We start from the raw sequence: 72,089 nt of genomic DNA, 5'->3' as shown, positions 1-72,089 counted from the left end.
GGACTCCAATTTCATGAAAAGAAAAGCTATAATGATGAGATCATGTCAGGCCCAAGGAAGAGAGAACTGACTCAGAAGGGACTTGATAACATAGGGCATGAAATTAGCAGGGACAAAACTCCATGACAACCATGACTCTAGAGAGCAAGTACTTGGAGTTTTTGAGCCCTGATTATCTTCCCTCCCACCCCGCTCTGCCCTTAGTAACACATTTAAGAGGATTTTCAGCATGGGCATCTCTCTGGCTGTGAGTGTATAATGGTTTAAAGGTTCCCATCTCAGAGAGCAATAGGACCCACCTGGACAATTCCTTTGGAAAAGAAATAGAAAATTTCAACCTTTGGCAAGAACTCTGTCTTTCTGGGTATCTGGGTGAAGGTGAGAGGGCAAAATTTAGAGAGGCTAGTAGACTGTGTGATGTCTCTATAGCCATGTGAAGCATCCAGTAGGACCTTTGCAGAAGAACTTTCATAGCCCCCAGAAGATCCTATCTTTCTACTCTTCCCCCTTCTCAAGTCCATACCTTCCCCTTATGGCCCTTCCTCCAGGTTTCTTTCTCCTTTATACCAGTTCTCTAACCTTCAGTGGAAAGATTAACCTGTCGTGTAAACATCAGGTATTGCTCTGGGGTGGCCTATGGATGTTGAGTTACAGTTCTGCAATATCTTAAGGATGGGATCTTGAACTTTGTTACCTTATGATTTTTTTTTTCCACCTGGAAAATGAGGGTAAAGGATCATCTAGAATAAAACGAGATAATGTCTATTAAACCTACTACCTTGTAAAAGTGAATTGTGTTGAATCAAAAATAATCATTTACTGAACTTCATGGGAATTAACTATGGTCTAAACACGTCTGACTTATTCTTGCCAAGAGCACTTCTAATTTAATTTGTTCCCTTGAGGATGTTCTCATACAATAATAATTGATTTGATATCCGCTTCAATATATCGCTTTGAATCATTACTTTCTGTACAGGAAAGCCAAACTAGTTACTCCATAATAATATGTCAGAACTACTCATGTATAATTCCATGGCCTTTTGAATTATACATCACTAATTTTCCATTGTCATCTTTGGAGATCCTGGGGTTCTGAGGATGCTAGAGTGGGTGACACAGATATGAGAGGTGCCCCTCTCCAAGCACATGTGTGTGTTAGTCACTCAGTCGTGTCTGACTCTTTAAGACCTCCATGGACTAGAGCCCCCGAGGCTCCTCCGTCTGTGGAATTCTCCAGACAAGAATACTGGAGTGGGTTGCCATTTCCTTCTCCACCAAACAGACGTAGTGGTTGTTTCACTGCCTCCTTTGAACCTTCTTACATCGTTCTTTATCCGGTGACGTTCTTGGCTTTCTTAACCTGCACAAACTCGCAAGTGACCATGTCCTTAGTAGATCAGATTTGAAAAAGATTTTGATACATATGTATGCCCACCCCTTATTGGCTTATGCTTTTTATGTTACAGGCCTTACCACATTGCCTCTTAAAAATATTTTGCAATTATATTTGCCACTTTATCAAGTGTATTTCAAAATTATCTTAGGTAAGTGGAATTTTCAGTCATAATCAACTTTCAGATTGTTATACTTTTATTCGTATAGTTTCTGGTTGATTGTTCTACTTCAGAAATTTCTTTTTCATCCCAAGATTTTATGAAATCATATTATTAATTTTGCTAATCCTTTTAAAAAACTTCAATATAATTGTTTTACAATATTGTATTAGTTTCAGATATACAGCAAGGTGGTTCTGCTGTACACATATGTGTAAATATATACATATTCACCTTCAGATTCTTTTCATTATAGATTATTACAAGATATTGAAGATATTTCCCTGTGCTGTACAGTAAGTTCTTGTCACTTATCTATTTTTTATATAGCACTGTATAGACATTAGTCCTAAACTCCTAATTTACGTCTCCCCTGTTACCCTGCTATCCCCCTGTTTGTATTCTATGAGTCTATTTCTCTTTTGTAGAGAAGTTCGTTTGTATCATTTTTTTTAGTTTCCACATATAAGTGATATCACATGATATCTGTCTTTCTCTCTCTGACTTATTTCATTTCATATGATAATCTCTAGGTCTATCTATGTTGCTACAAATGGCATTATTTCATTCTTTTTAATGGCTGGGCAATATTTCATCATATATGTGTACCACGTCTACTTTTTCTTTCTTTAAAAAAGTTTAGCTTCTTTGTATTATTTTCTTTTCACCCCTGACGCTCCCATGTCACTTTTGCACTGAGTAATGATTTATGTTCACATATTTTTAAAAGAAAATAATGGGAAGTTGTGTTTTATTTTATTTAAGATTTAGTTTCCAACCACTAAAACATTTCTCATTCTCTGATTTCATTTGCATAGTTTAAGATTTTTTTTTCATTTTGTTTTTAATTGGAGGATAACTATTTTACAATGTTGTGTTGATTTGTCCCATACATCAACATCAATCAGCCACAGGTAGACATATGTCCCCTTGTTCTTAAACATCCCTCCCACCTCCCTCCCATCCCACCCCTCTAAGTTGACACAGAGCACCAGTTTTGGGTTTCCTGTGTCATACAGCAAATTCCCACTGGCTATCTGTTTTGTATATGGTAATGTACACGTTTCAATGCTACTCTCTCAAATGATTCCACCTTCTCCCTCCCCAACTGTGTAATATGTCACTGTATTTATGTACCACATCTTCTTCATCCATTCCTCTATTAATGGACCTTTACACTGCTTCCATATCTTGGCTATTGTAACTGGTGCTGCTATGAACATTGGAGTGTGTGTATCTTTTTGAATTAGAGTCTTCTCTGAATATATGGCCAGGAATGGGATTGTAAAACCATATATTGGCTGCAGCAATTTACAGTCCTACCCAGCAATGTGGGACGGTTCCCTTTTCTTCACATCGGTTCCAGCACTTATTATTTTAAAATGTTCTGATGATGGCCATTCTGACTGAACAACAACAGCAACAACATTCTGACCAGTGTGAGATGATTGTTCTGCAAAATATTTTACTTTTGCTTTAGGGTCAAAGGATTCATTAATAGAAGAAGCCACTTGTTACATACAAATAGATAATTTCAATTTTTATAGATTATCTGACTTAATGTCAATATACAGTCATTAAAAGAAAGGAAATAGAAACAATAGAGAGAAGTAACAGCGTCAGATCAGATCAGATCAGATCAGTCGCTCAGTCATGTCCGACTCTTTGCGACCCCATGAATCGCAGCACGCCAGGCCTCCCTGTCCATCACCAACTCCTGGAGTTCACTCAGACTCACGTCCATTGAGTCAGTGATGCCATCCAGCCATCTCATTCTCTGTTGTCCCCTTCTCCTCCTGCCCACAATCCCTCCAACATCAGAGCCTTTTCCAATGAGTCAACTCTTCGCATGAGGTGGCCAAAGTACTGGAGTTTCAGCTTTAGCATCATTCCTTCCAAAGAAATCCCAGGGCTGATCTCCTTCAGAATGGACTGGTTGGATGTCCTTGCAGTGCAAGCGACTCTCAAGAGTCTTCTCCAACACCACAGTTCAAAAGCATCAATTCTTTGGCGCTCAGCCTTCTTCACAGTCCAACTCTCACATCCATACATGACCACAGGAGAAACCATAGCCTTGACTAGACGAACCTTACATCACCAAATTGGGCCAGCAACCTACATCCAGACTTGAACAGTGCTAGGAAGTCCCAAGTAATAGCAATCTGGAGTCTCTATTGGGAAAGGGTCCCAGGTGGTGCATCCACCCCAAGGTGACTTCCAATTTCAGTTTGGGGGGCTCCTGTTTGCAATCCAAGGCTGCAAACTTATATCATCATCAGTTTGTGTGCAAAAATGCAGCTTTGATTTCACTTTAACTTTTACAATGCTGTTTGTTTCACCTTGGGAAGTGTAAGACTTCTTGGACCCTGGGGGACTGGCCAGACCTCCAGGGGCTCAAGAATTCCAAGACTCACTCCCTTTTTTTATCTAAAGTGCTACCTGACTTGCTATGCTTGCAAGTGGGCACAGAATCCAGGCAGTGTCCAGGCAGGTCAGAAGCAGGTGAGAGGCCTGCTTCTGAAGTCTGAACAAGACTTCCTCCACCTAATTTCCCTAACAGGTGATACATCATTTCACTTTTATCTGCATGTTCTAATAAATAGCAATATGGAAAACCATTTCATGTGCCTGTTGGCCATCAGTGTGTCTTCTTTGGAAAACTGTTTATTTGGGTCTTCTGCTCATTTTTTGATTCAGTTATTTGGTCTTTTTGCTATTGAGTTTTATGAGCTGTTTTTATGCTTTGGAAATTAAGCTTTCATTGGTTCCATCATTTGCAAATATTTTCTCTCAGTCTGTTGGCTGTCTTTTTGTTTTGTTTATGGTTTCCTTTGCTGTGCAAACACTTTTATGTGTCATTTATTTATTTTTGCTTTTGTTTCTTTTACTTTGGGAGACTGTTACTACCATTTATCAGTGAATGTTTGCCTCTGTTCTCTTGTAGGTGTTTTGTGGTGTCCTGTCTTATGTTTAATCACCAAGGTAGTTTTGTTTATTCTTATGTGTGGTATGAGAGTATGGTCTAACTTTATTGATTTACATGTGGCTGTCCAGCTTTCCAAACACCACTTGCTAAAGAGGCTGTCTTTTCTCCATTGTGCATCCTTGCCTCCTCTGTTGCAAACTAATTGACTGTGAGTGGATGGATTTATTTCAGGGCTGTTGATTCTGTTCCATTGATCCATGTGACTGTTTTTTGCCAAAACCAGTGTATTTTGATTGACGTAACTTCACAGTATTGTCTGAAGTCTGGGAGGGTTTTATGTTTCCAATTTTGCTCTTTTCCCTTAGAACTACTCTGGCAATTCTGGGTCTTTTTTAGTTGCATATTAACTTTAGGATTATTTGTTTTAATTCTTTGAAAAAAGTCACAAGTATTTTGATAGAGATCACATTAAATGTGTAGCTTGCTTTGGGTAGAATGGCTATTTTAATGATATTAATTCTTCCAATTCAATAGCAAGGGATATCTTTATATCATTTTCAACTTCCTTTAAATTATTTTCAGTTTCTTTCATTATTTTTTTATAGTTTTCTGTGTGTATGTCTTTCACATCCTTGGTTAGGTATATCATTTTTTTTTGACATGGTGTAAATGGAATTGTTTCTTTTTTACTTTCTCTTTATTATATTTCATTTTTTGTTTAAATAAATGTAAAGATATTTGTATATGGTCTTGTATCCTGCTACCTTCAGTTCAGTTCAGTTCAGTCACTCAGTGGTGTCTGACTCTTTGTGACCCATTTCATTAGTTTTATTAAGTTTTTGTGTAAGGTCTTTAGGGGTTTCTGTATAGAGTTTTAACTTATTTGCATACAAAGAAAATTTTACCTGTTCCTTTCCAACTTGGGTACGTTTTATTTCTTTTCATTGTCTGACTTCTGTGGTAGGACTTCCAATACTGTATTGAATAGTCTTGGTGAGAGTGGCCCTTCTTGTCTTGTTCCAGAATTTAGCAGAAAGGGTTTCAGTTTTTCACTGTTATGTGTTATATTGGCTGTGGATTTGTCATAAGTGGTATTATGCTGAAATATGCTCCCTCTATATCCATTTTTGTGAGAGTTTTTTTAATCATGTGGAACGGTGTTTATGATGTTGAATTTTGTCAAATGCTTTTTCTGCATCTATAGACACTGTGGTTTTTGTCTTTTCTTTTTTTAAATTTAATTGAATTTTATAACTTTACAATATTGTATTGGTTTTGCCATATATCAAAATGAATCCGCCACAGGTATACATGTGTTCCCCATCCTGAACCCTCCTCCCTCCTCCGTCCCCATACCATCCCTCTGGGTCGTTCCAGTGCACCAGCCTAGAGCATCCAATATCGTGCATCGAACCTGGACTGGTGACTCGTTTCATATATGATATTATATATATTTCAATGCCATTCTCCCAAATCATCCCACCCTCTCCCTCTCCCACAGAGTCCAAAAGACTGTTCTATACATCAGTGTCTCTCTTGCTGTCTCATATACAAGGTTATTGTTACCATCTTCCTAAATTCCATATATATGTATTAGTATACTGTATTGGTGTTTTTCTTTCTGGCTTACTTCACTCTGTATAATAGGCTCCAGTTTCATCCACCTCATTAGAACTGATTCAAATGTATTAATTTTAATGGCTGAGTAATACTCCATTGTGTATATGTACCATAGCTTTCTTATCTATTCATCTGCTGATGGACATCTAGGTTGCTTCCATGTCCTGGCTATTATAAACAGTGCTGCGATGAACACTGGGGTACATGTGTCTCTTTCAATTCTGGTTTCCTCGGTGTGTATGCCCAGCAGTGGGATTGCTGGATCATAAGGCAGTTCTATTTCCAGTTTTTTAAGGAATCTCCACACTGTTCTCCATAGTGGCTGTACTAGTTCGCATTCCCACCAACAGTGTAAGAGGGTTCCCTTTTCTCCACATCCTCTCCAGCATTTATTGCTTGTAGACTTTTGGATCGCAGCCATTCTGACTGGTGTGAAATGGTACCTCATAGTGGTTTTGATATGCATTTCTCTGATAATGAGTGATGCTGAGCATCTTTTCATGTGTTTGTTAGCCATCTGTGTGTCTTCTTTGGAGAAATGTCTATTTAGTTCTTTGGCCCATTTTTTGATTGGGTCATTTATTTTTCTGGAGTTGAGCTGTAGGAGTTGCTTGTATATTTTTGAAATTAGTTGTTTGTCTGTTGCTTCATTTGCTATTATTTTCTCCCATTCTGAAGGCTGTCTTTTCACTTGCTTATAGTTTCCTTTGTTGTGCAGAAGCTTTTAATTTTAATTAGGTCCCATTTGTTTATTTTTGCTTTTATTTCCAATATTCTTGGAGGTGGGTCATAGAGGATCCTGCTGTGATGTATGTCGGAGAGTGTTTTGCCTATGTTCTCCTCTAAGAGTTTTATAGTTTCTGGTCTTACGTTTAGATCTTTAATCCATTTTGAGTTTATTTTTGTGTATGGTGTTAGAAAGTGGTCTAGTTTCATTCTTTTACAAGTGGTTGACCAGTTTTCCCAGCACCACTTGTTAAAGAGATTGTCTTTTCTCCATTGTATATTCTTGCCTCCTTTGTGAAAGATAAGGTGATCATATGTGTGTGGATTTATCGCTGGGCTTTCTATTTGGTTCCATTGATCTATATTTCTGTCTTTGTGCCAGTACCATACTGTCTTGATGACTGTGGCTTTGTAGTAGAGCCTGAAGTCAGGCAGGTTCATTCCTCTAGTTCCATTCTTCTTTCTCAAGATAGCTTTGGCTATTCGAGGTTTTTTGTATTTCCATACAAATTGTGGAATTACTTGTTCTAGCTCTGTGAAGAATACTGTTGGTAGCTTGATAGGGGTTGCATTGAATCTATAAATTGCTTTGGGTAGTGTACTCATTTTCACTATATTGATTCTTCCAATCCATGAACATGGTATATTTTTCCATCTATTGGTGTCCTCTTTGATTTCTTTCACCAGTGTTTTATAGTTTTCTATATATAGGTCTTTAGTTTCTTTAGGTAGATATATTCCTAAGTATTTTATTTTTTTCATTGCAATGGTGAATGGAATTGTTTCCTTATTTTCTCTTTCTGTTTTCTCATTATTAGTGTATAGGAATGCAAGGGATTTCTGTGTGTTGATTTTATATCCTGCAAATTACTATATTCATTGATTAGTTCTAGTAATTTTCTGGTGGAGTCTTTAGGGTTTTCTATGTAGAGGATCATGTCATCTGCAAACAGTGAGAGTTTTACTTCTTCTTTTCCAATTTGGATTCCTTTTATTTCTTTTTCTGCTCTGATTGCTGTGGCCAAAACTTCCAAAACTATGTTGAATAGTAATGGTGAAAGTGGGCACCCTTGTCTTGTTCCTGACTTTAGAGGAAAGGCTTTCCATTTTTCACCATGGAGGATAATGTTTGCTGTGGGTTTGTCATATATAGCTTTTATTATGTTGAGGTATGTTCCTTCTATTCCTGCTTTCTGGAGAGTTTTTATCATAATGGATGTTGAATTTTGTCAAAGGCTTTCTCTGCATCTATTGAGATAATCATATGGTTTTTATTTTTCAATTTGTTAATGTGGTGTATTACATTGATTGATTTGTGGATATTGAAGAATCCTTGCATCCCTGGGATAAAGCCCACTTGATCATGGTGTATGATCTTTTTAATGAGTTGTTGGATTCTGATTGCTAGAATTTTGTTAAGGATTTTTGCGTCTATGTTCATCAGTGATATTGGCCTGTAGTTTTCTTTTTTTGTGGGATCTTTGTCAGGTTTTGGTATTAGGGTGATGGTGGCCTCATAGAATGAGTTTGGAAGTTTACCTTCCTCTGCAATTTTCTGGCAGAGTTTGAGTAGGATAGGTGTTAGCTCTTCTCTAAATTTTTGGTAGAATTCAGCTGTGAAGCCGTCTGGACCTGGGCTTTTGTTTGCTGGAAGATTTTTGATTACAGTTTCAATTTCCGTGCTTGTGATGGGTCTGTTAAGAATTACTATTTCTTCCTGGTTCAGTTTTGGAAAGTTGTACTTTTCTAAGAATTTGTCCATTTCTTCCACGTTGTCCATTTTATTGGCATATAATTGCTGATAGTAGTCTCTTATGATCCTTTGTATTTCTGTGCTGTCTGTTGTGATCTCTCCATTTTCATTTCTAATGTTATTGATTTGATTTTTCTCCCTTTGTTTCTTGATGAGTCTGGCTAATGTCAATTTTATTTATCCTTTCAAAGAACCAGCTTTGGGCTTTGTTGATTTTTGCCATGGTCTCTTTTGTTTCTTTTGCATTTATTTCTGCCCTAATTTTTAAGATTTCTTTCCTTCTACTAACCCTGGGGTTCTTCATTTCTTCCTTTTCTAGTTGCTTTAGGTGTAGAGTTAGGTTATTTATTTGACTTTTTTCTTGTTTCTTGAGGTATGCCTGTCTTGCTATGAACTTTCCCCTTAGGACTGCTTTTACAGTGTCCCACAGGTTTTGTGTTGTTGTGTTTTCATTTTCATTCATTTATATGCAAATTTTGATTTCTTTTTAGATTTCTTCTGTGATTTGTTGGTTATTCAGCAGTGTGTTTCAGCCTCCATATGTTGGAATTTTTAATAGTTTTTCTTCTGTAATTGAGATCTAATCTTACTGCATTGTGGTCAGAAAAGATGCTTGGAATGATTTCAGTTTTTTTGAATTTACCAAGGCTAGATTTATGACACAGGATGTGATCTATCCTGGAGAAGGTTCCATGTGCACTTGAGAAAAAGGTGAAATTCATTGTTTTGGGATGAAATGTCCTATAGATATCAATTAGGTCTAACTGGTCTATTGTATCATTTAAAGTTTGTGTTTCCTTGTTAATTTTCTGTTTAGTTGATCTATCCATAGGTGTGAGTGGGTATTAAAGTCTCCCACTATAATTGTGTTATTGTTAATTTCTCCTTCATACTTGTTAGCATTTGTCTGACATATTGTGGTGCTCCCGTGTTGGGTGCATATATATTTATAATTGTTATATCTTCTTCTTGGATTGATCCTTTGATCATTATGTAGTGACCATCTTTGTCTCTTTTCACAGCCTTTGTTTTAAAGTCTATTTTATCTGATATGAGTATTGCTACTCCTGCTTTCTTTTGGTCCTTATTTGCATGGAAAATCTTTGTCCAGCCCTTCACTTTCAGTCTGTATGTGTCCCCTGTTTTGAGTTGGGTGTCTTGTAGACAGCATATGTAGGGGTCTTGTTTTTGTATCCATTCAGCCAGTCTTTGGCTTTTGGTTGGGGCATTCAACCCATTTACATTTAAGGTAATTATTGATAAGTATGATCCCACTGCCATTTACTTTATTGTTTTAGGTTCAAATTTATACACCATTTTTGTGTTTCCTGTCTAGAGAATATCCTTTAGTATTTGTTGGAGAGCTGGTTTGGTGGTGCTGAATTCTCTCAGCTTTTGCTTGTCTGAGAAGCTTTTGATTTCTCCTTCATATTTGAATGAGATCCTTGCTGGGTACAATAATCTGGGCTGTAGGTTATTTTCTTTCATCGCTTTAAGTATGTCTTGCCATTCCCTCCTGGCTTGAAAAGTTTCTATTGAAGATCAGCTGTTATCCTTATGGGAATTCCCTTGTGTGTTATTTGTTGTTTTTCCCTTGCTGCTTTTAATATTTGTTCTTTGTGTTTGATCTTTGTTAATTTGATTAATATGTGTCTTGGGGTGTTTCGCCTTGGGTTTATCCTGTTTGGGACTCTCTGGGTTTCTTGGACTTGAGTGATTATTTCCTTCCTCATTTTAGGGAAGTTTTCAGCTATTATCTCCTCAAGTATTTTCTCATGGTCTTTCTTTTTGTCTTCTTCTTCTGGGACCCCTTTGATTCGAATGTTGTAGCATTTAATATTGTCCTGGAGGTCTCTGAGATTGTCCTCATTTCTTTTAATTTGTTTTTCTTTTTTCTTCTCTGATTCATTTAATTATACCATTCTGTCTTCTAATTCACTAATCCTATCTTCTGCCTCTGTTATTCTACTATTTGTTGCCTCCAGAGTGTTTTTGATGTCCTTTATTGCATTATTCATTATATATTGACTCTTTTTTATTTCTTCTAGGTCCTTGTTAAACCTTTCTTGCATCTTCTCAGTCCTTGTCTCCAGGCTATTAACCTGTGATTCCATTTTGATTTCAAGATTTTGGATCAATTTCACTATCATTATTTGGAATTCTTTATCAGGTAGATTCCCTATCTCTTCCTCTTTTGTTTGGTTTGGTGGGCATTTATCCTGTTCCTTTACCTGCTGGGTATTCCTCTGTCTCTTCATCTTGTTTAAATTGCTGAGTTTGGGTGTCCTTTCTGTATTCTGGCAGTTTGTGGAGTTCTCTTTATTGTGGCATTTCCTCACTGTGTGTGGGTTTGTACAGGTGGCTTGTCAAGGTTTCTTGGTTAGGGAAGCTTGTGTCGGTGTTCTGGTGGGTGGAGCTGTATTTCTTCTCTCTGGAGTGCAATAAAGTGTCCAGTAATGACTTATGAGATGTCTATGGTTTTGGGGTGACTTTGGGCAGCCTGTATATTGAAGCTCAGGGCTGTGTTCCTGTGTTGCTGGAGAATTTTCTTGGTATGTCTTGCCCTGGAACTTGTTGGCCCTTGTGTGGTGCTTGGTTTCAGTGTAGGTATGGAGGCATTTGATGAGCTTCTGTCAATTAATATTCCCTGGAGTCAGGAGTTCCCTGGAGTCAGGGTTTGGACTTAAGCCTCCTGCTTCCAGTTGTCGGTCTTATTTTTACAGTAGTTTCAAAACTTCTCCTTCTATACAGCACCATTGATAAAACATCTATGTTAAAGATGAAAAGTTTCTCCACTGTGAGGGCCACCCAGAGAGGTTCACAGCATTACATGGAGAAGAGAAGAGGGAGGACGGAGTTAGAGCTGACCTGAATGAGATAAGGTGGAATCAATAGAGGAGAGAGCAGGCTAGCCAGTAATCACTTCCTTATGTGCACTCCACAATTGGACCGCTCAGGATGTTCATGGAATTATACAGAGAAGACAAGAAGGAGGAAGGAGACAGCAATGGTCAGGAGGATAAAAGGGGGAATGAAAAGGAGGGAGACAGATCCAGCCAGTAATCAGTTCCCTAAGTGTTCTCCACCGTCTGGAACACACAGAAATTCACAGAGTTGGGTAGAGTAGAGGGGAGTTAGGGAGGAGGCACAGGTGACCTGCTGGAGAAAAATGAGAATCCAAAGAGGGAGAGAGCAGTCAAGCCAGTAATCTCGCTCCCTAGTGAAAAAAGGGTACTGAAGATTGGGTTCTTAAAGGTACAAAATTGGTAACAAACACCTAAAAGCAAAAATTAAAAATCTAGAGTAGAGTTTGGAATTTCAAAAATATAATGTTAAAGAAAAGAATAAGGAAAAGAAAGAGAGAGAGAGAAAAAAAAAACAAAGTCGCAAAAATTATAAAGAAAATATAGGTACAAAATTGATAACAAATACCAAAAAGCAAAAGTTAAAAATCTAGTGTCTGGAATTTCAAAAATACAATGTTAAAAAAAAAGGAGAAGAAAAAGAAAGAGAGAAAAAAACAAACAAAAACAAACGAAGTCGCAAAAATTATAAAGAAAATATAGGTATAAAATTGATAACAAATACCAAAAAGCATAAATTAAAAATCCAGAGTAGAGTTTGGAATTTCAAATATACAATGTTATATAAAAGAAGAAGAGAAAGAAAGAGAGAGAAAAAAAAGTCACAAAAATTATAAACATGTATATATATATGTGTATATATATATATATATATATAGGTATAAAATTGATAACAAATACCAAAAAGCTAAAATTAAAAATCTAGAGTAGAGTTTGGAATTTCAAAAATACAATGTTAAAGAAAAGAAGAAAAAAATAAACAAGGTCACAAAAATTATAAAAATATATATATGAAGTTTGCTTTAAAAAAAATAGGGTCTTTTTTTTTTTTTTTTGCAAAGTAATAGTAGGTTATAAAAGTGAAAATTAAAGGAATAATAGAGGACTTAAATTTTTTTTAAAAATTAAAAAAAAAGAAAGAATGATCATAAAAATAGTAAAAATATATCTAGGACTTTCTCTGGTTTTGCTTTGGGTATTGTGGGGTCAGTTCATTTTCGGCTAGTTCCTTGGTCCGACTTATATTTCTCAAGATCTATAGGCCCCTTCCTATGTATTCAGTTCTAACCACAGGGTTTTAATCTATTGCCTGTAGCTTCCAAGGCGGTTCCCTCTGTTATAGCTTCTTCTGTTTGCTGGTCTCTTCAGTGTGTGGTTTCCGCCCTGACACAAAGGGGACGGTGGTGGATACTTTTTTTTTTTTTTTAGGCTCACTTGTTCAGTTGCGCTGTGGGGAGGGAGGGACGCTGCAAACAAATAACACTGGCGTGTGCTCACAGTGCCTCAGCCACACTGGGCCTGCCCCCACTCACGGCGCGTGTAGCCTCCCTGCCCACACTGCTCAGGCTCTAGGTTGCTCCACCAGGAACCATCCGTGGCCCGCCCTGGGCTGCTTGCACCTCCCAGGTCTAAGCCACTCAGGTTCAGGCACTCGGGTAGTCCTCAGAGGCACAGACTTGGTTGGGCCTGCATTTTGTGCCCTTCTCAGGTCCGAGCAGCTCAGGTGATGAGATGTTTGGCGAGCGCGATTGCTGCGACTTATCGCCTCCCCGCTGCTGGGTTATCTGGGTGTACAACTGGTGCACCTTCTCAGGCGGATGTTGACCATCCAGACCCCCAAGAAGTTTTAGTTAGCAAAGAAGCCTGCTTACAGTTTTGTAGATAATGTCTCTCTGGGGCTGCAATTGCCCCCTTCTGGCTCTGGCTGCCTGTCACCAGAGGGGGACGGTCTGCAGCTGGCTATCTCTGTACAATCCTTTGTTCCGAGCACGGGCCTAGTGGTGTCTTAGGTTAGGGCTGGCTTTTTGCATGGTAGATATCCCACAGACTGGTTTGCTAGCCCAAATTATTTCACTCAGATAGCGCTCGGGGTATTCAGGCCAGATCCTTACTCTAAGTGGTACAGCCCGCGCTGCGCCTCCCTGCCCAGCCCCGGCTTGCTAATGGTGGATGCAGGCGTCTGCGCTGCTTCTCCACTGGGGGAGTTACCGTAGAGTTCGTAATCTGTGGGTTTTAATTATTTATTTATTTTCCCTCCCTGTTATGTTGCCCTCTGTGCTTCCTAGGCTCAGCACAGGTTCGGCAGTGAGAAGGTTTCCTGGTGTTTGGAAACTTCTCTCTTTATAAGACTCCTTTCCTGGGACGGAGCTTCGTCCCTCCCTCTTTTGTCTCTTTTTTTGTCTTATATATTTTTTCCTACCTCCTTTTGAAGACATGGGTTGCTTTTCTGGGTGCCTGATGTCCTCTGTCGGCATTCAGAAGTTGTTTTGTGGAATTTAGTTGGCGTTTAAATGTTCTTTTGATGAATTTGTGGGGAGAAAGTGTTCTCCCCGTCCTACTCCTCTGCCATCTTAGCTCCTCCTCCGATCTTAGTTTTTTGAATGCTGAGTTTCATGCCAGCTTTTTCACTCTCCTCTTTCACTTTCATCAAGAGGCTCTTCAGTTCCTCTTAGCTTTCTGCCATAAGGGTGGTGTCATATGCATAACTGAGGTTATTGATATTTCTCCCAGCAATCTTGATTTCAGCTTATGCTTCATCCAACCTGGCATTTTGCATGATGTATTCTGCATATAAATTAAATAAGCAGGGTAACAATATACAGCCTTGACGTACTTCTTTTTAATTTTGAACGAGCCCATATTCCTGTCCAGTTCTAACTATTTCTTCTTGACCTGCATACAGGTTTCTCAGGTAGCAGGTAAGGTGGTCTGGTATTCCCATCTCTAAGAATTTTCCACAGTTTGTTGTGCTTTACACAGTCAAAGGCTTTAGTGTAGTCAGTGAAACAGAAGTAGATGTTTTTCTGGAATTCTCTTGCTTTTTCTGTGATCCAGTGGATGCTGGCAGTTTGATCTCTGTTTGATGAGTATTTTAAAAATCATGAATAGATGCTATATTTTGTCAAATGCTTTTTCTGCATCTGTTGAGAGGATCACATGATTTTTATCCGTTCTTTTGTTAATATTGTGTATTACATTGATTGACTTGTGTGTGTTAAACTATTCTTGTGACCCTGTAGTAAATCCAACTTGATCATGGTGTTTGATTCTTTCATAAATTGTTGGGGTCAGTTTGTCAATATTTGTTGAGAATTTTTCATCCTTGTTTATCAAAGGTATTAGCCTGTATTTTTATTTTTATTTTTTTTTGTAGTGTCTTTGCCTGATTTTGGCTTCAGGGTAATAGTGACCTTATAGAATGAATTTGAGAGTGTTCTCCTCAATTCAGTTATTTGTAATAGCTTAGGAAGGATTGTTATTAGTTTTTCTTTACATGTTTGATAGAATTCCCCTCTGATGCTCTCTGGTCTGGGACTTTGGTGGGAGTTTTCTTACAAATTCGATGTCACTACTAGTAATCAGTTTGCTCAAATTGTCTATTTCTTTTTGACTCAGTCTTCCAGGTTATACGTTTCTCAAAATTTTAATTTCTTCTAGGCTGTCCAATTTGTTGGTGTATAACTTCACAGTATTTGCTTATGATTTTTTTTATATCTCTGAGAGATTGGTTTTTATTGCTAGTCCCCAAGATATGACTGAGTTACTGGACAACAAACATACGAATGAGTTCCACACCAAGAGGGCATTGCAAGTTCAATTTGCTTATAAATCTAGCAAAATTAGCCTAGTACTCAACACAATCAGCTATGTAGTATGGTACTTTTAGAAGTTTATAACACTTTTCACAGAAATAATACATAGAGGACAAACACATACACAAAAAAGCATTTTTAATCTTACGATATAGTAACTTGAAAAGTACCATAGTCTACCAGCTACATCACTGCTGGCTCTATGCTTGCTTTCAGACACTGTGGGCTTAAAATAAAGATATTATACTACTGTACCCTATACAGTATTGTATCGTAAAGTACACAGAAGCCCACTTGTAGAAGATGGAAGCATGTGACAGTGTATGCCAGATACGTGAACTAACTTACCTGATTAGACATGCAAATGAATGTTTGCACCTTTGAAGGTTTGCAACTTGGAAGTTTATATATAAGGGATTTACTTTATTTCTCCTCTTTCATTTGCTATTTTGTTTAGTTGGGTCCTCTCTCTTTTCTTCTTGGTGATCCAGTTAAATGTTTGTCAATTTTGTTATCTATCCAAAAACAGGTTCTTGGTTTTATTGGTCTTTCTTACTTTTTTTCTACTATTTCTTATGTGATCTTTATTATTTCATTCCTTCTGCTGACTTTAGGCTTTATTCTTCTATTTCTAATTCTTTTAGGTGGTACATTAGGTTTTTCCTTTTTCCTAAAGAAGGCCTATATCTCTATGAAGTTCCCACTTAAAAATGCTTTTGGTGCATCCCATAGATTTAGAAAAGCTATACTGCCATTTTCATTTGTCTTGAGGTATTTTCTGGCTTCCTGTCAGATTTTGTGACTGACCCATTTTTTATTGAGGTATAGTTGATGTACAATATTATATAAACTTCAAGTGTACAATGTGGTGATTCACAATTTTTGAAGGTTATAGTCAGTCCATAATCATTATAGAATATGGGTTATACTCTATGTATCCCTGTGGCTTGTTCGTTTTATGAACTGCGGTCTGTGCCTCTTCACTCCGCCCCTTGGCCTTGCCCCCACTCGCTTCCCTCTCCCAGCCAGCAACTCTCAGCTTGTTCTCTATAACTGTTATTCTGTCTTTTTATTATTTTCATTCGTTTGCTTTATTTTTTAGATTCCACATGTTAGTGATATCATATAGTATTTGTCTTTCTCTCTCTGGCTTATTTCACTAAGTGTAATACTCTCCAAGTTCATTTACATTTTTGAAAATAAGCATATCTTCTAGGTCCCACCAAAATATCCAATTTATAAATCGTGATATAATTTTACAGCTATTTAGGAGCTGCTGTGTTAAATATACTTTTAAAAGTTTTACAAGTTATTTTGTGAGTAAAAGAAGAAAGTTTAAAAAATCTCTCCAGATGGCCATCTGGGAGAGAATAGCTATTTAGAACTTATGCTGAATGAGGCATTTATGCTTTGTTATTATAAAGCAGCAGTTATACATTGAATTATCAGAGGTCTCTTAAAAACCCGGTATTTTAATCAATGATCTCTTATTTATATATAGCAATCACAGAATTTCTGTTGCTTTATTTCAAAGTTTTTTTATTTGCATTTTATAAAATTAATCTATTTAAATTGGAGGCTAAATACTTTACAATATTGTAGTGGCTTTTCAGCTATTTAAATATGTCTTTTAATGTTCATGAGATCTACCTCATGAGATAATTGAGAACCTGAAACACCGAGACGTTACTTCTGGACAAGATGAAAGGCTGACCTCTTTCCAAGGACAGTAAAGCATTTCCCCTTTTCCAGGGATCAAAGGGGGGAAATATGAGATTTGTGATACTACCATCTCACCCGACTCAGCAATGCATCCTCTCTTCTCTCTTCGAATTTTAAGAGCATCAAACCAATGATTAGAAGAGAAAATATCACAGAGATCACTCATTTTATCCTGTTGGGATTCTCAGATTTTCCCAGAATCATAGTAGTGCTCTTTGTCGTGTTCCTGGTGATATACATTTTGACCCTGACTTGGAACCTGTCGCTTCTCATCTTAATAAGAATGGACTCCCACCTCCACACCCCCATGTACTTCTTTCTCAGTAACCTGTCCTTCATAGACATCTGCTACGTGACCTCCACAGCCCCCAAGATGCTCCACGACTTCTTCCAGGAGCAGCAAACTATCACCTATGCAGATTGTGTTATTCAGAATTTCGTATTCTCCACCATGGGGCTGAGTGAGTCTTGCCTCATGACCACCATGGCTTATGACCGATATGCCGCCATTTGTAACCCACTCCTCTATTCGTCAGACATGTCGCCCGCTCTCTGTGGTCGGATGGTGCTGGGATCTTACTTGGCTGGACTCTCTGCTTCTGTATTCCAATTGTGTTTCATACTCCAGCTGCACTTCTGTGGGCCTAATGTCATCAACCACTTCTTCTGTGACATGCCACAGCTGTTAGTTCTATCCTGCACTGACACTTTCTTTTTACATCTCTTAACTGTTATATTAACAATGATCTTTGGGATAGTAAATGTTTCAGTTATCATGATATCCTATGTCTACATTGTCATCTCCATTATGAAGATCACGACAGCAAGCGGCAGGTCCAAGGCTTTCAGTACCTGTGCTTCCCACCTGACAGCAGTCACTCTCTTCTATACCTCAAGTATCTTTGTCTATTTAAGTTCCAGCTCTGGTGGTTCCTCCAGCTTTGACAGATTTGCATCAGTCTTCTATACGGTGGTGATTCCCATGTTGAATCCTTTGATTTACAGTCTGAGGAACAAAGAAATCAAAGATGCCTTGAAGAGGTTGCAAAAGAAGAGATGGTGTTGCTGAGGCCACAGACTGAGATTTCTGATGGATTTGTCTTGTTAGAATGACCTACTTTAACCCTCAATAATATTTATATGAATGGACTACAGCAAAGTTCATTCTGCCTTTGACAAAGCAGACTTAATTTGACCCAGATAATATGCCAAAATGGACCAACAACTGAATCAAACTACACAGACACAGTATCTTTAAGTCCTAGAGACCCATTGTTTTATCCTCCATGTGGAGTGGCCTCATTGTTTATTAATCTATTAACAATTATTCATGAAACATCAAGGTTTAGAACCTGTTGCTTCTTTTCTACTTCTGAGATGGAACAGAGTTCCATCTAACCCTAGAGGAGAGACACCTGGCTGAAGCCCCAGGAGCGGGTAAACCTTGTCCCCCAAATATTCTGACGCAGCACAATCCAGACGTGGTGGTCATCGACGTCCATTCTGTGTTTCTGGCCGGAATGAGAACGAACACACAGAGAGGGTGTGTCTTTAGACAGAAACAAGGTATACAGTTGGCCTAGTTGTGCCTTCCCGGAAGACTTGTCCGATACAACTAAGGTTTGAGTAATACCTCTTTCAGTGCTTTTTATCTGATAAGTTGTTGATCAGATTCTAGTTCTACAGTTGTAGTCTAAATAGGAGGACATGATTTGAACAATAAAGAGAGGTGGAATGAAGTGTGCGGCCCCTTCAGGGCTGTTAACTTATGATTCTGATGATGTAACATTTTGCTTCTAGCGTCCAGTGGGAATTTCTGATGGGGATGATGTTCAAAATCCATGTCACAGTCAGTAGCAATTTCTGACATTATGGAAGTCAAGCCCCTCTTTCCCTCCCTCAGTAGGTCTGGAAAATTTACCCCTGGTTGACATAGCTAGTGGGATCATCCGGTCAAAACAATTCCTGCTATTTCAAGCATCCGAACATATTTGAGGTGATGAGAATTGTGTGAGAATTCATGGCAATAATAAAGTCACCAAATATTCAATGTTGCAGAGTAAGAGCCAATATGGAAAAACCAATATACATTCCTTTCTATTATCTGTGCAACATGTCACATCTGAGACCTTTATGGTTGTATGCAGGCAATATAATCACCAAGATGGAATGGCTAGAAGTACTTTAATGCTGATATTTTCCTGCAAACCTCAAACCTCAAGGGGCAAGAAAGGAAATAGTTTGTGGGATAAGCAGGGTTATCAGCTGTAGCCAATTTTTGTCTTCAGAAGCAGGATGTACATTTGTGGTCCCATGGTCTGGTTAAAAAGAAAAACAAGGTGCTATCCTGACTGTTGACTTTCCAGATCTCCCAGACTTGAACCAACTACTTAAATTGTATCATTAATTTATATTTTATCCTTAGAGAGTCATTGGATTCTTTTCTTGTTGTTGTTGTTTTGTTTATATTTATTTATTTTAACTGGAGGCTAATTATTTTACAATATTGTAGTGGTTTTGCCATACGTTGACTTGAATCAGCCATGGGTGTACATGTGTCCCCTCCCTGAACCCCCCTCCACCCTCCCCTTCCCATCCCATCTCTCAGGATCATCCCAGTGCACCAGCCCTGAGCATCTTCTTTCATGCATCAAACCTGGACTGACAATCTGTTTCACATAGTCATTGGATTCTTAATGCTGTGTTAGGGTGTCAACGCCGATGGTCCCATGAATTATCGTACTTAATTAACAACTGAAAGTGAAGAAGTATTTGAAGCCCTTGTACAATTTTCCATTAGTTCACACATGAATATGACTGAGAGAAGGGGAACTGTTGAACTTTTGCTAGAGTATAATTAGGGCTACCCCATGCCAAAGAAATGGTGCAATATTTAAATAAATATTATATTTATTTATTATTTATTAAATATTTATTAAATAAATAAATAAATAAATAAAGGATATGTGCCCACTTCACCTCCACCTATGTTTTCTTAAGCATTGCTCTTTAAAAATGTGTAAGATTGTATGCAAAATCTGTGTCTATTAGTCTCTGAAGTCTTCAGTAGAAGAGAGACATCTGCTACATGTTGACAATACAGTGTTGATTATAGTCACTATGCTGTGCCTTAGACCTCCAGAACTTATTCATCCTCCAATTGCAAGTCTGTGCCCTCTAAATTCACCTCTTCAGTTCCTCTGCTCCTATTGAAGCTGAACATTTTTCCGTTGTTTGTATGCCCCTTGTCTTCATCATCAAATCATCTGTTGATGGACACTTAGCTTGTTTCCATATTTTGGCTTTGTGATTAATGTGGCAATAAATATGGAAGCACATATTTTTTGATATCCTATTTTTATTTCCATTGGATATATACCCATAAGTGGGATTGCTGGATCATATGGTAGATCTATTCTTAATTTTTGAGGAATCTCCATAATGTTTTCTGTAGCAGCTGAGCCCATTTGTGTATCCCCACCCTCAGTGTACAAGCATTCTCTTATTGCCACTTCCTTACCAACACCTGTGCTCTCCCTTTTTCTTACTGATTGCCATTCTAACAGCTGTGAAGTGATGTATCATTGTGGCTTTAATTTACGTTTCCCTGATGATTAGTGATTTGAATACAAAGAGAACCAAACTGAGCATATCACAAATAAAATGTCAAAAGGTAAAGACAAGGAGATAATCATAAAAGCTGCAAGAGAAAAGCAACTTGTTACATACAAGAGAACGTCCTTAAGGCTATCAGTAGCTTTTTCACTGGAATGTTTCAGCCCAAAGGCAGTGGCACTATATACTCAAAGTGCTGAAAGAAAAACTTGCCAACCAACAGTGGTCTATCCGGATAAGTTGTCCTTCAGGATTGAAGGAACGATAGATAGTTTTCCAGAAAAAGGAATCTGATGATTTAACACTAGATTGACTTTACAACAAATGTTAAAGGGAGTTTTTCAAGCAGAAACAAAAGGTCACTAATTAGCAATGCAAAGCATATAAAAACCTAAATCTCTCTGGTAGGAGTCAATAATGTGGAATTCTGAATATGCAAGAGTAGCCATGCTGGTATGTCACTTATAAATCTGGTGTGAAGATTAAAACTCAGAAGAGGAAAACATAACTAACACTCCAATAATTTGTTAATGGATATACAAGATAAAATAATGTAAACTATTACATCAAAAAAGTAAAATGTGAGAGAGCAAGGTAAAAACTGTTCTTGCATGCATTTGAATATTAAGTTGTTTTCCTGTTAAAACAGACTGTTTTAGGATAAGATCTTTAATGTAAGCCTCATGGTTAATACAAAGCCAATCTATAGTCAATTCACAGAAGATAAAGAGAAATGAATCTAAGCATACCACTACACAAAATCAGCAAATTATAAAGAAAGCAGCAGAAGAAAGAAAGGAATTACAAACCAGTCAGAAAAATAAACAAAGTGGCAATAGCAAATTCACATCTGTCAATAATAATTTAAATATAAATACTAAATTCTCCAATCAAACAGAATGAGTGGTGAACAGATATAAAAGTCGAGCCCAGCTATATGTACCTACAAGACACTCACTACAGCTTTAAGAACTGAAAGAAATTGAAATGCTTACTGCTGGGCATACACACTGAGGAAACCAGAAGGGAAAGAGACACGTGTACCCCAATGTTCATCGCAGCACTGTTTATAATAGCCAGGACATGGAAGCAACCTAGATGTCCATCAGCAGATGAATGGATAAGAAAGCTGTGGTACATATACACAATGGAGTATTACTCAGCCATTAAAAAGAATGCATTTGAATCAGTTCTAATGAGGTGGATGAAACTGGAGCCTATTATACAGAGTGAAGTAAGCCAGAAGGAAAAACACCAATACTGTATACTAACGCATATATATGGAATTTAGAAAGATGGTAATGATAACCCTGTATACGAGACAGCAAAAGAGACACTGATGTATAGAACCGTCTTATGGACTCTGTGGGAGAGGGAGAGGGTGGGAAGAAAAAAAAAAAAAAAAGAAATTGAAATGGATTGAAAGTAAAGGGATGGAAAAAGTAATTCCATGTAAGTAAAATCCAAAATAGAGCAGGGTTAAGCTATACTCATCTCAGAAAAATTAGCCTTTAAGACAAAAAGTATTATAAGTGGCAAAGAAAGTCTTTATACAATGATAAAGAGATCATACCACAAAGGGATATAGCATTTGTAAATATATATAAACTCAGCATAGAATATGTAAATATACAAATGAAATATTAACAGACTTGAAGGAAGAAGCAGATAGCATTACAATAATAGTAAGGAAATTCAATATCCCACTTTTAACAATGGATAGATCTTCCAGACAAAATATCCATAATGAAACATAGGGATTGAGCTTCACATTGAAACAGAGATGTCTAAGTGACACAGAACATACGCACAAAGGAAGTAAATGCACTCTCGTTACAAGTGCATGTGAACCATCCTCTAAGATAGAGCATGCGTTAGGCCACAGAACAAGTCTCAGGAAATATAAGATTGAAAGGATATCAAACATCTTTTCCAGACACAAATGTGTAAAATTACAAATTAAATACAAAAAGAATACTGGAAAATTTGCAAATATGAGGAGGTTAAACAACATGCTGCTGAACATCATGAGTCATGGAAGAAATCAAGTTCAGAATTTAAAAAAGTTTGGGACATCCCTGGTGGTCCAGCGGTTAAGAATCTGCCTTGCAATGCAGGGGACATGAGTTTGATCCCTGGTTAAGGATGTAAGATCACACATGCTGCACAAGAACTAAGCCTGCACACTCCAATGACTGAGCCCATACTCCACAGCTAGAGAGTCCGTGCAGTGCAATGAAAGATCCCACATATTTCAGATAAGACCCAATGCAGCCAAATAAATAAATAAATGAATATTTTTTAAAAAATGTCTTGAGACAAAGGAAGTAGAAATACAACATATAATTTATGAAATGTAGCAAAATCAGTTTTAAGGGGGAAATTCATAGCAATGAATGACTGCGTAAGTAAAGAGTCTTCCAAAGTGACTGTATCAATTTACTTTTCCACCAACAGTGCAAGAACATTCCTTTTCTCCACACCTTCTCCTGCACTTATTGTTTGTAAACTTTTTGATGATGGCCATTCTTACCAGTGTTAGGTATCTCACTGTAGTTTTGATTTGCATTTCTCAAAATGCCAGCAAATATGGAAAACTCAGCAGTGGCCACAAGACTGGAAAAGGTCAGTTTTCATTCCAATCCCAAAGAAGGGCAATGCCAAAGAATGCTCAAACTACCGCACAATTGCACTCATTTCACATGCTAGCAAGGTCATGCTCAAAATCCTTCAAGCTAGGATTCAATAGAGTGTGAACCTAGAACTTCCAGATGTACAAGCTGGATTTAGATAGGGCAGAGGAACCAGAGAGAAAATTGCAAACATCCATTGAATCATAGAAAAAGCAAAGGAATTCCAGAAAAACATCTACTTCTGCTTCATTGACTGCGCTAAAGGCTTTGACTGTGTGGGTCATAACAACCCGTGGAAAATTCTTAAAGAGGTGGAATACCAGACCACCGTACTTGTGTCCTGAGAAACCTGTATGCAGGTCAACAAGCAACAGTTAGAACCAGGCATGAAACAACAGACTGGTTTAAAATTGAGGCAGGAGTATGTCAAGACTGTATATTGTCAGCCTGCTTATTTAATTTATATGCAGAGTACATCATATGAAATGCCATACTGGATGAAACACAAGCTGGAATCAAGATTGCCTCATGTTTTTAAATCTGTCTTAACAATCTGTTCAGTCTAAATGGTGAAATCATTGGTTTTTATCACAAGGGTATATAACTACTAACAAATTGAAAATGAAAGTGACTCAGTGTGTCTGACTCTTTGCCACCCCATGGACTATACAGTCTATGGAATTCTCCAGGGCAGAGTACTGGAGTGTGTGGGCGTTCCCTTCTCCAGGGGATCTTTCCAACCCAGGGATCAAGCCCAGGTCTCCCATACTGTGAACAGAGTCTTTATCAGCTGAGCTACAAGGGAAGCCCAAGAATACAGGAGCGAGTAGCCTATCTCTTCTCCAGCATATCTTCCCAACCCAGGAATCGAACTGGGGTCTCCTACTGGGGTCCAGCCCCAGTGGATCCAGGGAATTCAAAGGGAAGACGGCTTCGGCGATCAAGATACGATAGAATTAAAGATAAAAAGAGTGATCAAATAAGGATAGCTCAGTGAGAAAATTCAGTGGAGAAAAGAGGCTGAATAACTTGGTTTAAGTGGAAAGCTAACAAAATTCCAAGATAAGGAATTTGCATCACCTACCTAGGCCGCAGGGGTCCTCCCACTCTTCCGAAGGAGAGGAGACACTAAGGTCTCCCCAGTCAGATCTTAGAAGCCCAGGCAAAATTAGTAGGCTTGACGAGCCTCCAGGCTCCAAATGGGAATTCACCCAGAAGGTGAGAGAAAGAACAACATGGGGAGACCAAGCTTTGGTGAACGAGGCCCACACTTTATTTTCCAAAGTAGTTTTTATACCTTAAGTTGTGCATAGAGGATAATGGGGGAAGGGGTAGAGTCAGCAGTAAGCCAGGCTTTTTTCCTGCAAACTTATCATATGCAAAAGTTTAGGTGAATTACATCATCCTCTGGCCAAGAGGCCTGTTAACATTTTATGATCCTTTCTTCAGAAAACTTATTTTTCTCTAAAGGTGATCATTCTAAAGTCAGGCGCCACCCTCCAAAAGCATTAGTTAAAGTTGCATTCCTACAGAGCAAAGGTGTGTTGGGCTATAACAAGAAAAGAATTAACTCAAGGTCCAAGGTTACAAACATTAAAGCTATTACTTACATTCCTATACACCAATTATATTAATCAATACACTCCCAGGGACACAGTAGGTAAGGGATATGGAAACTTAGCAGCAAACATTGGCCCAACAAGTGAAAAACCCTTCACCAATACAATTTCTAATCAATCTTTTAACTGCTCAAAGGAATCTGTGTTTAGACAGTTTAGAACGTCTCATGCCTCTCACGGTTGGGAGGCTCTGAACAATCACATGTGGCCGGAAGAACCTATTCAGGCAGGCTAGAGGACTTCCAAAGGAGTTTGTAGGTTGAAACACTCTTGTCACACCCAGGAACTTTATTAACTGGAGCTGTAAGTTAACTCTTTTTCAGAGAAAGGGAGAGAAATGGTGGTGGGGGACAGCCCCGCGTAAAGTCAGAGGTGTAGGTGAGAGCACAAAGCAGTAAAGAAGTCAGACTCTGGTTTTTGGGGTAGATGCTCGAGAATTTCCAGGGGGACTCCTGAGGCTCGATCCCGCCTTTGTGTATGCTGAGCCTCCTTCTTCATGACCTTTGCCACGGGCGGAGTTCCTCACCTTGGCTCCCAGCAGTCTCCTGCATTCCAGACAGATTCCTTACCGACTGAGCTCTCAGAAAGCCAGAAGCGTCAGTGAGTAGTAGCAGAAGTGTTAGTTGCTCAGTTGTGTCTTTTTCTTTGCGACCCCGTGGGTTGTAGCCCACCAAGCTCCTCTGTCCATGGGATTCTCCAGGCAAGAATATTGGTGTGGATTGTCATTCCCTCCTCCAGAGGATTTTCCTGACCTAGGGATTGAACCCGGGTCTCCTGCATTGCACACAGATTCTTTACCATCTGAGCTTTACCATCCCTGACCCAGGGAGCCTGGGTCTCTATTATCAAGGGTTAAATCACATAATTAACTCACTACCCACCCATCTCTTTCTCCCTAGAAGTAAGATTAGGTGAAGAAGATGAAACTGAGAATGGGGCCTTCCTAAAATATCTCTATATCCCCAGGAATGACAGGATAGATGAGCTCCATTTCAAACAAACAACAACAACAACAAAAAACCCAAAAAGTTTGTGAAAATCATCTTAAGTAGATATTTTTAGTGACTGATTAGTAATTCAGCATATTTTGGAAAGAACTCCAATTTAGAACATATTAGTTATGCTTGCTGTTTTCGGGGGGTGGGGAAGCTGCATCGTGCAGCAGGCAGGATCTAAGTTCCACAACCAGGGATGGAACCCATGCAGCACGCACTGGGAGCTCGATTCTTTACCACTGGACCCCAGGGAAATCCCCGTCACACCTACTATTAATAGAAGGCATGCTGCATACTACACACTCTAAATACTTTATGAGCGTTATCTAACTTGAATCTACTATCAGCCCTATATTATAGGTGATACTGCTAAATCTCAGATAGGTTAACCTGCTGGAGGTCACACCCTCATCAAGTAGAAGAGCTAAAATTCAACTCAGTTTGGCCAATACCAATGCCTGTGGCTGTAACCATGATAATTAGTTTTATTGTATTCCTTTTTGCTTAAATTTCTCATTTAGGCGTAGGAAATAATGCCATGTCCATCTCTCACGGTGTTGATTGAGTGAGGTTAGGTATTTGAGAAAATGTACGTATGTATATGGGCTTCCCAGGTAACGCTGAGTGAAGAGTGAAGTTGCTCAGTCGTGTCCAACTCTTTGCGACCCCATGGACTGTAGCCCACCAGGCGCCTCGATCCATGGAATTTTCTAGGCAAGAGTACTGGAGTGGGTTGCCATTTCTTTCTCCATAGTGGTAAAGAAACTGCCTGCAGGAGACATAAGAGACACAGGTCAATCCTTGGGTCAGGAAGATCCCCAGGAGGAGGGAATGGCCACCCACTCCAGTATTCTTGCCTGGAGGACCCCAAAGACAGAGGAGCTTGGTGGGCTACTGTCCACTGGGTCGCAAAGAATAGGACACAACAGAAGCGACTTAGCATGCATATAGGTATGTGTATATCTGTAAAATGAAATTGCTTTGCAAACAGGAAAGTGTTCATATACATGTATTTTGTTGTGTTCAATGTATTTTTCCAGCTAACTGTGTCATCTTGGGGGAATTCCAGCTCCATATATTCAGATCCTCACTTGGAAATCATAGGTATAGGACTAGAGGATCACCATGTCCATTTTGGCTCATAGGACTCCAATTTCATGAAAGAAAAGCTATAATGATGAGATCATGTCAGGCCCAAGGGAGAGTGAGAACTGAATCATAAAGGACATGGTAACATAGGGCATGAAATTAGCAGGGACAAAAACTCCATGACAACCATGACTCTAGAGAGCAAGTACTTGGAGTTTTTGAGCCCTGATTATCTTCCCTCCCACCTTGCTCTGCCCTTAGTAACACATTTAAGAGGATTTTCAGCATGGGCATCTCTCTGGCTGTGAGGGTATAATGGTTTAAAGGTTCCCATCTCAGAGAGCAATAGGACCCACCTGGACAATTCCTTTGGAAAAGAAATAGAAAATTTCAACCTTTGGCAAGAACTCTGTCTTTCTGGGTATCTGGGTGAAGGTGAGAGGGCAAAATTTAGAGAGGCTAGTAGACTGTGTGATGTCTCTATAGCCATATGAAGCATCCAGTAGGACCTTTGCAGAAGAACGTTCATAGCCCCCAGAAGCTCCCATCTTTCTACTCGTCCCCCTTCTCAAGTCCATACCTTCCTCTTATGGCTTTTCCTCGAGTTTTCTTTCTCCTTTATACCACTTCTCTAACCTTCAGTGAAAAGATTAACCTGTCGTGTAAACATCAGGTATTGCTCTGGGGTGGCCTATGGATGTTGAGTTACAGTTCTGCAATATCTTAAGGATGGGATCTTGAACTTTGTTACCTTATGATTTTTTTTTTCCACCTGGAAAATGAGGGTAAAGGATCATCTAGAATAAAACGAGATAATGTCTATTAAACCTACTACCTTGTAAAAGTGAATTGTGTTGAATCAAAAATAATCATTTACTGAACTTCATGGGAATTAACTATGGTCTAAACACGTCTGACTTATTCTTGCCAAGAGCACTTCTAATTTAATTTGTTCCCTTGAGGATGTTTTCATAAATAATAATTGATTTGATATCCGCTTCAATATATCGCTTTGAATCATTAATTTCTGTACAGGAAAGCCAAACTAATTACTCCATAATAATATGTCAGAACTACTCGTGTATAATTCCATGGCATTTTGAATTATACTTCACTAATTTTCCATTGTCATCTTTGGAGATCCTGGGGTTCTGAGGATGCTAGAGTGGGTGACACAGATATGAGAGGTGACCCTCTCCAAGCACATGTGTGTGTTAGTCATTCAGTCGTGTCTGACTCTTTAAGACCTCCATGGACTAGAGCCCCCGAGGCTCCTCCGTCTGTGGAATTCTCCAGACAAGAATACTGGAGTGGGTTGCCATTTCCTTCTCCACCAAACAGACGTAGTGGTTGTTTCACTGCCTCCTTTGAACCTTCTTACATCGTTCTTTATCCGGTGACATTCTTGGCTTTCTTAACCTGCACAAACTCGCAAGTGACCATGTCCTTAGTAGATCAGATTTGAAAAAGATTTTGATACATATGTATGCCCACCCCTTATTGGCTTATGCTTTTTATGTTACAGGCCTTACCACATTGCCTCTTAAAAATATTTTGCGATTATATTTGCCATTTCATCAAGTGTATTTCAATATTATCTTAGGTAAGTGGAATTTTCAGTCATAATCAACTTTCAAATTATTATAGTTTTTCTCTTATAGTTTCTGGTTCATTGTTCTACTTCAGAAATTTCTTTTTCATCCCAAAATTATATAAAATCATATCTATTAATTTTGCTAATCCTTTTAAAGAACTGAAATATAATTGATTTACAATATTGTGTTAGTTTTAGGTATACAGCAAAGTGGTTCTGCTGTATACATACATGTAAATATATACACATTCATTTTCAGATTCTTTTCATTATAGATTATTACAAGATATTGAATATATTTCCCTGTGCTGTACAGTAAGTTCTTGTTATTTATCCATTTTATATATACTACTGTATAGACATTAGTCCTAAACTCCTAATTTACGTCTCCCCAGTTACCCTGCTATCCCTCTGTTTGTATTCTATGAGTCTATTCCTCTTTTGTAGAGAAGTTCGTTTGTATCATTTTTTTAGATTCCACATATAAGTGATATCACATGATATCTGTCTTTATCTCTCTGACTTATTTCATTTCATATGATAATCTCTAGGCCTATCTATGTTGCTACAAATGGCATTATTTCATTCTTTTTAATGGCTGGGCAATATTTCATCGTATATGTGTACCACGTCTTCTTTTTCTTTCTTTAAAAAAGTTTAGCTTCTTTGTATTATTTTCCTTTCAGCCCTGACGCTCCCATGTCACTTTTGCACTGAGTAATGATTTATGTTCACATATTTTTAAAAGAAAATAATGGGAAGTTGTATTTCATTTTAAGATTTAGTTTTCAACCACTGAAACATTTCTCATTCTCTGAGTTCATTTGCATAGTTTAAATTTTTTTTTCGTTTTGTTTTTAATTGGAGGATAACTATTTCACAATGTTGTGTTGATTTGTCCCATACATCAACATCAATCAGCCACAGGTATACATATGTCCCTTTGTTCTTAAACATCCCTCCCACCTCCCTCCCATCCCACCCCTCTAAGTTGACACAGAGCACCAGTTTTGGGTTCCCTGTGTCATACAGCAAATTCCCACTTGCTATCTATTTTATATATGGTTATGTATATGTTTCAATGCTACTCTCTCAAATGATTCCACCTTCTCCCTCCTCCACTGTGTAATATTTCACTGCATTTATGTACCACATCTTCTTCATCCATTCCTCTATTAATGGGCATTTATACTGCTTTCATATCTTGGCTATTGTAACTGGTGCTGCTATGAACTTTGGAGTGTGTGTATCTTTTTGAATTAGAGTCTTCTCTGAATACTTGCCCAGGAATGGGATTGTAAGATCATATATTGGCTGCAGCAATTTACAGTCCTACCCAACATTGTGGGGTGGTTCCCTTTTCTCCACATCTGTTCCAGCACTTATTATTTTAAAATGTTTTGATGATGGCCATTATGACTGAACAACAACAACAACATTCTGACCAGTGTGGGATGATTGTTCTGCAAAATATTTTACTTTTACTTTAGGGGCAAAGGATTCATTAATAGAAGAAGCCACTTGTTACATACAAATAATTTCAATTTTTATAGATTATCTGACTTAATGTCAATATACAGTCATTAAAAGAAAGGAAATAGAAACAATAGAGAGAGGTAACAGCGTACACATCACCAAATTGGGCCAGCAACCTACATCCAGAGGTGAACAGTGCTGGGAAGTCCCAAGTAATAGCAATCTGGAGTCTCTATTGGGAAAGGGTCCCAGGTGGTGCATCCATCCCAAGGGTGAGACTTCCAATTTCAGTTTGGGGGGCTCCTGTTTGCAATCCAAGGGTGCAAACTGATATCATCAGTTTGTGTGCAAAAAATGCAGCTTTGATTTCACTTTAACTTTTACAATGCTGTTTGTTTCACCTTGGGAAGCGTGACTTCTTGGACCCTGGGGGACTGGCCAGACCTCCAGGGGCTCAAGAATTCCAAGACCCACTCCCTTTTTAATCTAAAGTGCTACCTGACTTTCTGTGCTTGCAAGTGGGCACAGAATCCAGGCAGTGTCCAGGCAGGTCAGAAGCAGGTGAGAGGCCTGCTTCTGAAGTCTGAACAAGACTTCCTCCACCTAATTTCCCTAACAGGTGATACATCATTGCACTTTTATCTGCATTTTCTAATAAATAGCAATACGGAAAATCATTTCATGTGTCTGTTGGCCATCTGTGTGTCTTCTTTGGAGAACTGTTTATGTGAGTCTTCTGCTCATTTTTTGATTGAGTTGTTTGGTCTTTTTGCTATTGAGTTTTATGAGCTGTCTTTATGTTTTGGAAACTAAGCCTTCGTTAGTTCCATCATTTGCAAATATTTTCTCTCAGTCTGTTGGCTGTCTTTTTGTTTTGTTTATGGTTTCCTTTGCTGTGCAAACACTTTTATGTGTCATTTATTTATTTTTGCTTTTGTTTCTTTTACCTTGGGAGACTGTTACTACCATTTATCAGTGAATGTTTGCCTCTGTTCTCTTGTAGGTGTTTTGTGGTGTCCTGTCTTATGTTTAATCACCAAGGTAGTTTTGTTTATTTTTATGTGTGGTGTGAGAGTATGGTCTAATTTTATTGATTTACATGTGGCTGTCCAGCTTTCCAAACACCACTTGCTAAAGAGGCTGTCTTTTCTCCATTATGTATCTTTGCCTCCTCTGTTGCAGACTAATTGACTGTGAGTGGATGGATTTATTTCTGGGTTCTTGATTCTGTTCCATTGATCCATGTGTCTGTTTTTTTGCCAAAACCTGTGTATTTTTTTTAAATTTTATTTTATTTTTAAACTTTACATAATTGTATTAGTTTTGCCAAATATCAAAATGAATCCATCACAGGTATACATGTGCTCCCCATCCTGAACCCTCCTCCCTCCTCCCTCCCCATACCATCCCTCTGGGGTCTTTAGGGGTTTCTGTATAGAGTTTTAACTTATTTGCATGCAAAGACAATCTTACCTGTTCCCTTCCCACTTGGGTACATTTTATTTCTTTTCATTGTCTGACTTCTGTGGTAGGACTTCCAATACTATATTGAATAGTCTTGGTGAGAGTGGCCCTTCTTGTCTTGTTCCAGGATTTAGCTGAAAGGGTTTCAGTTTTTCACTGTTATGTGTTATATTGGCTGTGGATTTGTCATAAGCGGTATTATGCTGAAATATGCTCCCTCTATATCCATTTTGGTACGAGTTTTTTTTTATCATGTGAAATGGTGTTTATGATGTTGAATTTTATCAAATGCTTTTTCTGCATCCATTGAGATGCTGTGATTTTTGTCTTTTCTTTTGTAAATATGGTGTATCACACTGATTGATTTGCTTACGTTGAACCATCCTTGTGACCCTGGGATGACTCCAACTTGATTGTAGTATATCATCCATTTTTATCTTGTTGGATTCAGTTTGGTAATATTTTGTTGAGGGTTTTAAGATCCATATTCATCAAGCTATTGGCTTGTAATTTTCTTTATTGTAGTGTCTTTGCTCTGTCCTTCACCATCTCTTGGAACCTGCTCAAACTGATGTCCATTGATTCTGTGATGTCATCCAACCATCTCATCCTCTGTCATCCCCTTCTCCTTCTGCCTTCAATCTTTCCCAGTGTCAGGGTCTTTTCTAATGTCAACTCTTCACTTTAGGTGGCCAAAGTATTTGGAGCTTCAGCTTCAGCATCAGTCCTTCCAATGAATATTCAGGATTGATTTTCTTTCAGATGGACTGGTTGGATCTCCTTGCAGTCCAAGGGACTCTCAAGAGTCTCCTCCAACACCACAGTTCAATAGCATCAATTCTTAGGCATTCAACGTTCTTTACGGTCCAACTCTCATATCCATACATGACTACTAGAAAAACCATAGCTTTGATTGACACATCTTTATCAGTAATGCCTCTACTTTTTCATACACTTGTCTAGGTTTGTCATAGCTTTTCTTCCAAGGAGCAAGTGTCTTAATTTCATGGCCACAGTCACCATTTGCAGTGATTTTGGAGCCCAAGAAAATAAAATCTTTCACTGTTTCCATTCTTTCCTCATCTACTTGCCATGAAGTGATGGAACCAGATGCCATGATCTTAGTTTTTTGAATGCTGAGTTTTATGCCAGCTTTTTCACTCTCCTCTTTCACTTTCATCAAGAGGCTCTTCAGTTCCTCTTAGCTTTCTGCTATAAAGGTGGTGTCATATGCATATCTGAGGTTATTGATATTTCTTCCGGCAATCATGATTCCAGCTTAAGCTTCATCCAGTCTGGCATTTTGCATGATGTACTCTGCATATAAGTTAAATAAACAGGGTGCCAATGTATATTCTTGACGTACTTCTATTTTAATTTTGAACGAGTCCATGTTCCATATCCAGTTCTAACTATTTCTTCTTGACCTCCATACAGGTTTCTCAGGTAGCAGGTAAGGTGGTCTGGTATTCCCATCTCTTTAAGAATTTCCCACAGTTTATTGTGCTTTATACAGTCAAAGGCTTTAGCATAGTCAGTGAAGCAGAAGTAGATGTTTTTCTGGAATTCTCTTGCTTTTTCTGTGATCTAGTGGATGCTGGAAGTTTGATCTTTGTTTGATAAGAGTATTTTTAAAATTATGAATAGATGCTATATTTTGTCAAATGCTTTTTCTGCATCTGTTGAGAGGATCACATGATTTTTATCCATTCTTTTGTTAATATGGCATATTACATTAATTGATTTGTGTGTGTTAAGCTATTCTTGTGACCCTGGAATAAATCCAAGTTGATCATAGTGTTTGATTCTTTCATAAATTGTTGGATTCTGTTTGTCAATATTTGTTGAGAATTTTTGCATCCTTGTTCATCAAAGGTATTGGCCTGTATTTTAATTTTTTATTTTTGTAAAGTCTTTGCCTGATTTTGGCTTCAGGGTAATAGTGACCTTATAGAATGAATTTGAGAGTGTTCTCCCCAATTCAGTTAGTTGTAATAGCTTAGGAAAGATGGTTATTAGTTTTTCTTCATATGTGGATAGAATTCCCCTCTGATGCTCTCTGGTCTGGGACTTTGGTGGGAGTTTTCTTACAAATTCAATGTCACTACTAGTAATCAGTTTGCTCAAATTGTCTATTTCTTTTTGACTCAGTCTTCCAGGTTATACGTTTCTCAAAATTTTCATTTCTTCTAGGCTGTCCAATTTGTTGGTGTATAACTTCACAGTATTTGCTTATGATTTTTTTATATCTCTGAGGGATTGGTTTTTATTGCTAGTCCCCAAGATATGACTGAGTGACTGAACAACAAACGTACGCATGAGTTCCACACCAAGAGGGCATTGCAGGTCAAATTTGCTTATAAATCTAGCAAAATAAGCCTAGGTACCCAACTAACATAATCAGCTATGTAGTATGGTACTTTTAGAAGTTTATAACACTTTTCACACAAATAATACATGAAAGACAAACACATACACAAAAAAGCATTTTTAATCTTACAATATAGTAACTTGAAAAGTACCATAGTCTACCAGCTACATTACTGCTGGCTCTATGCTTGCTTTCAGACACTGTGGGCTTAAAATAAAGATATTATACTACTGTACCCTATACAGTATTGTATCGTAAAGTACACAGAAGCCCACTTGTAGAAGATGGAAGCATGTGACAGTGTATGCCAGACACGTGAACTAACTTACCTGATTAGACATGCAAATGAATGTTTGCATCTTTGAAGGTTTGCAACTGGAAGGTTTATATATAAGGGATTTACTTTATTTCTCCTCTTTCATTTGCTATTTTGTTTAGTTGGGTCCTCTCTCTTTTCTTCTTGGTGATCCTGGTTAAAGGTTTGTCATTTTTGTTTATCTTTCCAAAAACTGGTTCTTGGTTTTATTGGTCTTTTCTATTTTTTCTACTATTTCTTATGTGATCTTTATTATTTCATTCCTTCTGCTGACTTTAGGCTTTATTCTTCTATTTCTAATTCTTTTAGGTGGTACATTAGGTTTTTCCTTTTTCCTCAAGAAGGCCTATATCTCTATGAAGTTCCCACTTAAAAATGCTTTTGGTGCATCCCATAGATTTTGAAAAGCTGTATTGCCATTGTCATTTGTCTTGAGGTATTTTCTGGCTTCCTCTTAGGTTTTGTGACTGACCCGTTTTTTATTGAGGTATAGTTGATGTGCAATACTATATAAACTTCAAGTGTACAATGTGGTGATTCACAATTTTTGAAGGTTATAGTCAGTCCATAATCATTATAGAATATGGGTTATACTCTATGTATCCCTGTGGTTTGTTTGTTTTATGAACAGCGGTCTGTGCCTCTTCACTCCGCCCCTTGGCCTTGCCCCCACTCGCTTCCCTCTCCCAGCCAGCAACTCTCAGCTTGTTCTCTGTAACTGTTATTCTGTCTTTTTATTATTTTTATTCATTTTCTTTATTTTTTAGATTCCACATGTAAATGATATTATATATTATTTGTCTTTCTCTCTCTGGCTTATTTCACTAAGTGTAATACTCTCCAAGTTCATTTACAGTTTTGAAAATAAGCATATCTTCTGGGTCCCACCAAAATATCTGATTTATAAATCGTGATATAAGTTTCCAGTCTATTATACAGAGTGAAGTAAGCCAGAAGGAAAAACACCAATACAGTATACTAACGCATATATATGGAATTTAGAAAGATGGTAACGATAACCCTGTATACGAGACAGCAAAAGAGACACTGATGTATAGAACAGTCTTATGGACTCTGTGGGAGAGGGAGAGGGTGGGAAGATTTGGGAGAATGGCATTGAAACATGTGAAACGTCATGTGTGAAACGTCATGTATGAAACGAGATGCCAGTACAGGTTCAATGCACGATGCTGGATGCTTGGGGCTGGTGCACTGGGACGACCCAGAGGGATGGTGTGGGGAGGGAGGAGGGAGGAGGGTTCAGGATGGGGAACACATGTATACTAATTAAATAATTTTCTATTAAAGAAAAAAAAAGTTTCCAGCTATTTAGGAGCTGCCGTGTTAAATATACTTTTAAAAGTTTTACAAGTTATCTTGTGAGTAAAAGAGGAAAGTTTAAAAAATCTCTCCAGATGGCCATCTGGGAGAGAATAGCTATTTCGAACTTATGCTGAATGAGGCATTATGTTTTGTTATTATAAAGCAGCAGTTATACATTGAGTTATCAGAGGTCTCTCTCTTTTTTTTTTCCTGCCTACATTTTCCTCTAAAAGTTCTATAGTTTCTGGTCTTACATGTAGGTCTTTAATCCATTTTGAGTTTATCTTTGTGTATGGTATTAAGAAGTGTTCTAATTTCATTCTTTTACATGTAGCTGTCCAGTTTTCCCAGCACCATTTATTGAAGAGACTGCCTTTGCCCCATTGTATATTCTTGCCTCCTTTGTCAAAAATAAGGTACCCATAGGCCCATGGGTTTATTTCTGGGCTTTCTATCTTGTTCCATTGGTCCAGAGGTCTCTTAAAAACCCGGTATTTTAACCAATGATCTCTTATTTATATCTAGCAATCACAGAATTTCTGTTTTACTTCAAAGTTTTTTTTTTTATTCGAATTTTTAAAAAGTAATCTATTTTTTTAATTGGAAGCTAATTACTTTACAATACTGTAGTGGCTTTTCAGCTTTTTAAATATGTCTTTTAATGTTCATGAGATCTACCTCATGAGATAATTGAGAACCTGAAACACCGAGACGTTACTTCTGGACAAGATGAAAGGCTGACGTCTTTCCAAGGACAGTAAAGCATTTCCCCTTTTCCAGGGATCAAAGGGGGGAAATATGAGATTTGTGATACTACCATCTCACCCGACTCAGCAATGCATCCTCTCTTCTCTCTTCGAATTTTAAGAGCATCAAACCAATGATTAGAAGAGAAAATATCACAGAGATCACTCATTTTATCCTGTTGGGATTCTCAGATTTTCCCAGAATCATAGTAGTGCTCTTTGTCGTGTTCCTGGTGATATACATTTTGACCCTGACTTGGAACCTGTCGCTTCTCATCTTAATAAGAATGGACTCCCACCTCCACACCCCCATGTACTTCTTTCTCAGTAATCTGTCCTTCATGGACATCTGCTATGTGACCTCCACAGCCCCCAAGATGCTCCACGACTTCTTCCAGGAGCGGCAAATTATCACCTATGTGGATTGTGTTATTCAGAATTTCGTATTCTCCACCATGGGGCTGAGTGAGTCTTGCCTCATGACCGCCATGGCTTATGACCGATATGCCGCCATTTGTAACCCACTCCTCTATTCATCAATCATGTCACCGGCTCTCTGCGGTCGGATGGTTCTGGGATCCTACTTGGCTGGACTCTCTGCTTCTGTATTCCAATTGTGTGCCATGCTCCAGCTCCACTTCTGTGGGCCTAATGTCATCAACCACTTTTTCTGTGACATACCCCAGCTGTTAGTTCTATCCTGCACTGACACTTTTTTTGTACAACTCTTTACTGCTTTATTGACAATGATCTTTGGGGTAATAAATGTTTCTGTTATCATGATATCCTATGTCTACATTGTCATCTCCATCATGAAGATCACGACCTCTAGTGGCAGGTCCAAGGCTTTCAACACCTGTGCTTCCCACCTGACAGCAGTCACTCTCTTTTATACCTCAGGTATGTTTGTCTATTTGAGTTCCAGCTCTGGTGGTTCCTCCAGCTTTGACAGATTTGCGTCATTCTTCTACACTGTGATGATTCCCATGTTGAATCCCTTGATATACAGTCTGAGGAACCAAGAAATCAAAGATGCCTTGAGAAGGTTGCAAAAGAAGAGTAGGTATTGCTGAGGCCACAGATTCTGAGATTTCAGATGGATTTTTCCTATCAGAGTCACCTTACACAATAACATTCTTATGAATGAAGTATAACAAAAGTCATACTGCTTTTGGACCAAGAAAGATTAATTTGACACATAATATCCCCAAATGGATCAACAGTTGGATCATGCTACACAAACAGTATTTTTACATCCGAGGGCCTCATTACTTTCTGCCTACATTAAGTGAGGCCTCCTCATCTATTGATACATCCACAAGTATTTGTGAAACGCTGGAGTTTAGTGCCTTGTTTCTTCTTTTTCGCTTCTGAGAGGGAGCCCTGTTCCATCTCGGGCTTCTGACCCTGAAGAAGAGACAGCTGACAGAGGCCTCAGGAATGTGTAAACCTCATCTCCCAGATATTCTGATGCAATTCTGTGGTGGTGGCCAGTGTTTGTTCTGTGTTTCTGATGAGAATGTATGCAGAGAGGGAACATACCTTTGGGCAGAAACAAGGTGTACTATTGGCCTGATTGGGCTTCCCTGGTGACTCAGCTGGTAAAGAGTCTGCCTGCAGTGTGGGAAACATGGTTTCGATCCCTGTTTTGGGAAGATCCCCTGGAGAAGGGAAAGGCTACCCACTCCAGTATCCTGGCCTGGAGAAGTCCATGAACTCTATAGTCCATGGGGGGTCACAAAGAGTCGGACACAACTGAGCAACTTTCACTTCACTTCACTTCACTTCATTGGCCTGATTGTGCCTCCTGGAAAGACGAGTATGACATAGCTTATGTTTGTGTAAGTCCTTCTCAGGGACAATTACCTAATAGTTTGGGAGTATATCCTGAGCTCCACCACTCTAATAAGGCAGAGGTGATGTGAATTATACAGAGGAAACGAATGAAGCATGTGTTCCCTTCAGTGCCATTTACTCATGAGTTCCATGATGTAATTTCTTGCTTGCAGTGTAGAATGGGGAGTTCTCATGGGGATGATATTAAAAATCTATGTCACAGTCAATAGAGATTTCTGATATTGTAGGACTCAAATCTCTCTCTCTCTCTCCCATTAAATTTGGAAATTTCACCCTAGATGGCAGGCTTCCCAGGTGGTGCTAGTGATAAAGAATCTGCCTGCCAATGCAGGAAATGCAAGAGACACACGTGTGATCCCTGGGTTTGCAAGATCCCTTGGAGTAGGAAATGGCAACCCACTTCAGTATACTTGCCTGGAAAAATCACATGAGCAGAGGAGCCTGGTGGGCTACAGTGCATGGGACTGCAGAATCAGATGCAGCTGAGCACACCCTTGTTGGACATAGACAGTGTGATCATGCTACCAAATAATTTCTGCTATTCCAAGCATTTGAACATGTTTGATGTGATGAGAATTGTGAGAATTCATGGACATAATAAAGTTACTAAATATTTCATACTGTAGACCAAGAATGAATATGAAAAATTGGTATAAATTCTTTTCTTTTATCTGTGTTCAACATTTTATGTCCCAGAAACTTGTGGTTGTATGGTGTGTAATAATGGTTGGAGTAGAATGGTTAGAGTTACTTTAATGCTGATATTTGCCAGGAAAACTTAAGGTGCAAAAGCGGAAATAGATTGAAGATAGGCAGGGTTCTTAACTCTGGCCAATTTTCATCTGCAGTAGGAGGATGTAAATTTGTGGTCCTTGTGATCCGTTTAAAAATAAGAACAAGATGTCTTCTGACTGTTGACTTGCCAGATTTCCCAGACTTCAACAAAGTGATATAAAGTACATATTACTCCCTGCAATAAGAAGCCCGTGCCCCATAGTGAGAGAGTAGCCCCCACTCACGGCAACTAGAAAAAGCCCGAGTGCAGCAACGAAGATCCAGAAGAGCCAAATACATAAATTCCTAAAAAATAAAAAAAAATTGCAATTCACTGAGTTTTGACAAATGTATCAGTTCAGTTCAGTCACTCAGTCATGTCGGACTCTTTGCGACCCCATGGACTGAAGCACTCCAGGCCTCTATGTCCATCACCAACTCCTGGAGTTTACTCAAACTCATGTCCATTGAGTCAGTGATGCCATCCAACCATCTCATCCTCTGTCATCCCCTTCTCCTCCTGCCTTCAATATTTCCCAGCATCAGAGCCTTTTTAAATGAGTCGGTTCTTCGCATCAGGTGGCCAAAGGATTGGAGTTTCACTTTCAACATCAGTCTTTCCAATGAATATTCAGGACTGATTTCCTTTAGGATGGATTGGTTGGATTTCCTTGCAGTCCAAGGGACTCTCAAGATTCGTCTCCAACACCACAGTTCAAAAGCATCAATTCTTCGGCACTCAGCTTTCTTTATAGTCCAACTCTCACATCCATACATAGTCCAACTCTCACATCCATACATGATCACTGGAAAAACCATAGCTTTGAAAAAAGACAGACCTTTGTTGTCAAAGTAATGTCTCTGCTTTTAAATACACTGTCCAGGTTGGTCATAACTTTTCTTCCAAGGAGCAAGCGTCTTTTAATTTCATGGCTGCAGTCACCATCTGCAGTGATATTGGAGCCAAAAAAAATAAATTTTGTCACTGTTTCCACTGTTTGCCCATCTATTTGCCATGAAGTGATGGGACCAGATGCCATGATCTTCGTCTTCTGAATGTTGTGCTTTAAGCCAACTTTTTCACTCTCCTGTTTCACTTTCATCAATAGGCTCTTTAGTTCTTCTTCACTTTCTGCCATAAGGGTGGTGTCATCTGTATATCTGATGTTATTGATATTTCTCCTGGCAATCTTGATTCCAGTTTGTGCTTCACCCAGCCCAGCATTTTTCATGATGTGTTCTGCATATAAGTTAATTAAGCAGGGTGACAACATACAGCCTTGACATACTCCTTTCCCGATTTGGAACCAGTCTGTTGTTCCATGTCTGGTTCTAACTGTTGCTTCCTGACTTGCATACAGTTTCTCCAGAGGCAGGTCAGGTGGTCTGGTATTCCCATCTCTTTAAGAATGTTCCACAGTTTGTTGTGCTCCACATAGTCAAAGGCTTTGGCATAGTCAATAAAGCAGAAATAGCTGCTTTTCTGGATACTCTCTCGCTTTTTTGATAATCCAACAGATGTTGACAATTTGATCTCTGGTTCCTCTGCCTTTTCTAAAACTGGAAGTTTATGGTTCATGTACTGTTGAAGACTGGCTTGGAGAATTTTGAGCATTACTTTACTAATGTGTGAGATGAGTGCAATTGTGCGGTAGTTTGAGCATTCTTTGGCATTGCCTTTCATTGGGATTGGAATGAAAACTGACCTTTCCCAGTCCTGAGGCCACTGCTGAGTTTTCCAGATTTGCTGGCATATTGAGCGCAGCACTTTCACAACATCATCTTTTAGGATTTGAAATAGCTCAGCTGGAATTCCATAACATTCACTAGCTTTGTTTTTAGTGATGCTTCCTAAGGCCCACTTGACTTTACTTTCCAGGATGTTTGGCTCTAAGTGAGTGATCACACCATCATGATTATCTGGGTCGTGAAGATCTTTTTTGTATAGTTCTTCTGTGTGTTCTTGTTACCTCTTCTTAATATCCTCTGCTTCTTTTAGGTCCATACCATTTCTGTCCTTAATTGTGCCCATCTTTGCATGAAATGTTCCCTCGTTTCTCTAATTTTCTTGAAGAGATCTCTAATCTTTCCCGTTCTATTGTTTTCCTCTATTTCTTTGCACTGATCACTGAGGAAGGCTTTCTTATCTCTCCTTGCTGTTCTTTGAAACTCTGCAGTCAAGTGGGTATATCTTTGCTTTTCTCCATTGCCTTTCACATCTCTTCTATTCTCAGCTATTTTAAGGCCTCCTCAGAAAACCATTTTGCCTTTTTGCATTTCTTTTTCTTAGAGATGGTCTTGATCACTGCCTCCTGTACAATGTCACGAACCTCCATCCATAGTTTTACAGGCATTCTGTCTATCAGATCTAATCCCTTGAATCTATTTGTCACTTCCACTGTATAGTCATAAGGGATTTGATTTAGGTCATACCTCAATAGTTTAGTGGTTTTTGATATTTTCTTTAATTTAAGTCTGAATTTGGCAATAAAGAGTTCATGATCTGAGCCACAGTCAGCTCCCAGTCTTGTTTTTGCTGACTGTATAGAGCTTCTCCATCTTTGGCTACAAAGACTATAATCAATCTGATTTTAGTGTCTGCCATCTGGTGATGTCCACGTGTAGAGTCTTCTCTTGTGTTGCTGGAAGAGGGTGTTTGCTATGACCAGGGCATTCTCCTGGCAAAACTCTTATTAGTCTTTGCCCTGCTTCATTCTGTACGCCAAGGCCAAATTTGCCTGTTACTCCAGGTGTTTCTTGACTTCCTACTTTTGCATTCCAGTCCCCTATAATGAAAAAAAGCATCTTTTTTGGGTGTTAGTTCTAGAAGGTCTTGTAGGTCTGCATAGAACCGTTCAACTTCAGCTTCTTCAGCATTACTGGTTGGGGCATAGACTGGAATTACCGTGATATTGAATGGTTTGCCTTGGAAATGAACAGAGGTCATTCTGTCGTTTTTGAGATTGCATCCAAGTACTGCATTTCAGACTCTTTTGTTGACCATGATGGCCACTCCATTTCTTCTAAGGGATTCCTGGCCTCAGTAGTAGATACAATAGAATGGAGAAGGCAATGGCACCCCCACTCCAGTACTCTTGCCTGGAAAATCCCATGGACGGAGGAGCCTGGTAGGCTGCAGTCCATGGGGTCGCTGAGGGTCGGACACGACTGAGCGACTTCACTTTCACTTTTCACTTTCATGCATTGGAGAAGGAAATGGCAACCCACTCCAGTGTTCTTGCCTGGAGAATCCCAGGGACGGGGGAGCCTGGTGGGCTGCCGTCTATGGGGTTGCACAGAGTCGGACACGACTGAAGCGACTTAGCAGTAGATACAATGGTCATCTGAGTTAAATTCACCCATTCTGGTCCATTTTAGTTCGCTGATTCATAAAATGCCAGTGTTCACTCTTGCCATCTCCTGGTTGATCACTTCTAATTTGCCTTGCTTCATGGACCTAACATTCCAGGTTCCTATGCAATATTACTCTTTACAGCATTGGACTTTACTTCCATCACAAGTTACATCCACAACTATATGTTTTTTTTTGCTTTGGCTCCATCTCTTCATTCTTTCTGGAGTTATTTCTCCACTGATCTCCATATTGACACCTACTGACCTGGGGAGTTCATCTTTCAGTGTCCTGTCTTTTTGCCTTTTCACACTGTTCATGGGATTCTCAAGGCAAGAATACTGAAGTTTGGCTTGCCATTCCCTTCTCCAGTGGACCACATTCTGTCAGACCTCTCCACCATGACCTGTCAGTCTTGGCTGGCTCCACATGGCATGGCTCATAGGTTCATTTAGGGTTAAGTTCAGGGTTAATTTCTCTCATTTTCTCAGTCTATATAAAGCTTTGTCACTTTGTTATCCCTCCGAAAATTATCTTTGATTTTATTAATTTTTCTATTGCTTTTCCTATCTTTATATAGTGTATCTTGCTTTGAAAAAAATCTTGTGTGATTAAGCACACATCCACACACATGAAGAGCTACTCTATGAAATAGCTACTATTGTCAGCTCCATGATAACACTGAGGTGACAGTTCTGAGGCTTAGGGAGGTTAATTTGCTGAAGATTATGAAATCCTCAAGTGGAAGAGATGATATGAACTCAGGTTTGCTGATACCAATGCTCAAGGCTGCAATCACAATAATTCATGGCCTTGTCATCTATTAATTTTTTGTGTTCCTTATTGCCTTGATTTCCTCACTTATGCATAGAAAATGGCATCATCTTGACTGCCTCACGGGGCTGCTATGATGATTGATTTAGTTAAGGCAATTGAAAAAATATGTGTATGCATATATCTAAAATAAAGTGCTTTGTAAACAGAAAGGACATGTTTATATTTTTTCATGCAATTTACCAACTGGTTATGTTATCTTGAGTAAATCCCTTAGCTGCACTGGCTTCAGGTCCTCACCTGGAAATTGAATGCATTGAACTAGATAATCCCTAGGTCCAGGGATCTCCAGCTCTAATGACTCCAAGTTCATTAAAAGAAAAGTTATAATCAAATGATCATGATTGGACTATGGGGAAGTGGGGAATGGATCCAGAAGGGACAGAGTAAAATCGAGCATGAAATTAGCAGGGACAAAGACTCCATGACAACCATGACTCCAGAGAGCAAGTGCCTGGAGAGTTTTCTTTCCCTAATTGTCCTTTCCATTTCACCTCTGCTGTTATTAACACATTTAAGAGTATCCCCCATGTGGCGTTGTCTCTGGCTGTGAGTGAACAGCCAGCTCATGGACACAAGGGTCCATCTTTGACTGAATAGGCCCCATCTGAAAAATTTGGGGAGATAGACGATTTCAATGTTTGGCAAGAGCTCTGTCATTCTGGGGGATCTGAGTCAAGGTGAGAAGGCAAGATTTATAGAGAAGAGTGGATTTTGTGCTATCTCTATAGCTATGTGAATCTTCAGAGAGAAAGGTTTTTAGTCCTGTTTCTTTCTTTCTTCAACTCTTCCCCCTCCCGCAGGTCCATGACCTCCTAAGCTCGTCCTTAGGTTCCCTTTCTCCTTACACAAATTCTCTGATTTTCAGTGACAAGGATAATCTCTAACTTAAAATTTCAGGTCTCACTCTGTAGTGAGAGACAACTGTTGAGATCTAGTTCTGCAATTTCCCAAGGATATAATTTTGAACTCTGTTACCGTCTCTTTTTCACTGGTAAAATAGGGGTAATAAGATCACTGAGACTCAAATGAAATGATGTCTGTGAAGCCCAACACGTTGAACAAGTTAACTGAGTGCTGAATTTAACTAATAGTTTACTGAATTTAAGGGGAATTTCCTAAGCTCAGAAATGCTTGCCTGTGTTTCCCAACTTTATCCATCCCAAGGACCCTTTAAATTTATGCTTGCTGAGCATGCTTGTAAAAGATAATAATGAATTTGAGTTCCACTTCAATATACAGCTTCGATTCCTTATTTCTGTGTAAGAAAAGTCCAGCTGGTCATGCCATAATGCTATGGAAAAGTACTCAAGTACCATTCCACTGGGCTTTTGAAATACTTTAAGTAGCTGTCCACTATTATTTTGAATAATTTGGGGGTTTGGAGACCAGAGCTTGGATGAAACAGACATCAGAGATTCCCCACTGCAAGTACAGGTAGTGTTGGCTTAAATGTCACTTTTAGTCTTTTCTTCCTTACATTGTCCTTTTTTATCCAGCAACATTCTTGGCTTTCTTAACCTGACTTTGTACTCTGCACAACCTTGCAAATGACCATGTCCTTAGTGGATAAGATTTGGAAAAAGTTTTAATAGGCTATATCTCCCTAGTGAAAATCTCCAACCAATATTTACATCAGTCACCTTTTCTGCTACAAACCATCTTGAAAGCTGGTGAACACATACAGAAAGGTTCATTCGAAGAGAGTGACTATATTACAAGATATTTGCTTTTCCTGCAGTTTTCCAAATTTTAACAACATAAATTTTTAGGATAAATTTTATCGGGGATAAGTGAAACCACACACAGCTCATCATTCTTTTCTGGCAGATATGGGTTACACAGATAACTTTAGTTGAGGCTGAGTCTGTTCCTAGAATGTATTGAGAAGATGAAAGATTTCACTGTGAGTGATTGGTCAAAAGCTGGACTTACTTTCACTGAAGTGATTAATTGTGTTGATATACTGGGAATGTGGGTGAGAGTTTATACTTTCAAAATATTTTCATGGAATTCTACACATCTTGGACAGAATGGGTGAGAATATGTTGGCAGTATTCTTATAAGAGTAAACAGAAAGATTTTAAAGTTCATAAAAGTATAAATTGAAATGAAACAAATGTATTTTTACTTTCATATCCAAAAATGGGTTAAAGAATTACTTCTTAACATATCCAGCATCTATTTACTGAGTAATACAAATATTAGTATATGAGATGCACATAGCATAACCTCTCCACTAGTCTACATGCTGTCTATAGTGAATATCACAAGTTCCACTCTACTTGGTGTTGGTGGAACATAAAAAGCAGAAATCGGAGCTTACCATTTCGCTGACTGGGAAATAATGCAATATAGAAATAAACATAATCACTTATTAACAATATTCTGGAGTCTAGGTTTAGAACTCATTTAATTTAGGAACTAATTTTATGAAGAACTCCTTGCTACTTCAGGATTAGTTCTGACTTATTTTTCCCTTTATGGTGAGGAATGATCATGGAAATGACAACCACTAACATTCATTCATCTCTTACTGTTTTGAGCCCTTTATGTCATTCAGTCCCTGCAATAACCCAATGAGGTGGTAAAGGATTATTAGCCCCATTTATAGATGAGGCAACTGGGAGGTAATAACTAGCTAAGTGTTGCACAGCCAGTAGGTAAAAGTGTGGAAAATCTATTGTCTCTGACATTCTTCCTCATTCTCTCTGTCATTTTCCCCTCTCCCTGTCTCTCTGTCTCCCTTTGCTATTAAGGATTAAAGATGCATATATCTTAGTAACTTGTTCTTATTATAAATATAGGAGTTGCAGAAAGTTGAAAAACAGTATACAAGTAAAGGAGAAAATAAAAACCATACCATTCATTACTTTTGGCCTTTGTATTTAGTTTACATGCAATGTGCATGAGAGAGAGAGAGATTAGCTAATGCACAGGTCTATTGTCTTGATGGTGATGTCCCATAATAAATCTCTTAGGCTTTCTTAACTCTTTTCATTGTTTTCTCTTCTGTTTTATTGAGTGTGCTGTTAAAAGTCTCTATTGATTTCTTCAACTCTAGGATTTCTGTTTGTTTTTTTTTTTAAATGGTTTCTCTTTCTTTGTTAAACACATTTTATTCATTTTGTTAATGCATTGTTTTCTTAATTTCATCCGGTTGTCTGTTTATGGGTTTTATATTTCACCGAACTTTTAAAAGAGAATTATGCTGAGTTCTTTGTCAGACCATTTATAGATCTTTATTTCTTTAGTGAAAGTCACTCAGTCATGTCTGACTCTTTGCAACCCCATGGACTTTACAGTTCATGGAATTCTCCAGGCTAGAATACTGGAGTGTGTAGCTCTTCTCTTTTCCACTGGATCTTCTCAATTCAGGGATCGAACCCAGGTCTCCCACATTGCATGTGGATTCTTGGCCAGCAGATTCTTATAAAGCTATTAAAGCTTTATAAGTTTCCTTTAGTGGTGTCATATTTACCTAATTTTTCATGATCCTTGATTCCTTTGTTAGTGTCTGCATGTTTGCATAAATGATCTCTACTTCCAGATTTTCCAGGCTTGTTTTAGTAGAGACAGCCCTTTCCCAGTCAGCTCAGCTTGGAGTTCTAGATAGATCATCTGGCAGTGACCTTGATCAATTGGGCTAGCTATCAAAATCTGGGTTGGATGAAGCACAAGCTGAAATCAAGATTGCCGGGAGAAATATCAATAACGTCAGAAATGCAGATGACACCAATCTTATGGAAGAAAGTGAAGAAGGACTAAAGAGCCTCTTGGTGAAAGTGAAAGAGGAGTGTGAAAAAACTGGATTAAAACTCAACTTTCAGAAAACTAAGATCATGGCATCTGGTCCCATCACTTCATGGCAAATAGATGGGGAAACAATGGAAACAGTGACAGACTTTATTTTGGGGGGCTCAAAATCACTGCAGTTGGTGACTGCAACCATGAAATTAAAAGACACTTGCTCCTTGGAAGGAAAGTTATGACCAACCTAGACAGCATATTAAAAAGCAGAGACATTACTTTGCTAGCAAAGGTCCATCTAGTCAAAGCCATGGTTTTTCCAGTGGTCATGTACAGATATGAGAGTTGGATTATAGAGAAAGCTGCATGCTGAAGAATTGATGCTTTTGAACTGTGGTGTTGGTGAAGACTCTTGAGAGTCCCTTGGACAGCACGGAGATCCAACCAGTCCATCCTAAAGGAAATAAGTCCTGAATATTCTTTGGAAGGACTGATGTTGAAGCTGAAACTCCAGTCCTATGGCCACCTGATGTGAACAGCTGACTCATTTGAAAAGACCCTGATGCTGGGAAAGATTGAAGGCAGCAGGAGAAGGGGACGACAGAGGATGAGATGATTGGACGTCATCACTGACTCAATGAACTTGAGTTTGAGTAAACTCTGGGAGTTGGTGATAGACAGGGAAGCCTGGCATGCTGCAGTCCGTGGGGTTGCAAAGAGTCGGACACGACCGAGCAACTGAACTGATACTGATCAAAGTCTATTTTGGGGTGAGGACATTGCCCAGGCTCTGAGGCTGGGGTGCAGATGCGGCTGGCCAGGAGTAGTTGATGTGATTGCTTCCTTGGTTCCTTGGCCAAGAGTAGCATTAGGACGGCGTCTCTTCTTCCCTGGATTCTCAGGCCAGGTTTCTGAGCTAAGCAGGACTGAGTACTCTACCAGCAGGAGGTAAGACTGGGAATTAACTTCATAACTTGGACAGGGCTGCAGAATGGGCTCCAAGGCTGTTGTGACCCACCAACTGGGGACCCAAATCAGAAGAACTGTACACCGAGTTCCTTGGTCACGTGGGGGCACGGCTTTGCTCTGCAGAGAGGCAGAGAGGTCGGGCTCTCTGCTCACACGCTACTGTAAGCAGGGCTGTGGGATGGGCTACGCAGTTTCCCACATGCTTCAGTTAGTTCTCCTGGACGCTGGGTCTGAAGGTTGTGTTCAGAGTGGTTAGGACTATACATTATTCTTCTTGCCTGTACATGACCACAGAACAGGCCCAAGACTGGCAAGGCTCCTTGTTTGGGAAACTTAGGAATTAGGAATTAGGAATAACTGCACACAAAGTTCTCTGGCCAGATGGGGCCATGCAAATGGGCAGAGCTCCTGTCTGGACACTACTCAAGCACTCCTGGGTGATGGAATTTTCTGAGTGTTCTAGCCATGCTTGAATAACCTCAGTAGTAGATGGGGTTATGAATCATAAGTGCAGGAGAAGAGGCTCCCTGGATGGCAAGGCTCATTTTTCGGGGTCCCAAATCAGGCAAAACTGCTGGAACTCAGTCTGCCAAGATCCTAGCCCTGACTGTTCCAAGGCGGGTCTCCTTTCTCTGTCATAGTGTGATTCTCAGTGGTCACACTGCACAGATTCCTGCATGGTTTCTAGGACATGAGACCCAAGTGGGTCTTCCTAAGGAGTGACCCATAATGCTGGGGAAGCTGGAGGTCCACAGTGGGCTCTCTCTCTTTTCCATAATGAAACCATAGCCCTAAAGGGTGCTCTTGGTGTAGCTAGGAGAGGGGCAATGCAATCAAACATATCGGGTCCTCTACCCATCTAATGTGGTCTTTCTCCATCTCTCTAGTTCAGCCTCATTCCTGTGCTTTAGGATTTTTTCACTGGTACGTGCCTATAAATAACTGCTAATTATTTTTGTATTGGGGCTTCCGTGGTAGCTCAGCTGGGAAAGAATCCACTTGCAATATAGAGGACCCTGTTTCGATTCCTGGGACAGGAAGTTCCTCTGGAGAAGGGATAGGCTACCCACTCCAGTACTCTGGCCTGGAGAATTCCATGGGTAGAGGAGCCTGGCAGGCTTTAGTCCAGGGGGTCACAGAGAGTCAGACATGGCTGAGTGACTTTCACTTTTCTTTTTTCTGGTGAGGGGAACTGAAGTCAGGAAGGACCTATGTTGTCATCTTGATTATGTCACCAAGAACTAAATCTCTGAGTTAGAGCTTATTGTTTCCTTGTTGTTGTTCAGTCGCTCAGTCATGTCTGACTCTTTGCAACCCCATGGACTGCAGCACACCAGGCCTCCCTGTCCTTCACTGTCTCCTGGCATTTGCTCAGACTCATGTCCACTGAACTGATGGTGCCTAACAAGTAGAATATTCGAATATTAGGACAATAATTGGGGCTAGTAGTGAGATGTACTAGGCTCCCTTTAGAACAGTTTGCACGAGGCTTCCCTAAGAAGACTGATTTTGTAACTATTGGGCACACATGCTTTGCTCTACCAAATTATATCCGGAATATAAATTAAGATAAATTTCCAGACTATTTTGGAGATGATGTGTTGAATATATATGTAAAAAAATTGAGATGTTATTATAAACAGGGTAATTTTTTAATATATCCAATAACTGTTTTTTTAATATAAATTTATTTATTTTAATTGGAGGCTAATTACTTTACAATATTGTAGTGGTTTTGCCATACATCAACATGAATCCGCCACAGGTGTACACGTGTTCCCCATCCTGAACCCCCCTCCCATCTCCCTCCCCATACCATCCCTCTGGGTCATCCATCCCAGTGCACCAGCCCCAGGCATCCTGTATCATGCATCAAACCTGGACTGGTGATTTGTTTCACATATGATATTATACATGTTTCAATGCCGTTCTCCCAAATCATCCCACCCTCTCCCACAGAGTCCAAAAGACTGTTCTATACATCTGTGTCTCTTTTGCTGTCTCTCATACAGGGCTATCGTAACCATCTTTCTAAATTCCATATATATGCATTACTGTACTGTATTGGTGTTTTTCTTTCTGACTTACTTAACTCTGTATAATAGGCTCCAGTTTCATCCACCTCATTAGAACGGATTCAAATGCATTATTTTTAATGGCTGAATAATACTCCATTGTTTGTATGTACAACAGTTTCCTTATCCATTCGTCTGCTGATGGACATCTAGGTTGCTTCCATGTCCTGGCTATTATAAACAGTGTTGCAATGAACGTTGGGGTTCACGTGTATCTTTCAATTCTGGTTTCCTTGGTGTGTATGCCCAGCAGTGGGATTGCTGGGTTGTATTGCAGTTCTATTTCCAGTTTTTTTAAGCGAAACTCCACACTGTTCTCCATAGTAGCTGTATTAGTTTGCATTCCCACCAAAGGTGTAAGAGGGTTCGCCTTTCTCCACACCTTCTCTAACATTTATTGCTTGTAGACTTTTGGATCGCAGCCATTCTGACTGGTGTGAAATGGTACCTCATTGTGGTTTTGATTTGCATTTCTCTAATAATAAGTGATGTTGAGCATCTTTTCATGTGTATGTGAGCCATCTTTATGTCTTCTTTGGAGAAATGTCTGTTTAGTTCTTTGGCCCATTTTTTTTATTGGGTCATTTATTTTTCTGGAATTGAGCTGCAGGAGATGCTTATGTATTTTTGAGATTAATTCTTTGTCAGTTGCTTCATTTGCTATTATTTTCTCCCATTCTGAAGGCTATCTTTTCACCTTGCTTATAGTTTCCTTTGGTGTGCAGAAGATTTTATTTTAATTAGGTCCCATTTGTTTATTTTTGCTTTTATTTCCAATATTCTGAGAGGTGGGTCATAGAGGATCCTGCTGTGGTTCATGTGTTTTCCCTATGTTCTCTTCTAGGAGTTTTATAATTTCTGGTCTTATATTTAGATCTGTACTCCATTTTGAGTTTATTTTTCTGTATGGTATTAGAAAGTGTTATAGTTTCATTCTTTTACAGGTGGTTGACCGCTTTTCCCAGCATCACTTGTTAAAGAGATTGTCTTTTCTCCATTGTATATTCTTGCCCCCTTTGTCAAAGATAAAGTGTCCATCAGTTCAGTTCAGTCGCTCAGTCGTGTCCGACTCTTTGTGACCCTATGAAATGCAGCACGCCAGGCCTCCCTGTCCTTCACCAACTCCCAGAGTTCACCCAAACTCATGGCCATCGAGTCAATGATGCCATCCAACCATCTCATCCTCTGGCGTCCCTTTCTCCTCCTGCCCCCAATCCCTCCCAGCATCAGGGGCTTTTCCAATGAGTCAGCTCTTCTCATGAGGTGGTCAAAGTATTGGAGTTTCAGCTTTAACATCAGTCCTTCTAAAGAACACCCAGTCCTTTAGAATGGACTGGTTGGATCTACTTGCAGTCAAGGGACTCTCAAGAGTCTTTTCCAACATCACAGTTCAAAACCATCAATTTTTTCAGTGTTCAGCTTTCTTCACGGTCCAAATTTCAAATCCATACATGATCACTGGAAAAACCATAGCCTTGACTAGACAGACCTTAGTTGACAAAGTAATGTCTCTGCTTTTGAATATGCTATCTAGATTGGTCATAACTTTCCTTCCAAGGAGTAAGCGTCTTTTAATTTCATGGATACAATCACCATCTGCAGTGACTTTGGAGCCTCAAAAAATAAAGTCTGACACTGTTTCCACTGTTTCTCCATCTATTTGCTCTGAAGTGATGGGACTAGATGCCATGATCTTAGTTTTCTGAATGTTGAGCTTTAAGCCAACTTTTTCACTCTCCTCTTTCACTTTCATCAAGAGGCTTTTGAGTGCCTCTTCACTTTCTGCCATAAGGGTGGTGTCATCTGCATATCTGAGGTGATTGATATTTCTCCCAGCAATCTTGATTCCAGCTTGTGCTTCTTCCAGCCCCGCGTTTCTCATGATGTACTCTGCATAGAAGTTAAATAAGCAGGGTGACAATATACAACCTTGACGTACTCCTTTTCCTATTTGGAACCAGTCTGTTGTTCCATGGCCCATTCTAACTGTTGCTTCCTGACCTGCATACAGGTTTCTCAAGAGGCAGATCAGGTGGTCTGGTATTCCCATCTCTTTCAGAATTTTCCACAGTTTATTGTGATCCACACAGTCAAAGGCTTTGGGATAGTCAAGAAAGCAGAAATAGGTGTTTTTCTGGAACTCTCTTGCTTTTTCCATGATCCAGTGGATGTTGGCAATTTGATCTCTGGTTCCTCTGCCTTTTCTAAAACCAGCTTGAACATCTGGAAGTTCACGGTTCATGTATTACTGAAGCCTGGCTTGGAGAATTTTGAGCATTATTTTACTAGCATGTGAGATGAGTGCAATTGTGCAGTAGTTTGAGCATTCTTTGGCATTGCCTTTCTTTGGGATTGGAATGAAAACTGACCTTTTCCAGTCCTGTGACCACTGCTGAGTATTCCAGATTGCTGGCATACTGACTGCAGCACTTTCACAACATAATCTTCTAGGATTTGAAATAGCTCGGCTGGAATTCCATCACCTCCCCTAGCTTTGTTCGTAGTGATGCTTTCTAAGGCCCACTTGACTTCACATTCCAGGATGTCTGGCTCTAGGTCAGTGATCACACCGTTGTGATTATCTGGGTCATGAAGATCTTTTTTGTACAGTTCTTCTGTGTATTCTTGCCATCTCTTCTTAATATCTTGTGCTTCTGTTAGGTCCATACCATTTCTGTCCTTTATCGAACCCATCTTTGCATGAAATGTTCCCTTGGTATCTCTAATTTTCTTGAAGAAATCTCTAGTCTTTCCCATTCTATCATTTTCCTTTATTTCTTTGGATTGATTGCTGAGGAAGGCTTTCTTATCTCTTTTTGCTATTCTTTGGAACGCTGCATTTAGATGCTTATATCTTTCCTTTTCTCCTTTGCTTTTCTCTTCTCTTCTTTTCACAGCTATCTGTAAGGCCTCCCCAGACAGCCATTTTGCTTTTCTGCATTTCTTTTCCATGGGGATGGTCTTGATCTCTGTCTCCTGTACAATGTCACGAACCTCCATCCATAGATCATCAGACACTCTGTGTATCAAATCTCATCCCTTAAAGCTATTTTTCACTTCCACTGTATAATCATAGGGAATTTGATTTAGGTCATACCCGGCTGCGACCAGTGTACTGAAGCACGGGCAGCTGCGACCGGCGCACTAAGCACGGCCAAGAGGAGGTACCCCACATCTGAGGTCAGGGGCAGTGGTCGAGAGTGCCAGGCTGCGACGGCACAGGAACAGACGAGAAGAGCTACCCAAGTCCGAGGTCAGGGGCAGCAGCTGAGAAGAGCTACTCCACATCCAAGGTCAGGGGCAGTGGCCGAGAGGAGCTACGCTACACCCTAAGCCAGGGGAGGCGGCTGGGAAGACCAACCCCACATCCAAGGAGCAGTGGCTGAGCGGGTGTAGGAGGGCCTAGAGGAGCTATCCCACATTGAAGGTCAGGAAGTGCAGTGGTGAGGAGATACCCATCGTCCAAGGAAAGGAGCAGCGGCTACGCTTTGCTGGAGCAGCCTTGAAGAGATACACCACGCACAAGGTAAGAGAAACCCAAGTAAGACGATAGGTGTTGCAAGTGGGCATCAGAGGGCAGACACGCTGAAACCATACTCATAGGAAACTAGTCAGTCTAGTCACACTAGGACCACAGCTTTGTCTAACTCAATGAAATTAAGCCATGCCCATTGGGCAACCCAAGACGGGCGGGTCATGGTGGAGAGATCTGACAGAATGTGGTCCACTGGAGAAGGGAATGGCAAACCACTTCAGTATTCTTGCCTTGAGAACCCCATGAACAGTATGAAAAGGCAAAATGATAGGATACTGAAAGAGGAACTCCCCAGGTCAGTAGGTGCCCAATATGCTACTGGAGATCAGTGGAGAAATAACTCCAGAAAGAATGAAGGGATGGAGCCAAAGCAAAAAGAATACCCAGCTTTGGATGTGACTGGTGACAGAAGCAAGGTCCGATGCTGTAAAGAGCAATATTGCATAGGAACCTGGAATGTCAGGTCCATGAATCAAGGCAAATTGGAAGTGGTCAAACAAGAGATAGCAAGAGTGAATGTTGACATTCTAGGAATCAGTGAAGTCAAATGGACTGGAATGGGAGAATTTAACTCAGATGACCATTATATCTACTACCGCGGACAGAAATCCCTCAGAAGAAATGGAATAGCCATCATGGTCAACAAAAGAGTCTGTAATGCAGTACTTGGATGCAATCTCAAAAACGACAGAATGATCTCTGTTCGTTTCCAAGGCAAACGATTCAATATCACAGTAATCCAAGTCTATGCCCCAAACAGTAATGCTGAAGAAGCTGAAGTTGAACGGTTCTATGCAGACCTATAAGACCATTTAGAACTAACACCCCAAAAAGATGTCCTTTTCATTATAGGGGACTGGAATGCAAAAGTAGGAAGTCAAGAAACACCTGGAATAACAGGCAAATTGGGCCTTGGAATACAGAATGAAACAGGGCAAAGGCTAATAGAGTTTTTCCAAGAAAATGCACTGGTCATAGCAAACACCCTCTTCCAACAACACAAGGGAAGACTCTACACATGGACATCACCAGATGGTCAACACAGAAATCAGATTATGTTCTTTGCAGACAAAGATGGAGAAGCTCTATACAGTCAACAAAAACAAGACTGGGAGCTGACTGTGGCTCGGATCATGAACTCCTTATTACCAAGTTCAGACTTAAATTGAAGAAAGTAGGGAAAGACACCAGACCATTCAGGTATGACCTAAATCAAATCCCTTATGATTATACAGTGGAAGTGAGAAATAGATTTAAGGGCCTAGATCTGATAGAGTGCCTGATTAACTATGGAAAGAGGTTATGACATTGTACAGGAGACAGGGATCAAGACCATCCCCATGGAAAAGAAATGCAAAAAAGCAAAATGGCTGTCTGAGGGGGCCTTACAAGTAGCTGTGAAAAGAAGATAAGTGAAAAGCAAAGGAGAAAAGGAAAGATGTAAGCATCTAAATGCAGAGTTCCAAAGAATAGCAAGAAGAGATAAGAAAGCCTTCCTCAGTGATCAATGCAAAGAAATAGAGGAAAACAACAGAATGGGAAAGACTAGAGATCTCTTCAAGAAAATTAGAGATACCAAGGGAACATTTCATGCAAAGATGGGTTTGATAAAGGACAGAAATGGTATGGACCTAACAGAAGCACAAGATATTAAGAAGAGGTGGCAAGAATACACAGAAGAACTGTACAAAAAAGATCTTCATGACCCAGATAATCACGATGGTGTGATCACTGACCTAGACCCAGACATCCTGGAATGTGAAGTCAAGTGGGCCTTAGAAAGCATCACTATGAACAAAGCTAGAGGAGGTGATGGAATTCCAGCTGAGCTATTTCAAATCCTGGAAGATGATGCTGTGAAAGTGCTTTATTCAATATGCCAGCAAATGTGGAAAACTCAGCAGTGGCCACAGGACTGGAAAAGGTCATTTTTGATTTCAATCCCAAAGAAAGGCAATGCCAAAGATGCTCAAACTACTGCACAATTACACTCATCTCACATGCTAGTAAAGTAATGCTCAAAATTCTCCACACCAGGCTTCAGCACTACGTGAACCATGAACTTCCTGATGTTCAAGCTGGTTTTAGAAAAGGCAGAGGAACCAGAGATCAAATTGCCAACATCCACTGGATCATGGAAAAAGCAAGAGAGTTCCAGAAAAACATCTATTTTCTGCTTTCTTGATTATGCCAAAGCCTTTGACTGTGTGGATCACAATAAACTGTGGAAAATTCTGAAAGAGATGGGAATACCAGACCACCTGACCTGCCTCTTGAGAAATCTGTATGCAGGTCAGGAGGCAACAGTTAGAACTGGCCATGGAACAACAGACTGGTTCCAAATAGGAAAAGGAGTTCGTCAAGGTTGTATATTGTCACCCTGCTTGTTTAACTTCTATGCAGAGTACATCATGAGAAACGCGGGGCTGGAAGAAGCACAAGCTGGAATCAAGATTGCTGGGAGAAATATCAATCACCTCAGATATGCAGATGACACCACCCTTATGGCAGAAAGTGAAGAGGCACTCAAAAGCCTTTGATGAAAGTGAAAGAGGAGAGTGAAAAAGTTGGCTTAAAGCTTAACATTCAGAAAACGAAGATCATGTCATCCGGTCCCATTACTTCTTGAGAAATAGATAGGGAAACAGTGGAAACAGTAGCTGACTTTATTTTTGGGGGCTCCAAAATCACTGCAGTTGGTGACTGCAGCCATGAAATTAAAAGACGCTTACTCCTTGGAAGGAAAGTTATGACCAACCTAGATAGCATATTCAAAAGCAGAGACATTACTTGCCAACTAAGGTCTGTCTAGTCAAGGCTATGATTTTTCCAGTGGTCATGTATGGATGTGAGGGTTGGACTGTGAAGAAGGCTGAGCGCCAAAGAATTGATAGTTTTGAACTGTGATGTTGGAGAAGACTCTTGAGAGTCCCTTGGACTGCAAGGAAATCCAACCAGTCCATTCTGAAGGAGATCAGCCCTGGGATTTATTTGGAAGGAATGATGCTAAAGCTGAAACTCCAGTACTTTGGCCACCTCATGCGAAGAGTTGACTCATTGGAAAATACTCTGATGCTGGGAGGGATTTGAGGCAGGAGGAGAAGGGGACGACAGAGGATGAGATGGCTGGATGGCATCACTGACTCGTTGGACGTGAGTCTGAGTGAACTCTGGGAGTTGGTGATGGACAGGGAGGCCTGGCGTGCTGCAATTCATGGGGTTGCAAAGAGTTGGACACAACTGAACGACTGAACTCAACTGAACTGAATGATCTAGTGGTTTTCCCTACTTTCTTCAATTTAAATATGAATTTGGCAATAAGGAGTTCATGATCTTAGCCTCAGTCAGTTCTCAGTCTTATTTTTGCTGACTGTAGAGAGCTTCTCCATCTTTGGCTACAAAGAATATAATCAATCTGATTTCAGTGTTGACCATCTGGTGATGTCCATGTGTAGAGTCTTCTCTTGTGTTGTTGGAAGAGGGTGTTTGCCATGACCAGTGCATTCTCTTGGCAAAACTCTATTAGCCTTTGCCCTGCTTCATTCTGTATTCCAAGGCCAATTTTGCCTGTTACCTCAGGTGTTTCTTGACTTCCTACTTTTGCATTCCAGTCCCCTATAGTGAAAAGGACATCTTTTTTGGGTGTTAGTTCTAAAAAGTCTTGTAGGTCTGCATAGAAATATTCAACTTCAGCTTTTTCAGTGTTACTGGTTGAGACATAGACTTGGATTACTGTGATATTGAATGGTTTGCCTAGGTGTTCATAGGTGCATGGATTTATCTCTGGGGTTTCTGTTTTGCTCAATTGATCTATATTTCTGTCTTTGTGTCAGTACCATACTGTCTTAATGACTGTGGCTTTTTAATAGAGCCTGAAGTCAGGCAGGTTGATTCCTCCAGTTCCATTCTTTTCTCTCAAGATTTCTTTGGCTATTTGAGGTTAGGGTTAGGGTTTTTGTATTTCCATACAGATTGTGAAATTATTTGTTCTAGCGCTGTGAAAAATACTGTTGCTAGCTTGATTGGGATTGCATTGAATCTATAGATTGCTTTGGGTTGTATACTCATTTTCACTATATTGATTCTTCCAATCCATGAACACGGTATATTTCTCCATCCATTAGTGTTGTCTTTGATTTCTTTCACCAGTGTTTTATAGTTTTCTATATGTAGGTCTTTTGTTTCTTTAGGTAGATATATTCCTAAGTTTTTATTCTTTTCGTTGCAATGGTGAATGGAATTTTCCCCTTAATTTCTCTATTTTCTCATTATTAGTGTATAGGAATGCAAGGGTTTTCTATGCGTTGATTTTATGTCCTTCAGCTTTACTATATTCATTGATTAGCTCTAGTAATTTTCTGGTGGAGTCTTTAGGGTTTTCTATGTAGAGGATCATGTCATTTGCAAACAGTGAGAGTTTTACTTCTTCTTTTCCAATTTGGATTCCTTTTATTTCTTTTTCTGCTCTGATTTCTGTGGCCAAAACTTCCAAAACTGTGTTGAATAGTAATAGTGAAAGTGGGCACCCTTGTTTTGTTCCTGACTTTGTGGAAATGCTTTCAATTTTTCAGTATTGAGGATAATGTTTGCTGTGGGTTTGTCATATATAGCTTTTATTATGTTGAGGTATGTTCCTTCTATTCTTGCTTTCTGGAGAGTTTTTATCATAAATGGATGCTGAATTTTATGAAAGGCTTTCTCTGCATCTATTGAGATAATCATATGGCTTTTATTGTTCAATTTGTTAATGTGGTGTATTACATTGATTGATTTGTGGATATTGAAAAATCTTTGCATCCCTGGGATAAAGACCACTTGGTCATGATGTATGATCTTTTTAACGTGTTGTTGCATTCTGATTGCTAGAATTTTATTAGGATTTTTGCATCTATGTTCATCAGTGATATTGGCCAGTAGTTTTCTTTTTTTGTGGCATCTTTTTCAGGTTTTGGTATTAGGGTGATGGTGGTCTCATAGAATGAGTTTGGAACTTTACCTTCCTCTGCAATTTTCTGGAAGAGTTTGAGGAGGATAGGTGTTAGGTCTTCTCTAAATTTTTGGTAGAATTCAACTGTGAAGCTGTCTGGACCGGGGCTTTTGTTTGCTGGAAGATTTCTGATTACAGTTTCAATTTCCATGCTTGTGATGTGTCTGTTAAGATTTTCTATTTCTTCCTGGATCAGTTTTGGAAAGTTGTCCTTTTCTAAGAATTTGTCCATTTCTTCCAAGTTGTCCATTTTATCGGCATATAATTGCTGATAGTAGTCTCTTATGATCCTTTGTATTTCTGTGTTGTCTGTTGTGATCTCTCCAGTTTCATTTGTAATTTTATTGATTTGATTTTTCTCCTTTTGTTTCTTGGTGAGTCTGGCTAATGGTTTGTCAATTTTATTTATCCTTTCAAAGAACCAGCTTTTGGCTTTGTTGACTTTTGCTATGGTCCCTTGTTTCTTTTGCATTTATTTCTGCCCTAATTTTTAAGATTTATTTCCTTCTACTAACCCTGGAGTTCTTCATTTCTTCCTATTCTAGCTGCTTTAGGTGTAGAGTTAGGTTATTTATTGGACTTTTTTCTTGATTCTTGAGGTATGCCTATATTGCTATGAACTTTCCCCTTAGCATTGCTTTTACAGTGTCCCACAGGTTTTGGGTTGTTGTGTTTTCATATTCATTTGTTTCTATGCATATTTTGATTTCTTTTTTGATTTCTTCTGTGATTTGTTGGTTATTCAGCAGCGTGTTGTTCAGCCTCCATATGTTGGAATTTTTAATAGTTTTTCTCCTGTAATTGAGGTCTAATCTTACTGTGTTGTGGTCAGAAAAGATGGTTGGAATGATTTCAATGTTTTTGAATTTACCAAGGCTAGATTTTTGGCCCAGGATGTGATTTATCCTGGAGAAGGTTCCGTGTGAGCTGAGAAAAATGTTGAAATTCATTGTTTTGGGATGAAAAGTCCTATAGATACCAATTAGGTCTAACTGGTCTATTGTATCATTTAAAGTTTGTGTTCCCTTGTTAATCTTCTGTTTAGTTGATCTATCCATAGGTGTGATTGGGGCATTAAGGTGTCCTACTATTATTGTGTTATTGTTAATTTCTCCTTTCATACTTGTTAGCATTTGTCTTACATATGGTGGTGCTCCTATGTTGGGTGCATATATATTTATGATTGTTATATCTTCTTCTTGGATTGATCCTTTGATCATTATGTAGTGCCCTTGTCTCTTTTCACAGCCTTTGTTTTAAAGTCAATTTTATCTGATATGAGTATTGCTACTCCTGCTTTCTTTTTGTCTCTATTTGCGTGGAATATCTTTTTCCAGACCTTCACTTTCAGTCTGTATGTGTCCCTTGTTTTGATGTGGGTCTCTTGTAGACAACTATATATATAGGGGTCTTTTTATCCATTCAGCCAGTCATTGTCTTTTGGTTGGGGCATTCAACCCATTTACATTTAAGGTAATTATTCATAAGCATGATTCCGTTGCCATTTACTTTATTGTTTTGGGTTCATGTTTATACACACTTTCTGTGTTTCCTGTCTAGAGAAGATCCTTTATCATTTTTTGGAGAGCTGGTTTGGTGGTGCTGAATTCTCTCAGCTTTTGCTTGTCTGTAAAGCTTTTGATTTCTCCTTCATATTTGAATGAGATCCTTGCTGAGTACAGTAATCTGGGCTGTAGATTATTTTCTTTCATCACTTTAAGTATGTCCTGCCATTCCCTCCTGGCCTGAAGAGTTTCTATCGAAAGATCAGCTGTTACTCTTATGGGAATCCCCTTGTGTGTTATTTGTGGTTTTTCCCTTGCTGCTTTTAATATTTGTTCTTTGTGTTTGATCTTTGTTAATTTGATTAATATGTGTCTTGGGGTGTTTTGCCTTGAGTTTATCCTGTTTGGAACTGTCTGGGTTTCTTGGACTTGGGTGATTATTTCCTTCCCCATTTTAGGAAAATTTTCAACTATTATCTCCTGAAGTATTTTCTCATGGTCTTTCTTTTTGTCTTCTTCTTCTGGGACTCCTGTGATTCGAATGTTGGGGCATTTAACATTGTCCCAGAGGTCTCTGAGATTGTTCTCATTTCTTTTAATTCGTTTTTCTTTTTTCCTCTCTGAATCACTTATTTCTACCATTCTATTTTCTACCTCACTGATCCTACCTTCTGCATCCATTATTCTACTATTTGTTCCCTCTAGGGTGTTTTTGATCTCGTTTATTGCATTATTCAGTATATATTGACTCTTTTTTATTTCTTCTAGGTCCTTGTTAAATCTTTCTTGCATCTTCTCAATCCTTGTCTCCAGGCTATTTATCTGTGATTCCATTTTGTTTTCAAGATTTTGGATCATTCTGACTATCATTATTCGGAATTCTTTATCAGGTAGATTCCCTATCTCTTGCTCTTTTGTTTGGTCTGGTGGGCATTTATCCTGTTCCTTTACCTGCTGGGTATTCCTCTGTCTCTTCATCTTGTTTATATTGCTGTGTTTGGGGTAGCCTTTCTGTATTCTGGCAGTTTGTGGAGTTCTCTTTATTGTGGCGTTTCCTCAGTGTGGGTGGGGTTTTACGGGTGGCTTGTCGAGGTTTCCTGGGAAGGGAAGGTTGTGTTGGTGTTCTGGTGGGTGGAGCTGGATTTCTTCTCTTGAGTGCAATGAGGTGTCCGGTAATGAGTTATGAGATGTCAGTGGGTTTGGAATGAGTTCGGGCAGCCTGTATATTGAAGCTCAGGGCTGTGTTCCTGTGTTGCTGGAGAATTTGCATGGTACGTCTTGCTCTGGAACTTTTTGGCCCTTAGGAGGTGCTTGGTTTCAGTGTAGGTATGGAGGCATTTGATGAGCTCCTGTCAATTAATGTTCCCTGCAGTCAGGAGTTCTCTGGTGTTCTCAGGATTTGGACTTAAGCCTCCTGATTCTGATTTTCAGTCTTATTTTTAGAGTAGCCTCAAGATTTCTCCATCTATACAGCACCCTTGATAAAACATCTGGGTTGCATCTGCACGGCCTGCTAGTCCCTCTGTATTTGGGGTCCAGGAAATCAGATGACCGTAGGGTCTCCATCTGGGGCACCCTTGGCATGCCTCCCCGAATCCAGGGGGCTGCACCAGCTCCATAAACAGGGTAATTTTTTATGAGCAAAGAAGAAATTTTTGAAAACCCGTATGGGTGACCATCATGGGAAGAAGGGCTAATTCAAATTTATCCTGAAATGATGCTGCTTTTCCTTTTATTATTATAAAGCAACAGTCACATATATTAAATCATCAGAGGTCTTTAAAATCCCTGTTGTTTTAACCAAAGGTTTCTTCATCATACACAAGCACAAAATTTCAATTGCTTTGGCAGAGATAGAGTGTGCTTTATTTCAAAGCTTCAGTCAATTAAAAAATATGCCTTTTAATGTTTGTGAGACCTCATAAAATAATTTGGCTTCCCTTGGGGCTCAGCTGGTAAAGAATCTGCCTGAAATTCTGCAACTGCAGAGACACCAGTTCAATTCCTGGGTTGGGAAGATCTGCTGGAGAAATGATAGGCTACTCAATCCACTCTTCTTGGGCTTCCCTGCTGGCTCAGCTGTTAAAGAATCTGCTTGCAATGTGGGAGACCTGGGTTCAATCTATGGGTTGGGAAGACTCCCTGGAGTAGGGAAAGGCTACCCACTCCAGTATTCTGGCCTGGAGAACTCCATGGACTCTGTAGTCCATTGAACACTGAGAAGGCATTTCTGGACAAGTCAAGATGAAAAGCTGGGGTCTCGCCCTAGGACAGTGGAGCATTTCCACTTTTCCAGTGCTCAATGGGGGGAAAATATGGTATATATGAGACTTGTAATGCTATCATTTCATGAGTAGGCAATGTATTCTCTTGTCTCTTCTCGAGTTTAGGAGCATCAAGCCAATGATTGGAGGAGGAAATATCACAGAGATCACTCATTTTATCCTGTTGGGATTCTCAGATTTTCCCAGAATCATAGTAGTGCTCTTTGTCGTGTTCCTGGTGATATACATTTTGACCCTGACTTGGAACCTGTCGCTTCTCATCTTAATAAGGATGGACTCCCACCTCCACACCCCCATGTACTTCTTTCTCAGTAACCTGTCCTTCATGGACATCTGCTATGTGACTTCCACAGCCCCAAAGATGCTCTACGAATTCTTCCAGAGGCGGCAAATTATCACCTATGTGGATTGTGTTATTCAGAATTTCATATTCTCCACCATGGGGCTGAGTGAGTCTTGCCTCATGACCGCCATGGCTTATGACCGATATGCTGCCATTTGTAACCCACTCCTCTATTCGTCAGTCATGTCGCCTGCTCTCTGCGGTCGGATGGTGCTGGGATCCTACTTGGCTGGACTCTCTGCTACTGTATTCCAGTTGTGTTTCATGCTCCAGCTCCACTTCTGTGGGCCTAATGTCATCAACCACTTCTTCTGTGACCTGCCCCAGCTGTTAGTTTTATCCTGCACTGACACTTTCTTTTTACATCTCTTAACTGTAATATTAACAATGATCTTTGGGATAGTAAATGTTTCCGTTATCATGATATCCTATATCTACATTGTCATCTCCATCATGAAGATCACGACCTCAAGCGGCAGGTCCAAGGCTTTCAACACCTGTGCTTCCCATCTGACAGCAGTTACTCTCTTTTATACCTCAGGTATGTTTGTCTATTTGAGTTACAGCTCTGGTGGTTCCTCCAGCTTTGACAGATTTGCGTCATTCTTCTACACTGTGATGATTCCCATGTTGAATCCCTTGATATACAGTCTGAGGAACCAAGAAATCAAAGATGCCTTGAGAAGGTTGCAAAAGAAGAGTAGGTATTGCTGAGGCCACAGATTCTGAGATTTCAGATGGATTTTTCCTGTCAGAGTCACCTTACACAATAACATTCTTATGAATGAAGTATAACAAAAGACATACTGCTTTTAGACCAAGAAAGCTTAATTTGACACATAATATCCCCAAATGGATCAACAGTTGGATCATGCTACACAAACAGTATTTTTACATCCGAGGGCCTCATTACTTTCAGCCTACATGAAGAGAGGCCTCATCATTTATTGATACATCCACAAGTATTTGTGAAACACTGGAGTTTAGTGCCTTGTTGCTTCTTTTTCGATTCTGAGAGGGAGCCCTGTTCCATCTCGGGCTTCTGACCCTGAAGGAGAGACAGCTGACAGAGGCCTCAGGAGTGTGTAAACCTCGTCTCCCAGATATTCTGACACAACATAATCCGGACGTGGTGGTGGCCATTGTTTTTTCTGTGTTTCTGATGAAAATGTACGCAGAGAGGGAACATACCTTTGGGCAGAAACAAGTGTACTATTGGCCTGATTGGGCTTCCCTGGTGGTTCAGCTGGTAGAGTCTGCCTGCAATGTGGGAAACCTGGGTTTGATCTCTGGGTTGAGAAGATCCCCTGAAGAAGCGAAAGGCTACCCACTCCAGTATCCTGGCCTGGAGAAGTCCATGGACTCTACAGTCCATGGGGTCGCAAAGAGTCAGACACAACTGAGCGACTTTCACTTCACTTCACTTCACTTCACTTCACTTCACTTCACTTCACTTCATTGGCCTGATTGTGCCTCCTGGAAAGACGAGCATGACATAGCTTATGTTTGTGTAAGTCCTTCTCAGGGACAATTACCTAATAGTTTGGGGGTATATCCTGGGCTCCACCACTCTAATAAGGCAGAGGTGATGTGAATTATACAGAGGAAACGAATGAAGCATGTGTTCCCTTCAGTGCCATTTACTCATGAGTTCCATGATGTAATTTCTTGCTTGCAGTGTAGAATGGGGAGTTCTCATGGGGATGATATTAAAAATCTATGTCACAGTCAATAGAGATTTCTGATATTGTAGGACTCAAATCTCTCTCTCTCTCTCCCATTAAATTTGGAAATTTCACCCTAGATGGCAGGCTTCCCAGGTGGTGCTAGTGATAAAGAATCTGCCTGCCAATGCAGGAAATGCAAGAGACACACATGTGATCCCTGGGTTTGCAAGATCCCTTGGAGTAGGAAATGGCAACCCACTTCAGTATACTTGCCTGGAAAAATCACATGAGCAGAGGAGCCTGGTGGGCTACAGTGCATGGGACTGCAGAATCAGATGCAGCTGAGCACACCCTTGTTGGACATAGACAGTGTGATCATGCTACCAAATAATTTCTGCTATTCCAAGCATTTGAACATGTTTGATGTGATGAGAATTGTGAGAATTCATGGACATAATAAAGTTACTAAATATTTCATACTGTAGACCAAGAATGAATATGAAAAATTGGTATAAATTCTTTTCTTTTATCTGTGTTCAACATTTTATGTCCCAGAAACTTGTGGTTGTATGGTGTGTAATAATGGTTGGAGTAGAATGGTTAGAGTTACTTTAATGCTGATATTTGCCAGGAAAACTTAAGGTGCAAAAGCGGAAATAGATTGAAGATAGGCAGGGTTCTTAACTCTGGCCAATTTTCATCTGCAGTAGGAGGATGTAAATTGTGGTCCTTGTGATCTGTTTAAAAATAAGAATAAGATGTGTATTGACTGTTGACCTGCCAGATTTCCCAGACTTCAACAAAGTGATATAAAGTACATATTACTCCCTGCAATAAGAAGCTCGTGCCCCACAGAGAGAGAGAGAGAGTAGTCCCCACTCATGGAAACTAGAAAGAGCCCGAGTGCAGCAATAAAGATCCATAATAGCCAAATACATACATTTCTAAAAAATAAATAAAAATTACAATTCAGTGAGTTTTGACAAATGTATCAGTTCAGTTCAGTTGGTCAGTCATGTCTGACTCTTTGCAACCCCATGGACTGCAGCAAGCCAGGCCTCCCTGTCCATCACCAACTCCCAGAGTTTACTCAAACTCATGTCCATTGAGTCAGTGATGCCATCCAACCATCTCATCCTCTGTCATCCCCTTCTCCTCCTGCCTTCAATCTTTCCCAGCATCAGAGTCTTTCCAAATGAGTCAGTTCTTCACATCAGGTGGCCAAAGGACTGGAGTTTCAACTTCACTATCAGTACTTCCAATGAATATTCAGGAGTGATTTCCTTTAGGATGGGCTGGTTGGATCTCCTTGCAGTCCAAGGGACTCTCAAGAGTCTTCTCCAACACCACAGTTCAAAGATATCAATTCTTTGGTGCTCAGTTTTCTTTATAGTCCAACTCTCACAACCATCCATGAGTACTGGAAAAACCATAGCTTTGACTAGACAGACCTTTGTTGGCAAAGTAAAGTCTCTGCTTTTTAATACACTGTCCAGGTTGATCATAACTTTTCTTCCAAGGAGCAAGTGTCTTTTGATTTCATGGCTGGAGTCACCATCTGCAGTGATATTGGAGCCCCCTAAAATAAAGCCTGTCACTGTTTCCCCATATATTTGCCATGAAGTGATGGGACAGGATGCCATGATCTTAGTTTTCTCAATGTTGAGCTTTAAGCCAACTTTTTCACTCTCCTGTTTCACTTTTATCTTTAGTTCTTCTTCACTTTCTGCCGTAAGGGTGGTGTCATCTGTATATCTGACATTATTGATATTTCTCCTGGCAATCTTGATTCCAGCTTGTGCTTCATCCAGCCCAGCATTTCTCATGATGTGTTCTTCTGCTGCTGCTGCTGCTAAGTAGTGTCAGTTGTGTCCAACTCTGTGCACCCCCATAGATGGAAGCCCACCAGGCTCCCCCGTCCCTGGGATTCTCTGGGTGAGAACACTGGAGTGGGTTGCCATTTCCTTCTCCAATGCATGAAAGTGAAAAGTGAAGGTGAAGTCGCTCAGTTGTGTCCGACTCTTAGCGACCCCATGGACTGCAGCCTACCAGGCTCCTACATCCATGGGATTTCCCAGGCAAGAGTACTGGAGTTCTGCACATAAATTAAATAAGCAAGGTGACAACATACAGCCTTGACATACTCCTTTCCCGATTTGGAACCAGTCTGTTGTTCCATGGCCAGTTCTAACTGTTGCTTCCTGACTTGCATACAGATTTATCAAGGGGCAGGTCAGGTGGTCTGGTATTCCCATCACTTGAAGAATTTTCCGCAGTTTGTTGTGATCCACATAGTCAAAGGCTTTGCCATAGGCAATAAAGCAGAAGGAGATGTTTTTCTGGAAACTCTCTTGCTTTTTCGATAATCCAACGGATGTTGACAATTTGACCTCTGGTTCCTCTGCCTTTTCTAAAACTGGAAGTTCACGGTTCATGTACTGTTGAAGCGTGGTTTGGAGAATTTTCAGCATTACTTTACTAATGTGTGAGATGAGTGCAATTGTGCAGTAGTTTGAGCATTCTTTGTCATTGCCTTTCTTTGGGATTGGAATGAAACTGACCTTTCCCAGTCCTGTGGCCATTGCTGAGTTTTCCAGATTTGCTGGCATATCGAGTGCTGCACTTTCACAGCATCATCTTTTAGGATTTGAAATAGCTCAGCTGGAATTCCATCACCTCCACTAGCTTTGTTTGTAGTGATGCTTCCTAAGGCCCACTTGACTTTGCTTTCCAGGATGTTTGGCTCTAAGTGAGTGATCACACCATCGTGATTATCTGGGTCGTGAAGATCTTTTTTGTATAGTTCTGTGTATTCTTGTCACCTCTTCTTAATATGTTCTGCTTCTGTTAGGTCCATACTATTTCTGTCCTTAATTGTGCCAATCTTTGCATGAAATGTTCCCTTGCTTTCTCTAATTTTCTTGAAGAGATCTCTAGTCTTTCCCATTCTATTGTTTTCCTCTATTTCTTTGTACTGATCACTGAGGAAGGCTTTCTTATCTCTCCTTGCTGTTCTTTGAAACTCTGCAGTCAAGTGAGTATATCTTTGCTTTTCTCCTTTGCCTTTCACATCTCTTCTATTTTCAGCTATTTTAAGGCCTCCTCAGAAAGCCATTTTGCCTTTTTGCATTTCTTTTTCTTAGAGATGGTCTTGATCACTGATTCCTGTACAATGTCACGAACCTCCATCCATAGTTTTTCAGACACTCTGTCTATCAGATCTAATCCCTTGAATCTATTTGTCACTTCCACTGTATAGTCATAAGGCATTCGATTTAGGTCATACCTCAATAGTTTAGTGGTTTTTGCTACTTTCTTTAACTTTAGTCTGAATTTGGCAATAAAGAGTTCATGATCTGAGCCACAGTCAGCTCCCAGTCTTGTTTTTGCTGACTGTATAGAGCTTCTCCATCTTTGGCTACAAAGAATATAATCAATCTGATTTTGGTGTCGACCATCTGGTGATGTCCGTGTGTAGAGCCTTCTCTTGTGTTGCTGGAAGAGGGTGTTTGCTATGACCAGGGCGTTCTCTTGGCAAAACTCTTATTAGTCTTTGCCCTGCTTCATTCTGTACTCCAAGGCCAAATTAGCCTGTTACCCCAGGCGTTTCTTGACTCCCTACTTTTGAATTGCAGTCCACTATAATGAAAAAAAAAAATCTTTTTTGGGTGTTAGTTCTAGAAGGTCTTGTAGGTCTGCATAGAACCGTTCAACTTCAGCTTCTTCAGCATTACTGGTTGGGGCATAGACTTGAACTACCATGATATTGAATGGTTTGCCTTGGAAACGAACAGAGATCATTCTGTCGTTTTTGAGATTGCATCCAAGTACTGCATTTCAGACTCTTTTGTTGACCATGATGTCTACTCCTTTTCTACTAGGGATTCTTTGCCACAGTAGTAGATATAATGGTCATCTGAGTTAAATTCACCTATTCCGGTCCATTTTAGATCACTGATTCCTAAAACGTCAATGTTCACTCTTGCCATCTCCTATTTTACACTTTTAATTTGCCTTGATTCATGGACCTAACCTTCCAGGTTCCTATGCAATATTGCTGTTTACAGCATTGGACTTTACTTCCATCACAAGTCATATCCAAACCTATATGTTGTTTTTGCTTTGGCTCCATCTCTTCATTCTTTCTGGAGTTGTTTCTCCACTGATCTCCAGTAGCGTATTGGCACCTACTGACCTGGGGAGTTCATCTTTCAGTGTCCTGTCCTTTGGCCTTTTCACACTGTTCATGGGATTCTCAAGGCAAGAATACTGAAGTTTGGCTTGCCATTCCCTTCTCCAGTGGACCACATTCTGTCAGACCTCTCCACCATGACCTGTCAGTCTTGGCTGGCTCCACATGGCATGGCTCATAGGTTCATTTAGGGTTAAGTTCAGGGTTAATTTCTCTCATTTTCTCAGTCTATATAAAGCTTTGTCACTTTGTTATCCCTCCGAAAATTATCTTTGATTTTATTAATTTTTCTATTGCTTTTCTTATCTTTATATAATGTATCTTGCTTTGAAAAAAATCTTGTGTGATTAAGCACACATCCACACACATGAAGAGCTACTCTGTGAAATAGCTACTATTGTCAGCTCCATGATAACACTGAGGTGACAGTTCTGAGGCTTAGGGAGGTTAATTTGCTGAAGATTATGAAATCCTCAAGTGGAAGAGATGATATGAACTCAGGTTTGCTGATACCAATGCTTACGGTTGCAATCACAATAATTCGTGGCCATGTCATCTATTAATTTTTTGTTCCTTATTGCATTGATTTCCTCACTTATGCATAGAATATGACATCTTGACTGCCTCACAGGGCTGCTATGATGATTGATTCAGTTAAGGCAATTGAAAAACATATATGTATGCATATATATAAAATTAAGTGCTTTGTAAACAGAAAAGACGAATGTTTATTATTTTAACTCAATTTACCAACTGGTTATGTTATCTTGAGCAAATCCCTTAGCTGCACTGGCTTCAGGTCCTCACCTGGAAATTGAATGCATTGAACTAGATAATCCCTAGGTCCAGGGATCTCCAGCTCTAATGACTCCAAGTTCATTAAAAGAAGAGTTATAATCAAACAATCATGATTGGACTATGGGGAAGTGGGGAATGGATCCAGAGGGACAGAGTAAAATCGAGTATGAAATTAGCAGGGACGAAGACTCCGTGACAACCATGACTCCAGAGAGCAAGTGCCTGGAGAGTTTTCTTTCCCTAATTGTCCTTTCCATTTCACCTCTGCCGTTATTAACACATTTAAGAGTATCCCCCATGTGTCATTCTCTCTGGCTGTGAGTGAACAGCCAGCTCATGGACACAAGGGTCCATCTTTGACTGCAATAGGTCCTATCTGAAAATTTTGGGGAGATAGACGATTTCAATGTTTGGCAAGAGCTCTGTCATTCTGGGGGATCTGAGTCAAGGTGAGAAGGCAAGATTTATAGAGAAGAGTGGATTTTGTGCTATCTCTTTAGCTATGTGATTCTTCAGAGAGAAAGGTTTTTAGTCCTGTTTCTTTCTTTCTTCAACTCTTCCCCCTCCCGCAGGTCCATGACCTCCTTCTAAGCTCGTCCTTAGGTTCCCTTTCTCCTTATCCGAATTTTCTGACTTTCAATGACAAGGATAATCTCTAACTTAAAATTTCAGGTCTCACTCTGTAGTGAGAGACAACTGTTGAGATCTAGTTCTGCAATTTCCCAAGGATATAATTTTGAACTCTGTTACCGTCTCTTTTTCACTGGTAAAATAGGGGTAATAAGATCACTGAGACTCAAATGAAATGATGTCTGTGAAGCCCAACACGTTGAACAAGTTAACTGAGTGCTGAATTTAACTAATAGTTTACTGAATTTAAGGGGAATTTCCTAAGCTCAGAAATGCTTGCCTGTGTTTCCCAACTTTATCCATCCCAAGGACCCTTTAAATTTATGCTTGCTGAGCATGCTTGTAAAAGATAATAATGAATTTGAGTTCCACTTCAATATACAGCTTCGATTCCTTATTTCTGTGTAAGAAAAGTCCAGCTGGTCATGCCATAATGCTATGGAAAAGTACTCAAGTACCATTCCACTGGGCTTTTGAAATACTTTAAGTAGCTGTCCACTATTATTTTGAATAATTTGGGGGTTTGGAGACCAGAGCTTGGATGAAACAGACATCAGAGATTCCCCACTGCAAGTACAGGTAGTGTTGGCTTAAATGTCACTTTTAGTCTTTTCTTCCATACATTGTCCTTCTTTTATCCAGCAACATTCTTGGCTTTCTTAACCTGACTTTGTACTCTGCACAACCTCGCAAATGACCATGTCCTTGGTGGATAAGATTTGGAAAAAGTTTTAATAGACTATATCTCCCTAGTGAAAATCTCCAACCAATATTTACATCAGTCACCTTTTCTGCTACAAACCATCTTGAAAGCTGGTGAACACATACAGAAAGGTTCATTCGAAGAGAGTGACTATATTACAGGATATTTGCTTTTCCTGCAGTTTTCCAAATTTTAACAACATAAATTTATAGGATAAAATTTATCAGGGATAAGTGAAACCACACACAGCTCATCATTCCTTTCTGGCAGTGATGGGTTACTTTATAGATAACTTTAGTTGAGGCTGAGTCTGTTCCTAGAATGTATTGGGAAGATGAAAGATTTCACTGCTAGTGATTGGTCGAAAGCTGGACTTACTTTCACTGAAGTGATTAATTGTGTTGATATACTGGGAATGTGGGTGAGAGTTTATACTTTCAAAATATTTTCATGGAATTCTACACATCTTGGACAGAATGGGTGAGAATATGTTGGCAGTATTCTTATAAGAGTAAACAGAAAGATTTTAAAGTTCATAAAAGTATAAATTGAAATGAAACAAATGTATTTTTACTTTCATATCCAAAAATGGGTTAAAGAATTACTTCTTAACATATCCAGCATCTATTTACTGAGTAATACAAATATTAGTATATGAGATGCACATAGCATAACCTCTCCACTAGTCTACATGCTGTCTATAGTGAATATCACAAGTTCCACTCTACTTGGTGTTGGTGGAACATAAAAAGCAGAAATCAGAGCTTACACTTTTGCTGACTGGGAAATAATACAATATAGAAATAAATATAATCACTTATTAACAATATTCTGGAGTCTAGGTTTAGAACTCATTTAATTTAGGAACTAATTTTATGAAGAACTCCTTGCTACTTCAGGATTAGTTCTGACTTATTTTTCCCTTTATGGTGAGGAATGATCATGGAAATGACAACCACTAACACTCATTCATCTCTTACTGTTTTGAGCCCTTTATGTCATTCAGTCCCTGCAACAACCCAATGAGGTGGTAAAGGATTATTAGCCCCATTTATAGATGAGGCAACTGGGAGGTAATAACTAGCTAAGTGTTGCACCGCCAGTAGGTAAAAGTGTGGAAAATCTATTGTCTCTGACATTCTTCCTCGTTCTCTCTGTCATTTTCCCTCTCCCTGTCTCTCTGTCTCCCTTTGCTATTAAGGATTAAAGATGCATATATCTTAGTAACTTGTTCTTATTATAAATATAGGAGTTGCAGAAAGTTGAAAAACAGTATACAAGTAAAGGAGAAAATAAAAACCATTCATTACTTTTGGCCTTTGTATTTAGTTCACATGCAATGTGCATGAGAGAGAGAGAGAGATTAGCTAATACACATGTCTTTTGTCTTGATGGTGATGCTGTCCCATAATAAATCTCTTAGGCTTTCTTAACTCTTTTCATTGTTTTCCCTCCTGTTTTATTGAGTGTGCTGTTAAAAGTCTCTATTGATTTCTTCAACTCTAGGATTTCTGTTTTTTTTTTTTTAATGGTTTCTCTTTCTTTGTTAAACACATTTTATTCATTTTGCTAATGTATTGTTTTCTTAATTTCATCTGGTTGTCTGTTTATGG

At 39.5% G+C, this 72,089-nt stretch overlaps 3 protein-coding genes across 3 annotated transcripts; all 3 read left to right on the top strand.

The window, feature by feature from the left end:
• Window positions 1-17,012: 17,012 nt before the first annotated feature.
• On the top strand, window positions 17,013-19,363 carry LOC109569176 (olfactory receptor 5AN1-like). Its single transcript, XM_070803218.1, has one exon. The coding sequence runs from the start codon at window positions 17,110-17,112 to the stop codon at window positions 18,046-18,048; it is 939 nt and encodes a 312-aa protein (XP_070659319.1). The 5' UTR covers window positions 17,013-17,109; the 3' UTR covers window positions 18,049-19,363.
• An 8,765-nt stretch (window positions 19,364-28,128) lies between these two features.
• LOC139187211 (olfactory receptor 5AN1-like) lies at window positions 28,129-64,528 on the top strand. The gene is made up of 2 exons (XM_070803217.1): window positions 28,129-28,533; window positions 62,249-64,528. The coding sequence occupies exon 2, from the start codon at window positions 62,262-62,264 to the stop codon at window positions 63,198-63,200; it is 939 nt and encodes a 312-aa protein (XP_070659318.1). The 5' UTR covers window positions 28,129-28,533; window positions 62,249-62,261; the 3' UTR covers window positions 63,201-64,528.
• Window positions 35,516-38,655, top strand: LOC109569396 (olfactory receptor 5AN1-like). The gene has a single exon (XM_019974743.2). It carries the CDS (start codon window positions 36,355-36,357, stop codon window positions 37,291-37,293), a length of 939 nt encoding a protein of 312 aa, XP_019830302.2. The 5' UTR covers window positions 35,516-36,354; the 3' UTR covers window positions 37,294-38,655.
• Window positions 64,529-72,089: the final 7,561 nt, after the last annotated feature.

The sequence above is a fragment of the Bos indicus genome, chromosome 15 (assembly GCF_029378745.1).
Source record: "Bos indicus isolate NIAB-ARS_2022 breed Sahiwal x Tharparkar chromosome 15, NIAB-ARS_B.indTharparkar_mat_pri_1.0, whole genome shotgun sequence".
Lineage (NCBI taxonomy): Eukaryota > Metazoa > Chordata > Mammalia > Artiodactyla > Bovidae > Bos > Bos indicus.
Note: the sequence above shows the minus strand (reverse complement) of the source record. Positions and strands in the feature narration are given on the sequence as shown.

What these genes read in the sequence shown, in the direction of transcription:
- LOC109569176 (XM_070803218.1), top strand. Translation starts at nt 17,110, where the DNA reads ATGATTAGAAGAGAAAATATCACAGAGATCACTCATTTTATCCTGTTG.
- LOC109569396 (XM_019974743.2), top strand. Translation starts at nt 36,355, where the DNA reads ATGATTAGAAGAGAAAATATCACAGAGATCACTCATTTTATCCTGTTG.
- LOC139187211 (XM_070803217.1), top strand. Translation starts at nt 62,262, where the DNA reads ATGATTGGAGGAGGAAATATCACAGAGATCACTCATTTTATCCTGTTG.